The sequence below is a fragment of the Nicotiana tabacum genome, chromosome 1 (assembly GCF_000715075.1).
Source record: "Nicotiana tabacum cultivar K326 chromosome 1, ASM71507v2, whole genome shotgun sequence".
In the NCBI taxonomy this organism is placed as follows: Eukaryota; Viridiplantae; Streptophyta; class Magnoliopsida; order Solanales; family Solanaceae; genus Nicotiana; species Nicotiana tabacum.
Genome location: NC_134080.1, coordinates 179,022,907 through 179,094,995, shown reverse-complemented (window position 1 = coordinate 179,094,995; position 72,089 = coordinate 179,022,907). Strand labels below are relative to the sequence as shown.

The window sequence follows — 72,089 nt, the reverse complement described above, 5'->3', positions numbered from 1 at the left end:
GAAACCTTTTCAGACGAGCAACTACTCGTTATAAGCCTTGAGGAAGTGCCATGGTATGCAGACTTTGCAAATTACCTAAAAAGCGGTATAGTTCCCTATGACCTTTCCTCTGTGCAAAAGAAAAAGTTTTATCGTAACTGCCGCATGTATTACTGGGATGAACCTTATTTGTTTTGAATATGTGTAGACAATATGATCCGGAGGTGTGTCCCAGAGATAGAACAATCTTCTATTTTTCAAGAATGTCACACATCGGCGTATGAAGAGCATTTTGGAGGAGTCCGGATGACAGCAAAAGTGCTAGAAGCTGGGTTCTACTAGCGAATAGTGTTTAAGGATGCACATCAATGGGTGAATGACTGTAATGAATGTGAGCGAACCGGAAACATTTTCCGTCGCCATGAGATGCCCATGAACCCAATTCAAGATGTTGAAGTGTCTGATGTATGGGGGGATAGACTTCATAGGCCCCTTCATTAGCTCCTTTGTCTATAAGTACATAGTTGTTGCTGTGGATTACGTGTCCAAATGGGTGGAAACTGTAGCACTGCCCACCAATGATGCAAGAGTGGTGGTGGGGTTTTTGAAGAAGAATATATTCAACCATTTCAGGACCCCGAGAGCTATTATTAGTGACGGAGGCACTCACTTCTGCAATCGTTCCTACGAGAAATTGCTAGCAAAGTATGATGTTCACCACAAGGTGGCAACACCATATCATCCTCAGACCAGTGGACAGGTCGAAGTGCTGAATAGAGATATAAAATGTGTGCTGACCAAGACTGTGAATGCCACAAGAACTGATTGGGCAAAAAAGCTAGATGATGCACTCTGGGTCTACAGAACTGCTTTCAAAACACCAATTGATATGTCACCATACAAGTTGGTGTTCGGGAAGGCCTATCCCTTGCTAGTTGAACTAGAACATAGAGCTTGGTGGGCAATGAAACAGCTAAATATAGACATTGAGGCTGTAGGAACAAATAGAGTCACAAAATTGCATGAGCTAGACGAGTTCCGTTTTCTTGATTTCGGGAGCACGAGGTTGTACAAGGAGAGAATGAAGATTAAGGTTAAGGTTATTTCCGGGTAAACTCAAGTCACGATGGTCTGGACCATTTCGAGTGGTCGAAGTATTCCCTTCAGGTGCCATAGAGATTGCCTCAGAGAAAGACTCTCATACATTTAGAGTCGATGGGCAAAGATTGAAACCATATGTGGGCATGGATAAACAAAAGGAAGTGTCAGTGATCCATCTGTCTGAACCTCAGAGGTCGAGCGAGCCTTAAATGCGCTTATCTGCGTCGTGCCGCGACGTTAAATTAGGCATTGCATGGGAGGCAACCCATTGATCTGTTGTAACTATCATGCCATGACATTAACTCAGGCACTGGTTGGTTGGCAACCCAATGCATAGTGACTTTAGTATAGTTAGTAATTATTAGTTTTGATTTTTGTAAGTACTAACCAATGCAGAGGAGCTTGAGCAAGTGATAAGTCCATCGGACGCGGAAGGAACATGTAAAAAAGTGCAAAAATTTTGAGCGCAGGAGCGCGCCCGCGCTACAGGCCGCGCATATGGGCAAACATTTTGCCTCAGCATCTCGCCCAGTAGCGCACCGCCCACGCTATGACCGCACTAGTGACCGTGCTAGAAGCTCACCCGCGATAATGGCTGCGCTAGTGACCGCGCATATGGCCAAGTACACTGTTTCACTAGCACGGCCGCGCTCGTACCGCGCTACGACCACGCTAGTACTGTCTGCCTGCCACTTTATTTAACATAACATTTTTTTTATTTTTTTACTTTGTAAATTAAATTGTTTTAGTAGCTTATAGTTGTTTATTCCCCATCCCACCCTCACTATTTCCCTATTCTTTACTCCAATTCTCAACGCCTAAATATAAAAAAATAACCCTAGCCCTAATTCCCTTCTTCTTCAAATTCCCTTATTCTCTATTCCCAACCCAAATTTCCCAAGGTTCAAGCCACGCCCTCCCCTACTCTTCTTCACTTCTTACCATCTTCTCTCACTATAGGTAAGGTTTTATTTTTGCCATTGTTTTTGTATTTGTTTTTAGAGATTTTCGTTTAATTTCTTCATTATGTAGTAGTTTTCTGTTCTTCTCCTTTCCTAGTAGTAATTTGTAGTGTTTGTGTAGTGCTTGTGGGTGGTAGTGTTGGTGGAGTTGTCTATTCACTTAGTGGTTGAATTTGGGGGAAATTGTGGTGGTATTGGGTTACAACATGTTTGAATTGGCATTTCGGTATATAATGCCCGCAAGGTGTTTGTTTAAATGACATAGTGAGTGTAAATGGTCATTGTGACCAATTGTGTGAGTGAAGCCTGAGTAATCGCAGTTGAGTCGCAATATTCTTGTTTGTGCTAATGCTATTCCTCTTCCAGGTACTATGGCACCATCCAGGAAACACCGCACCACAGGTGCTTCTTCCAGCGGTCAAGCTGGATCATCCAGGGAACGTGGGTCATCTCCTGCTTGTCCTTTTGATAGTAGCAGGTTCGTCTCTGCCAAGGCTCAGGACCGCTTTACTGATAAGGCCCCTAAGAAACCGATACTGGACAGGGGCATAGATATAGAGTCGCTCCAGCTGGGCTACCCTAACTTGTATAATGAGCTGGTAAGGCGGGGGCTACAAATCTTATTTGAAGAACCGGATGAGGGGAATGTGATGGTTGTATGTGAATTCTATGCCAATGTAAAAGAACATATGAATGGCATAGTAACAGTGCGCAGAAAGGTGGTAGATGCCTCTGTTGAGCCTATATGGAGGATATACCAGTTGCCCGCTCCTGTGGATGCGTATGAGGACTATTATGAGATGTATGGCAGATCACACACGCAGTGGGAGAGGTTCTTTGCAACAATCTGTGTACCCGACAAGTAAATTGTCTGGATGAAGTATAGGCAGAAGTTTCACTTCGCGGCGCTCACCTTTGAAGGGAAATGCTGGTTGTATGTCATCAACAACTGCCTGATCCCGTCTTCTAACACCACATAGGTGAATGGTCCTTGAGCTTCTCTAATTTGGTGCTTTATGAATGGTCACAACTTTAACGTGGCCAAGTTGAGTCACAAGGAGATGTTAACCCATTGTCCGGTGAAGAGGGGGTTCTTCTTCCCTTCCTTAATTACTAGGCTTTGTCGGGCAGCTCGGGTGCCAGAGAATTTGAATATGAATGGGATAGTACCAAAAGACTCCAAGTTCCGAGCTGATAACGTAACTACTGGAAAAAAGCCTGTGGCAGCTGGTAGTGATGATAGTGCTGAATCTGATGACTCGAAGGAAAAGGAGGCTGAGCAGAAGGAAGTGAGGGTCGAGTCACCGGCCCATGACCAGATTGCAGAGGCTGCAGGACCATCTGGGCCTACTCGGGTCACCCGGTTCACAGCTTTAGAGCAGGAGGTGGCAGGATTAAGTACCTCGGGCACTAACTTAGGTACACAGGTTGATGCGGTGGCTACCCAGTAGGTGAAATCAGAGAAGAAAGTATTGGGCTGACTGAGAGCTCTGGGTCATGCATGCAATTTGAACTTGGACACAGTCTCCGATCAAGAGTGATCACTCAGGGAAGTTCCTTTACCTCACTGTTCTTTATTTTGTATGCCATGAGGACATGTCTTCCTTTTAAGTGTGGGGTGGGGGATACTTCAATGTATGTGTTTATATGTAACAACTTCACTGTTTGATGTTTTCTTTGTTTTTCTTGATTGTTTTTCTGGTTTTGAGTAACAGTCAAATTAGGTAAGTTTACTTGTCCTGACGACGAATCTCTTTTGACGGGGTTCTTGAGGGTCTAAGTCGACGTGGAAATTTGAAAAAAAATGTCATGACCCAAATCGGAGGGCCGCAACGAGCACCCGCTGCCTTACCCAACCTAGTACCAACGAAACATATCTTTCTTATCATACCGTCATGGGTAAATGGGCCAGAAGGGCCGTCATGATATAACTAGAATAAAACATAAGGGAATACTTGACATAGGACGACCCAAGATGTAATACCAACTTATATATGTGACATACGGTCCTATAAGACCCAAAATGAACACTCGTACAATGAACATAGGCCGACAAGGCCATACAATCTTTCATATACATGACATCTATCTACAAGCCTCTAAGAGTACATACACATCATAAAGGTCAAGATAGGCCCCCTCCATACCAATCAATATATGTCCAAATCATACTGACCAAATAGGCAACTCTGGAGCAAGTGGAGTGCACCAACAACTTCCGCTGAGCTGATAGCCTACTAGGAGGAATGTCAACCTGTCTATCGGGACCTGCAGGCATGAAACGCAGCGTCCCCAAGCAAAAGGGAAGTGAGTACGAATAAAGTACCGAGTATGTAAGACATGAAAGCATAAACAAGAATAGTAATGTAAAGAGAGATAGATGAGATACAACCTGTAATATCTGAGTGCCTTTGGGGGCTACTGACATGAAATACATAATACATATATATACATAAACTTTTCAAAACATATGCCTCTGTAGGCATCATCATCATCATATCGTACTCGGCCTCAAAATGGACTCGGTAAAAATGTACCCGGCCATCACAAGGCTCGGTAGAATCGTACCCGGCTACGTGGAGCTAGGTAAACCCAACTGATCAGGGTTGCACAATAGGTGTCGTACCCGACCGACTATAGCGTGACTTGGTAGAGTAAAATAGATACTATATATAATGCATGCTAGACTAATGGAATCACGTTCTAAACCTTTCGGAGTGACTTAAGGTCATTGCATCTTCGATTAACATTATGGACATCATACCATCTATATGAACTTCTATAGGATTCAAGGATCATTTATACTTGCTTAGAATAACTTTATAAGGAAAGAACAAAATAAGCAACCTTAGTTGCTAGGAGTAGATCCGTTATGAAATAGCATATTCATTTCACTTGAGATCATGCCAAAAGAAAGAAGGAAGTGCCTTAACATACCATAAACTTATTGAGTCCTTAATACCTTCCAAGAAACTCTTCAAACAAGTCAACTCAATCTATCATAGTATAAGGAGATTCAAAATCAGTGCTGAGCAAATGCTAAGTCTGTAACTTAAGCTAGTAGCTCATTTATATAAATTTGGGCAGCATCTTCCCCTATAGCGAGGGCCTCCTCCAATACCATATACCAAAAACAACAACTAGAGAAATCCATCAATATATAAATATCAATATCAAGACACCATATAACAACAACAAGTCACAACTACTTCACGACGAGTGGCAAGCTTCGATTGGAATCCGTATAACCCATATCACCCTTTATAGACTTCTATTTTTTTCAGTTAGCGCCCCACACTACCTGTGGCGCTACAAAATGGCTATTTTTTCAGTTAGTTCCCCACGCTACTTGTGGCGGTACAAAATGGCTATTTTCTAATTTTTCTCCTTTTTGGCTCTAATATCGCACCTTTCCCCCATATTGCCTTCAGATGATTCCTACACATAAAAATACCATGAATTAGCTTAAATCGATACATTTTACATACGAAATTCACGAAATACATTAAAAGTCGATATATATATATATATATATATATATATGCATATAAATATATATACTTTAAGCTAAATATCAACACCCAACACATAGACTCTTGCTCGCCCGCGAGCAATGGGACTATCAACTACATCCCAACAACGTACATCTCAACTAGAGAGGTGCAATTCAATTTTTAACCATACACTCTACCCTTGACTATGATCGATACCGACAATCATAACATACAAATTTCGCATTCTCCCTGCTTCAAACATACCCAAGTATAACCATTTCAATTTAATCAATTCAAACAACCTATCCGTAACCATCCTACCTCAAGAGCCGACTCATTGTCTCTAAGCACCCTCAACTCACACACTAACCCAATAAGAGAAGTTTACAACATTACCTATACTTCATGAGATCATGTGCCCTCACCAACACACAAAAAAGTGAAGATAGAATAGTCCACACATTCAAGTATGCCTTTGAATATAATTTAAGGACATCACGCAATTTGAACAAGAAAATCGCTCACTCTCACAAAGAATTCATATGTATTCCATGATCGTACCATAAGCTGCCCGTTGTGTACATCTTTACTAATCTAAGCTAGCCAAATCTAGGATCAATTGGAATTTTAAGATTGTAATGTAGATTAAGGGACGAGTATGATACATTTACGAATAGTGACTAACCATCATTAGCACTTTAATACAATACACTCATAAATCGAGAACAAATTCATCTCAACCAATTCACTCGCCACAAACCATATACAACATAGCCTTTTTTTTAATTATGCCCTTTTATACTTCCACTAGAAAAAATTAGCAAGATTAGGAGGTGTGTGAAAAGCACATCTATGATCAAGCAAGAAACGCCTATGTCATCTCCTAGACTAGCACCACTTAATGATTTCGCTTTGATTAATACACGAAAGAAGTTCTAGACTATTCAGGATAGCACAGAAGATCACAAATCCTCACACGCACATTGTACATGATCCAATCGAGATGGTTCTGTTCAACTTCAAGTCAAGCAATATTGCACTATTTGGCATACAAGTCAAACAACCGAGAAAAGGCTTCATAGAGTAGGCTATTCATTTCCCTCAGGCATCACAATTCAAATCAAATGTACGAGAAGACAAAGTGCATGTCATAACCTAATGTGCCAGCACCAAACATGTCAATAGGCAGCTCAGAGCAACTCAGTTTCTTCCTAACCTTCTCCTAAAGAAAAGTACCTGGTTCAAGCTACACCGTCGGAAAAGAACTGGTGCCCAAAGAAAAACCAAGGGATACTACCTAACTATCTTAAAACAAAGTCTTATTTGATATTTTTAATCGGAATTTAATCCCTCAAGAAAATTGTCCAAAAGATCCATCATCGGGAAAAGTTCGGGCTTTTTCTGATTTTTTTGTTTCTTTTCTCAGTTTTATTTATTTATTTATTTATTTATTTTTTAATTACAAAAGTCGCTACACTAGGAAAGAATACTACAATTAAGGTAGGATAGCACAGAAAATCATCTGATAGTCTCCTCACCCCACACGTAAAATTGTGCAATATCCTCAAGGCACATAATATATAATAAGAGGGTAATAAAGACTCCTCTGTAGTCCAAAGGCCGAAACATTAGCAGGTCACGGAATACTCAGTCTTCTCCCGATTATTATCCTTTGTGCGGGCACCCCACACTTAATTTCAACCACCTGCTAGATTTTTCACACGGCTATTGGCTTTGATTCCATACTCCTACTCCTGCAAAATACAAAAATAACACTACAACATTAACACAAAAAAATAAAGAGAAAAATAGAATTGGTTGCCTCCCAACAAGTGCTTGATTTAACGTCACAGTACGATGCCATTACTTTCACCACTTTTCCTTCCACTTTGATGATATGAATTGCGCACCCAATTTTGCATCAATTTTTCTTTCACGTTCCTGGGGCGGTAGTACAAGTACACTAGAACCAAGTAAATAATGTCCTATCTTACACTTCTTTGCCCTTAAGTGAGGTATGTCATTTTGTCTTCTTAGCATCGCAAATTTTAGAATATATGCACTTTGTTCCTCATCCATTGACTCTTTCATAGGCTCGAATGGATCAATTCTCGTGTCCCCAACCAAACACAATGTTGAAAAGTATTTAAAATCAGGTCCAATGCGCTCCAACTCTAGAATCGCTTCACTTTTGGCATCCTCGCTTTTGCACACTTCGTCAACCTTGGCTTTATTAATAATATTTTGGTTAAATAGTTGGAATTCCTCTTTTCGTTCCACAAGCCGGCCATTATCCACAAAAATTAGTTGTAGTGTATCATACACCTCAACCTTTTTATTTAATTGAGCCAATTGAGCTTGTTCCTCTAGCCAAGTGTCACGACCCTAAATCCGGACCCGGTCGTGATGGTGCCTCTCATGAAGACAAGGCTAGCCGACACATTCCCATTTCAGTTTTAAGCAGCTAAACAATAAGAATTAAGTCTAAAGCGTAATAAATAATCCAAAAGTAAGTAGTGAACATTACATTTTGCGGAAATAAAACCTAATACAGCCCGATACCGGGGTGTCACTAGTCATGAGCATCTACCAATTCTAGCACAAGTCTGAAAAGTCTACAAAGCAATTACAGAATAACTGAGAAAGAGAAAGAAATGAGATAAGGGGGGAGAAACATGGGACTGCGGACGCCAAGCAGCTACCTCTTGAACTCCGAAGACTGCCGGGAGCTCTCAACTCGCGCTAGCAGGATCAGCAATGCTTGAATCTGCACACGGGGTGCAGGGAGTAAAGTGAGTACTTCAATTCAGTAAGTAATAATTATAAATAAAGACTAAAAGCAAGAAATCATGTAAGGCACATTATAGGCTATAAGGAAGCAGTAAAGATGTGTAAAATTACTGAGTTCAGTTTAAAACTTCATAAAATGCCTTTTTAACAGTTAAGCAAGCAATTGACAGGTAAATAGGAAAGATAAGCACATAAAGGATCGCCCCTCGGGCAAAATCATAGAACAACACTAGCCCCTCGGGCTATCTCTCACATCACACTTGGTACGCGCGCTCACTCGGGGTGTGTAGACTCCTGGAGGGGTACCTTACGGCCCAAGCACAATATCAAGTCATGGTATCATCACTAGGCTCTCGGCCTCATATCAACAAGCCACCTCGTCGCCTCCAAATCTCAGGCCCTCGGCCTCATAATCATAATCAGTGTTTCTTCACAACATAAGCCCTCGGCCTTACTCAGTCAAAATCTCACAATCCACTCGGGCAACAACAAAACATGATATTCAGCCCTGAATATTATTTAAAATATCATTTAAGTGTTAAAACAGAGTAAACATGGCTTAGTTATGAAAACGGTAAAATATAGCATGACTGAGTTCAAGTATAAAGTTAAACAGTGAGGAAATATCAATAAAAATCCCCTAAGGGTTCAAATAGTTGGCACGATGCCCAAATATGGCATTCAGCCCAAAACATGATGATAACAAATAGTTTTCAGTCAAATACGCGGTAAAATCATCACTCGGGATGGACTAAGTCACAATCCCCAATAGTGCACGACCCCAAGCTCGTCATCTAGAGTGTATGTCACCTCAATATAGCACAACGATATGCAATCCGGGGATTCATACCCTCAGAATATCATTTACAATCATTACTCATCTCAATCCGGTCCAAACTCTAGCCCGCGATACCTTTGCCCATTGAATCGGCCTCCACTTACGTCGAATCTATCTCAAAATAGAATCACGGTGTCAAAATATGCTAAGGGAATGAAGCCCAAGCAAAAATAATCAATTTACAACACAAATCCGGAAATTGGCCAAAACCCAACCCTCGGGCCCACGTCTTGGATTCCGGTAAAAATCACATCAATGGATTCCTTATCACTCCTCGGTTCATTCATACCAAAATCATCAAAATCCAACCACAAATGACCCCTCAAATCCCAAATTCTAGGTCTCCAATTTCAATCCCTAGTTCTTCAATTTTAGGCTTAATTTCCATGAATAATTAGATAGATTTCACATTAGAATCGAGTTTTAAGTCCATGAATCTTACCTCCAAATGATTCCCCTTGAATCCCTCTTTAATCCTTTTCAAAAAGCTCCAAAAATGCTCAAAAATAAACCCCAAAATACCGGACAAGATGGCTATTTAAACATTCTGCTCAGGCCTCATTTCCTTCTTTGCGAACGCGGTCAACACCTCGCGTTCGCGAAGCACAAATCAACTTTGATAAAAAATTACTCTTCGCGCTCGCAACCTGCCCATCGCGAATGCAATGCTTCTTCCGCTTGACCCTTTGCTATCGTGTTACCTCACTCGCGAACGTGATGAATAAAATACCCCAAAGCTCAACTGCCCAATTCCTCTACGCGAACGCGATGACCAGTCACCCAGCCCTTCGCGAACGTGGAGACTTCCTCATGAACGCCAAAGCTTAATTCCCAGCCTTCACTAACTAACCCTTCACGAACTCGAGGACCCACTCGCGAACACGAAGGTCTAAATTCTCTGCAACACACAATAGTTTTTTGCATTTCCAAACAACATGAAATGTTCCGATTCACCCCCCCTGTAACTCACTAGAGGCCCCCAGGACCTCAACCAAACATACCAACATATCTTATAACCTCATTCAAACTTGTTCCAACCTTTGGAATGCTCAAAACAACATCAAAACACCAAATTCGCATCGGATTCAAGCCTAAGAATTTCAAAATCTTCTAAATTACGCTTTTGATAAAAAATCCAACCAAACCACATCCGAATGACCTGAAATTTTGTACAAACATCTCAAATAACACAACGGAACTACTTCAACTCTCGGAATTCTATTCCGACCCTTATATCAAAATCTCACCTATCAACCGAAAATCGCCAAAAATCCAATTTCGCCAATTCAAGCCTAAATCTACTCCGGACTTTCTAAACACATTCCGATCACACTCCTAAGTCCAAAATCACCTCTCGAAGCTATCCGAACCATCGGAACTCACATACGAGCCCTCTAACACATAAGTCAACATTCAGTTGACTTTTCCAACTTAAGTTTCCTTAAAAGAGGCTAAGTGTCTCAAACCTTACCAAATCCTTTCCGAACCCGAGCCAACCAACCCGATCACATATAGAACCAATAGAGAAAGCAATAAGAAGCAGAAATTAGGGAAATAGAGAGGCAACTCATGAGATGAATGGCCGGGTCATCACAACAAGATTGGCTCACGATATCTGCCTTTCAAAGTTATCTTCTTGTGGGACTCGCTCTCTCGTCTAGTTGAGATTCTTCTTGAAAATTGGTCATTAATTCTTCCATTCTTGCCTGCATTCCTTTTAATGCTGATGCAGTCTTTTGGTGAATTTCATCTTGTTGCTCGGCTACTTGCCTCACCATGTCCATAATACGAGCAACACATTCCACATCCTCCACTTCAAAGCTCCTATCAAACTCATAAATATTATTAGAAACATCATAATAATTGCTCTGAGAAGGATAATAAGGATTAGGACAACCATCCCAATGGCCACTTTGACCACCACACACATTACAAAAATTTCACTCATAAGATTGAGATTCACAATTTTACTACAAGTGTGGTCCTCCACAATATGGACAGGGATCACCAAAATAAGAATAACCAATATTCGACTAACTCATTCCAAGATGCCATATCAACAAAGATAATAAAATATTAAACTAAGATAAAATAAATAAATAAAACTTGAATTGACAAAAAGTAAAAATTTAATCTTGAAAAATAGCTAATTTCTAAGTCCCCAGTAACGGCGTCAAAAACTTATTGCTCCTAAATGAACACGCAAGTATACATGATCGACAAGTAATATAGGTTATATAAGTTCAGATATCGTACCCATAGGGACTTGTGATTAACTATCAGTTAAATTAAACCCAAATAATTAATCTATTCAAGTAAATCCTAAAGTATGAATAATTAACTCAAATTAATCTAGAGTAACAAACTAAAAGATTAAAGGAACAAGTTGGCGAAATTAGACACGAATTCAATGAGAGATGATATTCTAGAGCTATAGATTGGCTAACAATCTCGTTGAATCTTCCACTTAAATTGTCTAATTAATTTATCTGGTTTATTAATTGACATGGTTAATATTACTCGTAGCCTTCTCCCGAAGTACTACTCGCCTATTCAAGCTAACCTAATGCCTCTATTCCTATGGAATTAGGATTAACAAGAACGCATTAGTAATTCCCGCATAATAACTAAGCAAGGTGATTAGGTACATCCCTATCCTAACCGCAAATCCGCTCCACATGCTCGAGTTTATGGTCTTGCTCCGCTCAATCTTATATGCAATCTAGAATTCTCTCTCCCGAGTTCAATCCTAGATTCATAGATAATATTCAACTGGTGATCAAGCAATCAAATAATTAAGCGCAAGATTGAATAAATAAACCAATATGATAAAATAATAAGAACAATTCAAGCTTCAAACTACAACGTTCATGTAACAGTCAAAATTCTTGAACTAATAAACTATGAGATTAAAGGAAGTGAAGAGCAAGAAAACTTTGAATCCTTGCTCCCGAGTGTTTTCTACGTGTATTTCCCTCTCAAAGTGGTGTCTCTCCTCTCAAAATAGGTTTAGACTTGCTTTTATACGCGTTGGGAGGGAGGAGGGAGGTGGAGGGTCTTGGGTCGTCATAACCTTATCCCGGACGAAGTAGGAGAGATTTTCCGTCACCAGCGTCCAGGGTAGAGTGGGAGCTAGCCCTGGCGCTAGGATTTTTGCGGTTCTAGAAACTGGGCCACAGGTAGCGCCCCACGCTGCCTATGGCTCTACAAATGGCCATTTTTTAATTTTGCTCCTTTTTTGTTCTAATCTTGCATATTTTTCCCCATATTGCTTGCGGATAATTCCTACACATAAAAACACTAGGAATGATCAAAAATTAATACATTTTACATCCAAAATTTACGAAACACGAGTAAAATATGAGATGCTACCTACACACAGACACACACATATATATATATATATATAATGCTAAATCTACATCTTTCCACCATAATTCTCTCTGTTACCATTTTAGAATGGGCGGTTAAATTCTTAGAAAAGATGGTCATGACTAACTATAACAAATTAAAATATATCGATAATACAAAAACCAATACAGTATCCCCATATATAAGGTGAATCCTTTGAACGTTATTGTGGTCAAGATGTAATACATTGCATTTTATCTCTTTTGATGTGGCTCATTATTGACTAATCATTCGTGATGTTTGTGCATCATCTTGGAAAAACGGGGTTTTTTTGGAGGGTGGAGTGGCTCTCTATGTACTTTTTGGTGCCACTATGAATGCAACCATTTCATGACTTGAGTATGATTTAGGGGGATTTGCATCTATACCCGCTTTTTGGGTCACATTTTAATTTGTGCCCTCTTTGCAAAAAAAAATTCAAACGTACCCACTTTTCGCGTAACTTCAGCATACGGGGCTGAAGTAGCAAAGGCAATCACGCAAAACTTCCGCATTCTAGTAGATGAGCCTGAAGTAGCAAAGACAATACGCTTATGTTTTTTTTGTCCTGGATAAGCTTTTTCAAAAACTTCAGCAGAAGATGCTGAAGTTATTTTGTTCATTTGTAAAAACTTCAGCACTAAATAAACTGAAGTTTTTTTGTCCTTGATTCATTAGTTTTGTCATAAAGCTTTTTCAAAAACTTCAGCAGAAGATGCTGAAGTTATTTAGTTCATTTGTAAAAACTTCAAATCTGATGGTAAGCACCCTCCACTTCCAACCAAGAGGTTGTGAGTTCGAGTCATCCCAAGAGCAAGGTGGGGAGTTCTTGGAGGGAAGGATGTCGATGGTCTATTGGAAACAGCCTCTCTACCCCAGGGTAGGGGTAAGGTCTGCGTATACACTACCCTCCCCAGAACCCATTAGTGGGATTATACTGGGTGGTTGTTGTTGTTGTATTTGTAAAAACTTCAGCACTAAAAAGCTGAAGTTTTTTTGTCTTGGATAAGCTTTTTCAAAAACTTCAGCAGAAGTTTCTGAAGTTATTTAGTTCATTTGAAAAATCTTTAGCACTATATAAGCTGAAGTTTTTGAAAAAGTTTTCCAACATACTATATAAATAATCACCTTATTCTTTCATAGTATATTACTGCTATAAAATAATCTGATCGTCAACTGTATCTAAATCATAAATTTTGGAAACAATAAACTTGAAAATAACAGAATTACGTGGAAATATTCACAAATTATTGACTACTAACTTACGTAATTATTTATTATTTATTTTTTATTTTTAAATAATCTGATAAACATACTTATGGCAATCATCCCACGAACTGAAGTTTCATAGCAGCACCAACAGCAGCAGAAGAAAGAAGAAGAAGAAGAAGAAGAAGAAAAAGAAGAAGAAAACGAATGAGGAGAAGGATGAGGAGAAAGGGGGCTGAAGTTGTTTAAAAAGTGGGTACAAGTTAAAACTTAAAAAAAAATGGGTACAGGTTAAATGGGGGCGACCAAATAGGGTGCCCCGTGTAATTTTTACATGATTAAGACAATAATTAAAAAGGACTTTTTTCAGTTTTAGCCCGCGCCAGAAATTATGCGCATTCGGTAGCCGAAAAAGTGTTAAATTTATATAATTTTTATATATAATATATAGAATGTATATATACATAAAAAAATGGGGGCAACCCCATTCTCCTTGGTATATGGCTCCGAAGCCTTAGTCCCAGTCGAGGTTGGCGAACCTAGCGCTCAATTTTGGCATGCAACGAAGGAATCAAATCATGAGGCTATGAATACTAGCCTCGAGCTATTGAATGAAAAATGGGAAGTTGCGCTTGTCTGAATGGCTGCACAAAAACAGAGAATCGAAAGATATTACAACAGAAGGGCCAACCTTCGCCACTTCAAAATCGCGGACTTAATTCTAAGGCAAGTCACCCTCAATACTCGAGATTCAAACGAAGGGAAGCTAGACCCGAATTGGGAAAGACTATATCAAGTCATTGGTATCATTGGAAAAGAGTCCTACAAACTTGGCACGATGGAAGGCGAACAATTTCCAAACAATTGGAACATGTCACCACTCAAACGATATTATTACTGAGGTATGAATTTTTCCCTTTTCCAATTTTATTCGATACTAACTTATTGCAGGTGGTCAATAAAGGCATCGAGGAAACCTTTTAACACGAAGATCTTAGGTTTTAAAGCACGCGTTGCACTCTTTTTCCCTTAGTCCGATTTTTATCCCAAATGGGTTTTTCTGGTGAGGTTTTTAATGATGCAACAACCATGTGCTACCTAAAGAGAATTCAACAGTATCTGAGGCTTCTCTTCAATCAACCTTGAATACTGGGGGGCATCACTCTCGAAGGTTATATTTTTTAGAAAAATACTGTACACCAAAAAGATCTTGATAGGAAAACTTTGTAATGGGCCAAACGGTCGGATGAACTGTGTCTATATAGAATAGTCGAGCCCGATGGTGAAACATGTACACATGTATGAATTATTCAAAGAAGCTTTCTCTCTATATCAAACATTTTGTGTATCGAAGAAATTTGCTACTATACGATTTCTATACTTATGATTTTCTGTGAGAAATGGCTCAAGAGCCAAAACACAAATGCACCTCAAAAACTTGGGGACTGTCATCGTCAGTCAACACATTCGAGTTGTCTAAACTTGAATTCGCTAGACCTCGAAGAGGCATTCCTCGATGTAAAGGCCAAGGTCATCATGCTCGGGGACTAATATTTTTGAACAAGTTTGAAATGTTATCAGGAAACAAGTCCAAAAGACATACCCGAAGGCTATGGCCATATTAAAGGCTAAAACCGAAATAACGCGGCTAGGAGATGTCCGAATACCGCAATAAAAATAGGCCTTTGAGTTCAATGAAAACCGGTTAGATAAAGGCTATCCTCGGCAAATTAATCAAAGGGCTTCGATAAAATCAGCCCTCAAAAAATCTTAAGAGGTATCAAATTATTCGAATATGAACTTGTGCTAAGGCACTAAAATCAAAGGGTTTCGATTGACACCGAACCCTAAAAAACCCAATGGGTAAAAAATGCATACCAAGGCATAAATAAATTTTTACCAAGTCTTCTAAGCCGAAAAAGGGGAAATAATAGTCATCTCTTAGAGGCAATAATGGCCCGATCTAAAAGAGCCTAAGGGCCAATACACTCAGGGTTCGAGACCTTGTTCTTACCTAATCTAAACCCAAGGGTTCGATTATCCCATGCCTAAATAACTAAATAGCTTAATTATGGCTCGGGGACTCACCATTATCCGGCACGGGACTGTAAGGGTCTATGTCCAAAGTTCGAACTTATTCGAACTCGACCATGGAAATTTCGAAGAGAACATCTGAGATAAAATTGCAAACACACAGTTAAAAGGAATGGAGTCATTACAGGAATTTTATAAGGCACGAAATATCGAGAAAACATTCAGGCAAATTCTTCTTTTATATACTTGGAAAAAAGGTATATACAAGAGACCGATGAACGGTCTTACAAAAAAAGGCAATACAAAAAGAGAAACGAAAATCCTATCTATTCCCCGGGGCTGGTCTCTCCCTCGGGAGCAGCTTCCTCTTCGGGACCAATTTCATTATTGGATCCACTTTGGATGCCTTTGTCATCATCGTTATCGGAGGAGGAGACGAGAAACTCGGTATCGGCTTCGAGTTCTTTTGCTTGGGCTATCTCCTCGGTGAGGTCGAAGCCTCGAGCATGGATCTCTTCGAGGGTATCCCTCCGGGATCGACATTTGGCCAAATCACTGATCCATTTCTCCTGGATGGAGGCTTACCTTAGTTCCATTTGAGTAGCCTCAGCATCCCTTAGGTACACAACAATGGTTTTATCAGTCGTGGCATTCATCTTCTCGACCTCGGCCCTGGCTTCAGCAACCTCAGCTCGGGTTATGGCAAGTTTGACTTCGAGATCCTCGATCATCTTGACCTAGGCCAGATTTTTCACTTTGGCACCTCGGAGCTGGGTTTCAGCCAATGCCAGTTGGGCTAGAGCAGCTTCTTTCTCAGCAGCAAGTTGATCCATGTTTTCCTTCCACTGTTTGCAGTCGGCTTTAACTTGATCGACCTCCCCTCGAAGCTGCCCGATCATCTCCAATTTTTGCTGAAGCTGAGACACTGAAGTGCTAGCCTTAACAGTTGGGTCAAGTAGACCATACTCTTGCAAAATGATGATTACCTACTTTTCTAGTTCGGCCTCATTTTTGCAAACTTTGGCCAAGTCAGCCCAAAGGTCTTTGAGCTCCTCCTCCTTTTTACTGAAAGGGAGTTTCAGAGCCTTCCCTCCGCCCAAGGATTTCTTGAGTTCGGCCTCACATTGACTCAGCTTGGCCCTAAACTTGATAATGGCCTACACAGAAAAAGAGATATTAGTTAAGAAAAGGGGAGAAGAAAAAATTGCAACAACGTGAGCTAACACTTACCCGGGAGAAAAGACGACGAGCCTCTTCAAAGAGGGTAGATGCATCGTTAAGGTCGGCAGCATCATCGACCCTAGTAAAGAAATCCTAGAAAGGATCTTCCTCAATGGGGTCTCCGCTCAGGTCAAGCGTTCGCAGAGCTTGAGCTTCCTTTATTGCCTCCTCATAATAAGATGGTGGAGAAGGAGAGTGGCCTATTGTAAAGTCCCCGAGCAAGTCACTCGGGGCGCTCTGTTCAGCCCTGGGGGTCTCGGTACTTGTCCCCTTTGGTGTAATTGTTGAAGGCGGAGGAACAATCTCGACCCCAGGCGATCTGGGGCTTTAACCGAGTCTTTCTTTAGAGTTTCTCACCACGAGACAGGGTCTTCGGTTCGGAGGGTTTGGCAGCCTCAACTGGTTTCCTAGCTTAGGTCACCAACATCGATTCTTTGCCCTCGTTTTCTTCGTCATCCAGAAACTGGTGGGTCGAGTCTACGTCCACATGAATAGAATTCCTCCTGCGTCTTCGAGTAAGAGTCGTTTTTTCTTGGGGGTTTTCGGGCTTCGAAACCCTTTTCCTCTTATTATCTTTTCTCAATTTAGGAATCGGGGACTTGACTTCTTCCCCTAGAGAGGACGGACTTATTTCAGAGAAATCTCCAATGCCTACATAAATTAAAATTTGAGTTTGAGGAAGAAATGACTTCGGTAAAGAAGGGAGGCATCAAAAAACATACAAAGAAAAACTCACCATGGAATTTGGCTTCCCATTTTCCCCTCGACAAGTCATGCCATTTGCGCTCGTCATATGAGGAGGTCGTAGCTAACTTTCGGACCCAATCTTCGAGGTCGAGGATCTCATGGGGCATCCAAGCAACAATTGCAAAAAAAGTAAAGGCATCACACAATGCGAAGAAAAAGTATAATAGGATATTGGGAAAAGGACTTCACTTACGATCGGGGTTCCATTTCTCTTGGAACGACATTTTATTCCTTGGGGACGATGTCTGAGGTCCTCACTCGGACGAATCGGCTCATCCTGCCTCGATCCTTATCCTCATTATTGCTAGCGAAGAAGGCTTTGCACGATCGGCATTAGAGCTTGATCAACCCTCGAAATAGCTGAGGCCGATGCAATCGGGTGAGGTAACTAAGCGTGAACTCTAGTCCCTCGGTCTTGTTGGAGAAATAACGAAGCATAATCACTATGCGAGGGTGACTTGATATCTTTTATAGAAGCCAATCACGATCGGATCAAGAGGACCCAGTGTGAAGGGGTAAGTGTAAACACTTAGGAACCCCTCCATGTGGGTGGTGACACTCTCTTCGGGGGTCGAAATCTATACCATGACCTCATCCCCCAGCCATATTCCTTGTTCATAGCCTCGAGGTATTTCTCCGTTATCAAACAAATATACCTCAATGCATGCTCGCATCGACCGGGAACTGCAGGGGGATTTTTAACATTGAAGTCTTTCTTTATGACGCAGGCGATGGGAACGATCTCGTGAAGGGCCGGCGTTTTGTCACTGGCCGGACTGGAGGAAGAAGAGGAAGCCTTCTCTTTTTGAGGAACTGTTTTAGAGGTTTTCGCCATGGTTTTAGGTTTAAAGATGCGGAAGGTGGCGGATTTTGGTGTTTTCGGCACCAAAAGGGCGGAAGAAGCAGGTGGTGAGAGAAAGAGATGAAGAGAGGAAGAAATCAGAAAAGTTACAAGAAGGAAGTAAAAGTCCCTAATTAAAATAAGGGGCCATGTATTTTAGGTAAGCGACGACGGTTTGACGACATTAGTGGGACCATTACTGGCATGTATTTAATATGTTGGGGAAACAAACTGACGGGACATTTCGGTCACCTCGAGCGCTTACATCATGGGGATGATGTTGATGCACAATTATTTCCTATATTATTTTCAAAATGCATATACATCTTTAAAACCATGCATGAGCATCAATTGATATCTTTCTATAATTTCTGCATTTTTTAAGGATTTTATTAGTTTATCCTAGTATTTTATTATATAAATAATTACTAATTGCATCACAAATGGTTTTATAATAATTTTACTGCTTAATTTTTATCATTTAAATTTATAATAAGCTTTAATTATTTCATGAATAGCCGAATTTAAAATTTTGGGTTTATAATTGCAATAGCTTTGCAATAATACCCCTTGTGTGCATAATTACTTTATTTCACGAGAAAATAGCTTTTTATATTTTTATAATATTAAGTAATTATTTAAAATCATTTTTATGCACCAACATCATTTTTACCATTTATTAGCTATTTTTATAAATTATTTTATCAATTAATTAGGTATTTAAAAAATAGCCTCTTTAAATTTATTTTAATTTCGGACCTATCTAAAAACATTACCCCCAACCCAATTAAAATAGCCACAACCCAAATACCCTGACCCATTTCATAAAACCCATCTAATCCCCAAATCAAATCCTGGCCGTTGATCTCAGAGATCAACGGAAGGAAAGAGTTACCATTTTTAATTAATCTTCTACCACCAAACCCTACTCACTTTTCCCATTCTGTCACCACTGTTTTCTTGTTCTCCTCTCTTCTCTCTCTCTCAAGCTCTCCCCTAACCCTAGCCGCCTTCACCATAGAACACCCCGTTCCATGGGATTTCTCTATGATTTTAGGCCCCCACCGGCCTCTTTCCTCTTCTGTTTGTTCGATTTCTTCATGGTTTGAAGAAATCTCAAAAGACTCAACTCAGAGTCGACCTAAACTCTTCATTTTTGATGAACCTGCTTTGTGTTCATCGCTATATTTGTGAGTATTGTTGTCTTTATGGTTATGGCTTGAAACTACGGTTCTTAACTAGATTTTTCTCATCTCGCCCCATTTTTTCAAAACCCTAATCTCTTTGTACTTGAGTCTGTTTAGATACTTGTAGATCTGAGATAATCTTAAGTTTATCTAGTATTTTCTTTGAAAAACCTTCTATTTTTCCGTATTATTAATCGATTTCAATGTTTTCTAAAACTAGTGTTTTCTCTCAAGTTATCTGCAAAAAGGTTCTAAAGTTTCTAAGTGTTTGAATATGATTATCTTTACTAGTTCTACTGATTTTTCATACCTATGTTCTAATCCCTTGTTTGTTTAATTATTTCACTGTTCGCTTCGACCTGTTATCCTTTATCTTGTCAATTAACAGGGGATAACTGATTTTATCTGCCTAATTAGGGTTTGGAATCATATCTTTCTGTTGAAATTAGTATTTCTCTGTGAGTTTTACCTATTTTCCTTATTTATGACTCCTAATTGGTACTACTTGCCTTAACTAGTTTATTAGCCTGATTTCTAGGTTTTGATTTACTCTAACGGACTTATAAATGGTCTATGACTTATTTCCTGCCTTATTTGAATCCCAATCCGGGGCTAGTAATTGATTCCCCTTATTTTAAGCCGTTTTTCCCGGATTCTATTTGTACTAGTTAGTTGGGTTTAGCCTTAATTAATTGACTGATTTTAATTTGTATACCTTATTTATGAACTCTACTATTCTTTTCCTTACTTGTTTTACCTTGATAAGTGATATATAAACCTCATTCTGATTCCTTTCAAATAGACGAACACACTTAGAAAGATACAGAAACACACACAAAAACTCTTATTCACACACACTCTCCATTGTAATTCTTTCTATTACTTGTGTTTGTTGCACTGTCTAGCTGGATGAAAGCCAAGGCTAGACTATTGGATTCAACTTGCCTTCACTTTCCTGTTTTCTATCTCTTAACTTGTATGCCCTTATTTTTGTTATCATAATCTCTTCTGTGTGTTATGTGTCTCAATATACTTCTACTTTGATACTTGTCTCCTAGCCATCTCCTTCTCAACTACTATGCTTCAGTCCCTATTCTCTATGACTTATATGATTAGTTCACTCTGAACCTCAACATGTGCCTGTTTATTATATGCTTCTTGTTTATTTTAACCAGTATGCTTTAGTCATGTTACCTCTTTGTCCCATGTGGCTGTGTGGTTAGTATTCCAACATGCTTCTATTCTGCCCTATGTTTCTCTTAACTAGCATGATTTACGTCCCGGCCTGTTCTATATGATAGCATGTCCCTGTTTTGCCCATGATACTGGTTTACTCATTCTGAAACTAGCATGTATAATTCCCACTGCCACACCCTGTTCTATATGATAGTTTTATTAGTCATTTTGATTTCAGCACGTTTCTCTATGTAATACATGTCTATATGCTCACCTAGTAATAGTTAATGGACTAAGTCAATTCTAACCATGTGAAGCCTTGTTTGACTTCATAGTGACTTTGTTTTGTCTATGATTCCAGTGTTCCTGGTGATTGTAACTACTGGAATTCATGTCTTGACTCAATCTGTTAAATGTGATTCTGTTTGTAGTTTTTGATCTTGTGACCTGATTCTATTTACTTCTAAAAATCCAAACTGTTTTTTCCTAAAACTACCTCCTACTTTTATATACTATTTTCAACTCCTACTCTTAGATATCTAGGGTCATGCCCCTCTAGTGTGAGCACTGCCTAGGAGTCCACAAGACTCCCCCGAACTCTGACACACTGGAGCTGGCTTTTCCAAACATGTTTACAAAAACTATTTCTTTGAAAATTTTCTGGTGTGATCATTGCTCGGGGTCCCTAAGGCCCTTGGGAACTTTGACACACCAGAAGCCCATTTGGTGTAATATGGACTATTGGTGTACTCCAGATCTGATTAAAGGCATGGCTTCCAGGTTGATTTTGAGCCGGCCAAGGCTCCCTATAGTGTAGTAATTTTCATTATGTAATTCATTTGTATTGGCCTGTAATAACAATCTTTGTAAAACAGATATGGGGGTATTTGTAAAAAGCTAGAAAGGGATTTTTATATCTTTGTTGGGGTTCAGGTAGAAACCACGCCCACAGGTGATTGTGAGGATATTTATATGCATTAGAAACCATGTTATAGGGTTTATCTCATTATGTTGAATTTTCATATTTTGCATCTTAGAAATCCTCCTTATAGGATCTACATGTATTTTCAACTCAGCGTGCACTAGTGACCATGTCCATAGTGTTTTGTCCGTTTGATTAACCAATTTTCCAGGCGATGTGCTTAAGATTTCTGCCTACTAGTGATTAATAGAGATTATGCCTATAAGGTCTAAAAAATCAGTCTATGCATTTACATCATGCCTATAGGATATCAAAAATTAGTTTCTGCATTTAGATATCATGCCTATAAGCTTTTCAAAATTTGTTCCTGCATTTAGATATCATGCCTATAGAATTTCAAAAATTAATTTATGCATTTAGATGTCATGCCTATAAGGTTTCAAAACTCGTTTCAGCACTTAGAAAGCATGCCTATATGGTTTAAAGATAAAATATGCCTATTAAAAATTAGTAGTTGATTTACAGTTGAGATGCCATATCTATAGGGTTCTGCCCGACTATCACTTAGGCAAACCTGTAGGTTAATTAAAAATTTTGATCTAAAACTGTGATTGCTTGTTTGAAATATGCCCGGATTTAGAGTGTTAATAAAATCAATAGGCAAACTGATAGGTACTCATATGCCCGCTTCAATAAAACTATTGTATATTCTGTTTATGCTCACTAGATATCCTACCTATAGGATCCTAAAATCATTGGTTTGAACAGTGTGCATTTGTTTATCTATTTGTGGAGGTTAACATGAGCCCACTTAATTGTTTCCTTATGTGATAGTCCTATTTGACTTTTGTCTGCCGCTTAGTTTTCTCCTTTTAAATAACATAGTCGAGTCTAGAACCGCCTGAAATAAAAGATCTAAACACCTCCAGGGCCAGAGGTAAGGGACGGGTAGTGCACGCATAGGGTAAGTACTGGATGTTATTAGAATAGTTAGGTAATAATCAAAAAGGGGAGGGTAATTGGGTAGTAAAAGAAAATGAAGACATGTGTGCTAATGCTATGTATAGCACCCCAACTTGGGGACGATTACCAAGTATTGCACAGAAGTGATCCTCTAGGCTAAAAACGTAGGACCCCCTTTTACTCCTCGTTTTAAAAGTAATATCTATTTGTTTATCTGCTTATAAGAGTAATTCACTTAAAATGAGTTTGGCTAAGACCCACCGTTGTGGACCTCGAGGGGTGCCAAACATATTCCCCTCAAGGTAATTTTGAGCCTTTACCCAATCTCTGGTAATGTAAACTAGTTCATGAGTTATTTATTTTAGGTACCCTAACGCACCTTAATTCATTAGGTGGTAACTCTTCAAATCTCCTACCTGATTCCTAAAAGGAAAGGAGTTGTCCCGAGATGTCAAAACCCGGACTCTACGAGGAAAAAAGGATTGCGACAGCATGGCGACTCTGCTGGGGATATTTTTAGGCTCTTACCATAACAAACTTATTTTTGTGAATTAGTCTTAAGCATTCTTATTCTGTTAATACATGTGCACCCTTTCCCTTTCCCCTTATTTGGATATAATTGCCTATTTATCAAGCATTTACGATTTCTTTTATAACAGAAATTGACTTGTCTCCTTGTTTTCTTTCTTAAACGTCTTTCAATTAATAAGTACTGCATTTATCATTTTTAACGTGCAAATGCGTTATAACATGCTATTTATTGTTGCATAAATCATGCTTAACATCATATTCCACTCATGTATAGTTAATCCTATAGCAACACTTGATCAGTATTTGCGCCCTTCCTATATATCACCCTTTAAATTTGAAAAGGCGTATTTGCGGTAAAACTAGTCGATCAATGGTGCAGTTGACGGTTCCATGCCTTTCCCCCTCAAGTTGTCCACTTGAGGGTACTAGTCTAGACCTCTCTAGAAACCTTACTCTCATTAATTCTACATGCATCATGGTCAAAACTAGCTAGGTTAATATGTTGTCCACATAATAACCCTTTAAGACAAGCCTCGTCCAAAAGTCCATTGGGTTTTTCATAATTCCAACGGACGCAACCACGATTGTGTGCATTAATTTTGGAGAAATAAGTCTCAATATTCTAATTATTGCTGTATAAATAGTCAAATCTGGAAGGGGAAAGATCCTAACCAAATTTGTTTCGTAGAAAATGAGGCACGAAGTCCCCAGGTTCAGCATGGTCCGTAACATACAACTATTATGGCTAGATTGGTGGGATGATCTTCCGTCAAGTGATAAGAATCATGTGAAAAGGGTCTTGGGAAATTTGCCTTCTTTATTGGACCTCCAGCCGAACAACATGCTAATCGAAGCTGCCATAATATTTCGGGACAAAAAAAGGGTCGTGTTTCGCTTTGGAAACATAGAAATGACCCCTCTCTTGGAAGAAATAGAGGGATTCGCTGGGCTACCTTGGGATAGTCCTGGTTTATTGATGCCGGAAAATCACTCTACTAGGAGGTTTCTGAAAATGATGGGGTTAAAGAAGAATGATGGCTTGGAGTCTCTGAAGAATTCCTACATACCCTTCGACTTCCTCTATGAACGGTACAGTCACAACAGATCTTATCGTACTTTAGATGACGAATTCTCCATCACATCCTTGCGTTGGATTCACCGCAGGGTTTTTGTGTTCATCGTCTATTTCTTGGGTATGTTAGTGTTCCCGATCCAAGAGGACAAAATCCACACCAGACTGGCCATGGTAGCCAAAACTTTGATGGATGGGATCGAGGGGCAAACATATACCACTGTCCCTACGATCATAGCATACATATACCAGGCCTTAGAGCGCTGTCAGAAGGGATACAGATACTTCGAAGGTTGTAATCTGCTGTTACAAGTTTGGTTGTTGGAGCATCTCCAAAAAGGTCAATACCGTCTAGAGCTTCCGCGAAGGCCGAGGAATGATCACATAACTTTCCATCATCCTAAGAGAACAACTTATATCCTAGACAGATTTACTCAACCCGAGAATGTTATAGGATGGGCGCAGTTTTTCAACAATTTGACTGTGGATCAGGTTTAATAGATGTTCGAATAGTTCCCTACCGACGAGTTCATCATCAGATCTAGGTATGTTCCACACTTGGTACTGATCGGGTTGAGGGGCATATACCTTTATGCTCCCATCAGAGTTTTGAGACAGGCAGGCAGGAAGCAGGTCATGCCACGAGTTGCTAAAATGAGTCACTACCGGGCAAATTTTCAGGATGATGACGTCCCATAAAAATGTGAAGCTCAACACATGTCTCATTTGAAAATTATCGTGGAAAAAGATACCATCGAGCCAGATCGACATCATGATGGTCATGTGTACTTTTACCCATCATGGTTGGAGGATAACATAGAACAAATATTTCAGCCAAGGGTTGGTCCAGGAAATATAGTCATAGATGAAGTTGCCGAGGCACAAGTGAAGTACAACAAACTGCGCAAAAGAGTTCATGAGTCCGAGGCCGAACACATGGAGTGACACAAGACCGACATGGAACTAATTAATGAATGGAGGGAGATGGCTGTTAAATCAAGCGAAAGGTTGGAATATGTGGAGTACAATCTGATGGAACTGGAGGGAAAAATGAGGAAGAGAGCCACTGATTGCCAAAACGTTGAAGGAAGTGAAGGAGGACATCTAGCAAGGGCATACCTACCGTTGAACCTGCGCGATCTGGGGAATTTGATTGACGAAGCCAAAAACATCCAGCCTGGAGAAGGACATTTTGGGACCAAGTAGATTAGGTTTATTTGCTTTTTCAAATGTAATAAGGCCAAGTGCCATTAGTGACTTATCTTAGTTAGTGTCGTTTTAGATTCATCTATTTTTACATTAATGAAATGAGGCAATTACTGGCACTGAAATTCTCCAAATCTATTTGTCGCTAGGTCTACCTCAGGCACAACGAGGCTCCCAAATTAGGACGCGAATTTACATTCCCACAATATGTGTTTAAATACTGCAAACATTTTTTTATAATTATTACTGAATTGTTTACCTTTTGTTTTTCTTTATTTTTATTATTTTCATCCCCTAAGGTTGGTTCGCACATACTGACATCATCAGCATATCATACAAGATCTAGAGTCCCTCCACCTCCTCTTTATCCGAGTAATCCAAAAAGCAAAGGAAAAGCTAAGATGGATGACTTGGGTGGTATCCGAAAAGAAAATGCTGAGAATATTGAAACTTCAGACGGTCGGAGTACTCCATCCCAGAATGATTTGGTCCTACGATTAGAGCAGAAAATACTAGAGTTACAAGGAGAACTTGAGCAGGTCCACAACTTGGCAAACCTCTCCTTCACTGTGAACGTCCCAGACATTAACCAACAAAACGTTCAAAACCCAGCACCTTCTCAAAATACGCCAAACCAATGTCCACAAAATCCTCCCGCACCCCCATCAATATGCCACACCACCTCAAAATCACAGTCCTCTACCGGTACCAAGTACTACACAACACCATCATCAACCAACCCAGTACACACAAACCACTACTTATCCCACTCCTCAGAACACACCACACCCTATTCTCGATCCTCAAAACTCTACCAACGATCTCCACTACACCCAAATCTATGGCTCCTACCAAAACAACCCCATATACGTGGAAACACTACCTCACTCCACTCAACCAATCTCTTATACACCAGAATCCATTGAGAAGGACCTGCTCATCAAAAACATGGTTGAGGAGCTCAAGAAGTTGACAAGTTGAGTTCAGGGTGTTGAATGAGGTAAGGGATAGAACGTCTGAACTACAAGGATTTATGCATACAACCAGTTGTGGAACTGCCAGAGGGTTACAAACATCCCAAGTTCGAAATGTTTGACAGAATAGATGATCCCAAGGTTTATTTGAGAACTTATTGTAACAAGCTCGTAGGGGTCGAAAATGATGAAAGGATTTGAATGAAGCTCTTCATGAGAAGTCTTACCGGAGATGCCTTGTCCTGGTACATAAGCCAGAATCCTAAGAAATGGGCCAATTGGGTGAGCATGGCATCAGACTTTGTAGACTGGTTCAGGTTCAATACGGAGAATACACCAGATGTCTTCCATATCCAGAACCTAAAGAAGAAGCCAACTTAGATTTTCCACGAGTATGCTACTCGGTGGAGGTCAAAAGCAGCCAAGGTCAGACCAGCATTAGACGAGGAACAGATGAACAAGTTCTTTGTCTGGGCATAGGACCCATAATATTATGAAAGGCTAATGGTTATCGAGAATCATAAGTTCTCCGATATCATCAAACTTGGAGAAAGGATTGAAGAGGGCATTAAAAGCGGGATGGTGACAAATTTTCAGGCACTGCATGCCACAAACAAAGCATTGCAATCATGTGGCATATCAAAGAAGAAAGAAGTAGGGGCAGAAATGGTGGTCAAGGCCCAAAATTTCCACTCCCATACCAAATACCTCCACCTATTTACCAACTCTCACCTCCCAGATACTCTCAACCCGCCACCGCCTATCACACTTATAACAACCAGCCAGCCTACTATCATTCACCTCCAACCTGTCCAAATTACAAGAAACCCAGACCTAATTTTGATGCAAACCACCCAGACAATACACCACCATTGCTGAACCCATCGACCAACTGTACAAAAGATTGAAGGCTGCCAGTTATGTCACCCCTATTCCCGCTATGGCAATAGAGAATTCATCTCTATGGGTCAACCTAAATAGAACAAGAGCATATCATTCTGGTATGAAGGGGCACACCATTGACAAGTGTAGTACATTGAAAGATAAGATTCAGACATTAATTGATAACAAGGTCATACAGGCGAAGGAAGTGGCACCCAATGTCCGCAACAATCCTCTTCCATATCATAGGGGCAAAGGGATCAATGTGATAGAAACTGATGAGGAGTGGGACCCCGAGGGATCAATTGGACTTATCAAAGAGGGAGACGATCCTAAGAAGCCCACAGTCACGGTCAATCCTATTGTGATCCAGGTACAACCGCCAGTTGAGGTTAAGGTAACCGCAACGGTTCCATTTGAGGTAGAAGTAACACCACCTGCAGCCACACCTATTCCATTTGATGTAGAAGTGGCCACACCTTTCACAGTGTCAGTAGAAACCACGCCTCCTTTCAAGTCTAACGCCATACCTTGGGATTACGTTGTGGAAGCTAGGCAAAAGGGAAAAACAAAGATGGAAGAATCTAGTGTCGCACAGGGAATGGCCAGAACTGGAAGGATCTATACACCCAAAAATTTGGGAGGATCCAACAAGGAAGCTGCTACCAAATAACCTGTCATTCAAACTAGACTGGACGATCTTTGAAGGAAAGTACAGGTGAGGGAATATTCTGTCGTCGATTATTTAAGCAAGACCCCCGCCCAGTTATCCATCCTATCACTATTGCAAAATTCAGAGGCGCATAAGAATGTTTTGATGAAGGTGTTGAATGAAGCTTACGTGCCCAACAATATCACCAGTGGAGAAATGGCCAACATGGTAGGGAAAGTATTAGAGAGTCACAAGATCACCTTCCACGAGGATGAACTACCTCCAGAAGGGTTAAGTCATAACAGGGCTCTGCATATCATGGTACAGTTTGAAGACAAATTCATTGCTAGGGTCTTAATAGATGGGGGTTCAAGCCTCAACATTTGTCCATTGACTAATCTGAAAAGGTTGGGCAAAGATTTCCATGAGATACGAGCATGAAGTATGAACATGAAAGCATTTGATGGGTCTCAAAGGTCCATGATTGGGGAGATTAACCTTTGTTTGCAGATGGGACCAACTTGGTTTGATGTCAAGTTCCAAATACTAGACATATCAGCTACATACAATCTTGTATTGGGTTGACCTTGGATACATGCCGTTGGGGCTGTGGTTTCCATGCAACACCAGGCCGTGAAGTTCGTATAGAACCATCAGGAAGTAATCATTCATGGAGATGGAAGTAACCCCATTTACACCAGTTAAACTATCCATGTTATCAAGTATAGAAGAAGGCTGGGTGGAGAAACTTATCACTACATTGAACATGTCAACGCAATTGAGAAGGACAAGTGATGGAGTAACAAAATAGAAAGCATACTGGCATGGTCTGGGTATGAACCCGAAAAAGGGCTTGGGAAGGAACTCCAGGGCATTACCAAACGGATACAGTTGAAATGTCACGGCACAACTTTCAGGCTGGGATATCCATACTCCTAGAAAGAATATGATGATTGGTCGCCTAAATGGCATGGTCCTTATTACCCTGTCGAACAGCTGATGCCACACCTAAGTCAGACTTTTCACCAGGCCGATACAATATGGGGATCTACAGAGGAAGAAGCTTTGGCTGGGTTGAGAAACCTGTTCCTAGAAGACGAGAATATAGATTGCAATGTGATAATTGAGGAGGAGGAGGAAGAAGGCATCACCATTCAGACTGTAAAGAAGGGAGCTGTTCTAAAAAATTGGACTGCCACACCATCCCGAGCCTGCCGAGTTCCTAGGTAGCTTGGCAATTAGCCTGACTTGTTTTAATAGCCATGCTAGGCATTTAAGATATTTTCAGTAGTTTTATTTTAAAGACACATTTGTTTCAAAATAATTGCTCGAGTCATCAAGCCATACCTGTTTTGGATATTTTCAAATCTAATTACTGCATTGCTATGTATTATTCATTATTATCTTTCACAATTTTCTTCTACAATGTTATTATTACTTTTCCTGATTAACCGATGACTGTGACATGTAATGAGACAACGCAATACAAGGACAGTGACTCAGAAGAAGAGGATGAAATACCTGAGGAAGTTGTCAGAGAAGTTGAGAACTTTGAGAACAAATCTAAGTCCAACCTAGACGAAATCGAAGCAATCAATTTGGGAGACGCCGAAACCGTCAAGAAGACTCGCATAAGCATTCACCTATCACCGTCAGAGAAGGCGGAGTACATTTATTTTGTAAAGGAATATGAGGATATCTTTGCATGGCCATATGATGACATGGCCGGTTTGAGCACGTCCATAGTGTCTCATAAGTTTCCTATCAATCCAATGTGTCCGCCGGTGAAGTAGAAACTTAGAAAGTTCAAAATAGATATGAGCCTGAAAATCAAGGAGGAAACCACTAAGAAAATCAAAGCCAAAGTCCTTAAGGTAGTTGAGTACCCAACCTGGTTAGCCAACATTGTATCGGTTCCGAAAAAAGATAGGAAGGTCAGCGTGTGTGTTGACTATCGAGATTTAAACAGAGCAAGTCCCAAGGAAGATTTCCCACTACCAAATATACACATCCTGATCGACAATTGCGCCAAGCATGAACTCCAATCCTTTGTAGTTTGATTCACGGGTTATCACCAGATCTAGATGGACGAAGAAGATGTAGAGAAAACAACTTTCATTACACCGTAGGGAGTGTATTGCTACAAGATGACGCCATTCGGTCTAAACAATGATGGGGCTACTTATATGAGAGCCATGGCGACCATCTTCCATGATATGATACACAAGGAAATAGAGGTGTATGTTGATGGCATCATCATCAAATCCAAGAAGGCTGCAGATCACATAGCAGACTTTGGAAAGTTCTTTGATAGGCTAAGGAGGTACAATCTAAAATTGAACCCAGCAAAATGTGCATTTAGGGTTCCTGCAGGAAAGCTGTTGGGATTCATTGTCAGCCATCGAGGAATGGAGTTAGACCTGTCCAAAGTTAAGGCTATCCAAGAGTTACCACCACCAAAGAGCAAAAATTACATGATGAGCTTCCTCGGATGCCTCAACTACATCAGCCGCTTCATAGCACAATCCACGGTAATATGTGAACCCATCTTCAAAATATTGAGGAAAGATGTTGAAACCAGTTGAACCGAGGATTGTCAGAAGGCTTTCGACAAAATCAAGGAATGCTTGTCTACACCGTCAATTCTAGTCCCTCCAGAACCTGGGAGACCTTTGCTACTCTATCGATCCGTAATAGATGGAGCTTTCAGATGTGTTTTGGGACAACATGATAAAACATGAAGAAAGGAGCAAGTCATATACTACTTGAGTATGAAGTTCACACCTTATGAAGCACGATTCTCTTTGCTGGAATGCACTTGCTATGCTTTGACCTGGACATCTCAAAAATTGAGGCATTACTTCTGTGCCTATACCACCTACCTCATATCTAGGATGGACCCTATAAAGTATATCTTTCATAAGCCCATGCCAATCGGGAAATCAAGTGGCAGATATTGTTAAGTGAGTTTGATATCATCTATGTAACTCAGAAGGCGGTCAAAGGAAAAGCATTGGCAGGCCATCTTGCTGAAAATCATGTGGGATGAGAATACGAACCATTAAAATGTATTTTCCTGATGAAGAAGTATCATTCGTAGGAGAGGACATTGATGAAGCCTACGATGGTTGGAGAATGTTCTTCGATGGGGCTGCAAACTTCAAAGGAGTGGGCATTGGAACAGTTTTGGTATCAGAAACAGGCCAACATTACCTGGTATCCGCAAAGCTTAGGTTTTAGTGCACCAACAATATGGCAAAATATGAGGCTTGCATCATGAGGCTCAAGTTGGCCATCGATATGAATATACAAGAGTTGCTGGTAATTGGCGATTCAGATCTTCAGGTACATCAGGTTCGAGGAGAATGGACTACGAAGAACATCAAGATACTACCATACTTGTATCATGTGCAGGAATTGATGAAGAGATTCACAACGATAGAATTCAAACATGTGCCCAAAATTCAAAATGCGTTCGCAGACGCACTGGACACTTTGTCATCAATGATACAACATCCAGATAAGAATTTCATCAATCCCATCCCGGGGAGGATCCATAATCAACTAGCTTACTATGCTCATCTTGAGGAAGAAACGGATGGAAAACCTTGGTTCCACGACATCAAAGAATATTTGGCAAAAGGAGAATATCCAGAACAGGAAAACCATACTCAGAAATGCACACTGCGGAGGTTGTCCAATCACTTCTTCCAAAGAGGAGGAACCCTGTATAGAATAACTCCTGATCTGGGGTTGTTAAGGTGTTTTGACGCAAAGGAGGCTTCCAAATTACTTGAGGAGATACATGCCGGAACTTGCAGACCACATATCAATGGTTTTGTTCTAGCCAAAAAGATACTCAGAGCTGGATATTTTTGGATGACCATAGAAACGGATTGCATCCGGTATGTCAAGAAATGCCACCAATGTCAGGTACATGCAGACATGATAAAGGTACCGCCAAACGAGCTCAATGCAACAAGTGCACCTTAGCCTTTTGATGCCTAGGGAATGGATGTCATCGATCTGATCGAGCCCACTACTTCAAACGGGCACCGGTTCATTTTAGTGGCTATCGACTATTTCACAAAATGGGTAGAGGCTATATCTTACAAAGCTGTAACCAAGAAAGTCATCACAGATTTTGTCAAAGATCGTATTGTTTGCCGATTTGGGGTTTCGAAGTCCATTATCACTGATAATGCCACCAATCTCAACAATGATTTAATGAAAGCCATGTGTGAAACCTTCAAAATCAAGCAGAAAAACTCTACAACACACATGCCTCAAATGAATGGAGTTGTGGAAGCTACCAACAAGAACATTAAGAAGGTACTAAGGAAGATGGTAGAAAATCACAGACAATGGCATGAGAAGTTACCCTTTGCCCTCTTGGGGTACCACACTACGGTCTGCACATCAACTGGGGCAATGCCCTATTTATTGTTTTATGGTACCGAAGCTGTCATTCCAGCCGAAGTAGAAATTTCTTCTTTAAGGATCATACAGTAAGCCGAACTCAGCGATGAAGAATGGATAAGGAGACGATGTGAGGAACTAGCCCTAATAGATGGACAAAGAATGAATGCAGTATGTCACGGCCAGCTTTATCAGAAGAGAATGTCTAGAGCTTTCAATAAAAGGTTCAAACCAAGACAATTCGCATCGGGGCAGCTGGTGGTGAAGTCGATCTTCCCACATTAAGATGAAGCCAAAGGGAAATTTTCACCCAACTGGCAAGGTCCCTACATGGTTGACAAGGTGCTAACAAGAGGAGCACTCATACTTGCAGAAATGGACGGAGAAGTTTGGCCAAAACCTATCAATTTAGATGCAGTCAAGATATACTATGCTTAGATTGTTTGCATTCATCTGATGTAACTGAACAATGCTTGACCTGATTCCCATTTAAGAAGGGATACGTAGGCAGACTGGTGGGTTCGGTCATATCTCAATAAAATCTTCATTTCCCTTAGAACTAGAAATTGGGGCAGAATTTTGAGGAGAACCCTCAAAATTCCGGAGCAAGTCCAGCCGACGCCATCATATGCCAGAAAGTCAAAAATCGGTTAAGTAACTGGGTTAAAATTTTGAGAAGGATTCTCAAAATTCCGGAGCAGATCCAACAAACTTCGCTGCACGTAGAATGACCAAAAGATCAAACTGGGGAAAATTTTGAGGTGGACCCTCAAAACTCTATCGCAAGGAAGTTGCAATGTCTCTAAAAGTGTTACAGTCATTAGTTCATTTAATTTACTCGATATTATATATCATTATGTTCCTAAATAACTCCATTTCATAAATATGTGCATATTTCCAAAAAAATTATTTCTATGGCCGCCAGGTGTTACCTAGGGTAACTCAAATAGGGCCTCCAGAAAAGAGCAAAGCAAATCAAGCAGGCAAGGGCACGAACCAACCTCCCCTAAAAAACTCACGGCTTTTCTTTGGATGCAGACACAGTGAACATAACAAGAGTATTCACAAATATACACATCACTACCCTCAAAACAATCAGGCCACCGGACGCAAATATTTCTCCAGCAAAGAAACAATCTACTCCTATTTGTTACTTGTTCACTACATAAGGCAAAGAACTGACTTCCCTTGCATGAGACTAAGCGTTGTCTCCCTTTTTTGCATGAGGCTAAGCCCTGTCTCTATATCTACATAAGGCTAAGGACTGCCTTCCCTTGCATGAGACTAAGCGTTGTCTCCCTTTATTACATGAGGCTAAGCCATGCCTCCATATTTGCATAAGGCTAAGCACCGCCTTCCCATGAGACTAAGCACTGTCTCAAATATTTCATGAGGCTAAGCCCTGACTCCATATTTGCATAAGGCTAAGCACTGCATTCTCCCTGCATGAGACTAAGCCCTGTCTAAAATATTGCATGAGGCTAAGCCCTGCCTCCATATTTGAATAAGGCTAAAGCATTGCCTTCTCTTTGCATGAGACTAAGATCCATCTCAAATCTTGCATGAGGCTAAGCCCTGTCTCCCTATTTGCATAAGACTAAGGACTGCCTTCTCCCTGCATGAGACTAAGCCCTGTCTCAAATCTTGCATGAGGCTAAGCCCTGTCTCCCTATTTGCATAAGGCTGAGTATTGTCTTCTCTTTGCATGAGACTAAGCCCTGTCTCAAATCTTGCATGAGGCTAAGCCCTTCCTCCCTATCTGCATAAGGCTAAACACTGCCTTCTCATGTGACTAAGCATTATCTCCCCTGCATAAGTGTTGCTCTACTCTAAATTTTGCATTATATTCTTCTCTCGAGGCTAAGCTCTTCCCCCAAAGCTTTGTGCAAGGCTAAGCATTGCCTTGTTATTACCTTTGGTGTCATGTCTCTACATTTCATAGGCTGATATATAGCTGACTTGTCCAAAGGTGTAATAGTCTGAAGGCATCATCCTCATAGTCTGAAGACACCATGTCATGGCCTAAAGATCTCTCAATACTTGCATATCATTGTTCAAAGGCATCATGGTTCGGAGACACCATATTCATGGCCCGAGAACGTCATTTCATGGCCTACGGATCCCTTACCACGCAATTCATGGCCCAGGACATCATGGTCTAAGGACGTCATCCTCAACCATCCAAAGACAATTCTCATGGTCCAAAGGGATTTTGCATCATGTTTAAATTGACGCAAAATATGTGTGTAGTGCGTCTTTCATTTGCAGGTAACCCGATGAGCAACCGATATCCCAACATGAGCAATCCCTCTCCTTCATACTATTTCAAACCTAACCGATCATCGTAACCATTTCATCTATTCAAAACCTTGTGTTCGTTCTTGTGATAACTTCATCGGTATATTTCGCCGGTGAATCCAGAACTACACACGGCCTAATTCCTGTAAAACCAAGGATATGTACATAGCTAGAAAACTAAAGTGTGGCCTATGTCTCTCAAATCGCCTTACTCGGTCAAAATTGCACATCATATCTTTACCAGATAACTCTTTCATCCTTTCCGGGTAAAGAGGGGTAGTTGTTGATACCCAATTTTTCCCTATATTATTTTCAAAATGCATATACATCTTTAAAACCATGCACGAGCATCAATTGATGTCTTTCCATAATTTCTGCATTTTTTAAAGGATTTTATTAATTTATCACATTATTTTTTTATATAATAATTACTAATTGCATCACAAATGGTTTTATAATAATTTTACTGCTTAATTGTTATCATTTATATTTATACTAAGCATTAATTTTTTCATGAATAGCCACATTAACATTTTTAGGATTATAATTGCAATAGCTTTGCAATAATAGCCCGTGTGTGCATAATTACTTTATTTTAAGAGAAAATACCTTTTTATATTTTTATAATATTAAGTAATTATTTAAAATTATTTTTATGCACCAATGACATTTTTATCATTTATTAGATATTTTTATAAATTATTTTATTAATTAATTTAAAATTTAACAAATAGCCTCTTTAAATTTACTTTAATTTCGGACCTAGCCCAAAATATTACCCCCAGCCCAATTAAAATACCCACAGCCCAAATACTCTGACCCATTTCATAAAACCCGTCCAACCCCCAAATTAAATCCTGGCCATTGATTTCAGAGATCAACGGTTCAAGAAAGAGTTACCATTTTTAATTAATCTCCCACCTCCAAATCCTACTCACTTTCCCTATTCTGCCGCCTCTGTTTCCGTGTTCTCCTCTCTTCTCTCTCAAGCTCTCCACTAACCCTAGCCGCCGTTACCGGAAAACACCCCGTTCCATGCGATTTCTCTATGATTTTAGGCCCCCGCCGGCCTCTTGCCTCTTCTGTTTGTTCAATTTCTTCGTGGTTTGAAGAAATCTCAAAAGACTAAACTTAGAGTAGACCTAAACTCTTCATTTTGATGAACCTTCCTTGTGTTCATCGCTATGTTTGTGAGTATTGTTATCTTTATGATTATGGATTGAAACTTCGGTTCTTAACTGGATTTTTCTCATCTCGCTCCGTTTTTTCAAAACCCTAATCTCTTTCTACTTGAGTCTGTTCAGATCCTTGTAGATCTGAGATGATCTAAATTTATCCGGTATTTTCTCTGAAAAACCTTCTGTTTTTCCTTATTATTAATCGATTTCAATGTTTTTCTAAAACTAGGGTTTTCTCTTAAGTTCTCTGCAAAAAGGTTCTAAAGTTTCTAAATGTTTGAATCTAATTATCTTTACTAGTTTTACTGAATTTTCATGTCTATGTTCTAATCCATTATTTGTTTAATTATTTTACTGTTTGCTTCGATATTTGCCCGTTATTTTTTGTCCTGTCAAATAATAGAGGATAATTGATTTTATCCGCCTAATTAGGGTTTAGAATCATATCTTTCTGTTGAAATTAGTACTTCTCTGTAATTTTTACCTATTTTCCTTATTTATGACTCCTAATTGGTACTACTTGCCTTAATTAGTTTATTGGCCTGATTTCTAGGTTTTGATTTACTCTAACCGACTTATAAATGGCCTATGACTTATTTTCTGCCTTATTTGAATCCCAATCTGGGGCTGGTAATTGATTCCCCTTATTTTAAGGCGTCTTTCCTGGATTCTGTTTGTACTAACTAGTTGGGTTAAGCCCCAATTAACTGACTGATTTTTATTTGTATACCTTATTCATGAACTCTATTATTCTTTGCCTTATTTGTTTTACCTTGCTAAGTGCTATATAAACTCCATTCTGATTTCTTTCAAATAGACAAACACACTGAGAAAGATACAGAAACACACACAAACTCTTATTCTGACACAATCACCGTTGAAATTCTTTCTGTTACTTGTGTTTGCTGCACTGTCTAGCCGGCTGAAAGCCAATGCTAGACTATTGGATTTAACTTGCCTTCACCTTTCTGTTTGCTATCTCTTAACTCGTATGCCGCTATTTTTGTTATCATAATCTCTTCTATGTGCTATGTGTCTCAGTATACTTCTGCTTTGATACTTGTCTCCTAGCCATCTCCTTCTCAACTACTATGCTTCAGTTACTATTCTCTATGACTTATATGGTTAGGTCACTCTGAACCTCAACATGTGCATGTTTATTATATACTTCTTGTTTATTTTAACAAGTATGCTTTAGTCTTGTTACGTCTTTGTCCCATGTGGCTGTGTGGTTAGTGTTCCAACATGCTTCTGTTCTGCCCTATGTTTCTCTTAACCAGCATGACTTAAGTCCCAGCCAGTTCTATATGATAGCATGTCCCTGTTCTGCCCATTATACTGGTTTACTCATTTTGATACTAGCATATATAATTCCCACTGCCCCAATCTGTTATGTATGGTAGTTTGATTAATCATTTTGATTTCAGCACGTTTCTCTATTTAATACAAGTCTATATGCTCACCTAGTAATAGTTGATGGACTAAGTCAATTCTAACCATGTGAAGCTTTGTTTGACTTCACTGTGACTCTGTTTTGTCTATGATTCCAGTATTCCTGGTGATTGTAACTGCTGGAATTCATATCTGGACTCAATCTGTTTGTAGTTTTTGATCTTGTGACATGTTTCTATTCACTTCTAAAAATACAAACTGTTTTTTTTCTAAAACTACATCCTACTTTTATATACTATTTTCAACTCTTACTCTTAGCTATCTAGGGTCATTCCCCTCCAGTGTGAGCATTGCCTAGGAGTCCATGAGACTCCTCCGAACTCTGACACATTGGGGCTGGCTTTTCCAAACTTGTTTACAAAAACTATTTCTCAGAAAAATTTCTGGTCTGAGTATTACCCACGGTCTCTGAGGCCCTTGGAACTTTGACACACCAGAAGCCCATTTGGTGTAATATGAACTATTGGTGTACTCTAGATCTGATTGAAGGCTTGGCTTCTAAGTTGACTTTGGGCCTGCCAAGGCTCCCTATAGTATAGTAATTTTCATTATATAATTTATTTGTATTGCCCTATAATAACAATCTTTGTAAAACAGATATTGGGGTACTTAGTAAAAAACTAGGAATGGATATTTATATCTTTATTGGGGTTCGGGTAGAAACCATGCCCATAGGTAATTGTGATGATATTTATATGCATTAGAAACCATGTTATAGGGTTTATCTCATTATGCTAAATATTCATTTCATCTTAGAAATCCTGCTTATAGGATCTACATGTATTTTGAACTCAGCGTGCACTAGTGACGATGTCCATAGTGTTCTGTCCATTTGATTAAACAACTTTCCTGGAGATGTGCTTAAGAATTCTGCCCGCCTGTTATTAATAGAAATCATACGTATAAGTTCTAAAAAATCAGTTTCTGAATTTAGATATCATGCCTATAGGATTTCAAAAATAAATTTCTGCATTTAGATATCATGCCCATAAACTTTTCTATATCAGTTCTTGCATTTAGATATCATGCTAATAGGATTTCAAAAATCAGTTTCTGCATTTAGATACCATGCCTATAAGGTTTCAAGACCCGTTTCAGCACTTAGAAAGCATGCCTATAGGACTTAAAGATAAAATCTTCCTGTTAAAAATTAGTAGTTGATTTACAGCTGATATGCCATATCAACAGGGTTCTGCCCGACTATCACTCAGGAAAACATGTAGGTTAATTAAAATTCTGGGTCTAAAACTATGATTGCTTGTTTGAAATATGCCCGGATTTAGAGTGTTAACAAAATCAGTAGGCAAACTGATAGGTACTCATATGCCCGCTTCAATAAAACTGTTGTATATTCTGTTTATGCTCACTAGATATCGTGCCTATAGGATCCTAAAATCTTTTGTTTATACAGCGTGCATTTGTTTGTCTATTTGTGGAGGTTAACATAAGCCCACTTAATTGCTTCCATATGTGATAGTCCTATTTGACTTTTGTCTGTCGCTTAGTTTTCTCCTTTTAAACAACATAGGTGAGTCTAGAACCGCCTAAAATTGAGGTCCTAAACACCTCCAGGGCCAGAGGTAAGAGACGGGTAGTGGATGCATAGGGTACGTACAGGATGTTATTAGAATGCTTAAGTAATAATAAAAAAGGGGAGGGTAATTGGGTAGTAAAAAGAAATGATGACATGTGCGCTAATGCTATGTGTAGCACCACAACTTGGGGATGATTACCAAGTATTGCACAAAAGTGATCGTATAGGCTAAAAATCTAGGGGGCCCTTTTGCTCCTCGTTTGAAAGTAAAACATGTTTGTTTATCTGCTTATAAAACTAATTCGCTCAAATTGAGTTTGGCCGGGACCCATCGTTGTGGACCTCGAGGGGTGCCTAACACCTTCCCCTCAAGGTAATTTCGATCCCTTACCTACTCTCTGGTAATGTAAACTAGTTCATGACTTATTTGCTTTAGGTGCCCTAACGCACCTTAATCCGTTAGGTGAAGACTCTTCAAATCTCATACCCCATTCCCAAAAGGAAAGGAGTTGTCTCGAAATATCGAAACTCATACTCCGCGAGGAAAAAGGGGGCGCGACAGATGACGTCATCATCAGGGACTCCGAAAAATTGAGACTCAAATCGTTTCTTATCATCTTATTCTAAGAAACGCGGGGACTATCTGTATACGGTCAAAATCAGGTATGCCGATTTAATGGGCCCGAGGAACTACTTCAAGAATAAGTCCGAAATCAGTATTGGGTTCGAGCCCGATGGCAGAGTTCGATGATCAAAGTGTCTGATAGGTATCAAGGCCGAACGTGACCAGCCTCGAGATACTGCCATTGTGGTTTTGTAACAGAAAAAGCAAGATTACCGCAATGGCCCAAAGATCAAGGCGTAAATTTCGAACCAGATTTGTATGAATTTGTACTAGGTGGTTAGACAATTGTCCAATTAGATTCCTTACTAAAAACAGAAATGTACCTTATTTATGATTCTCCTATTATATAAAGAGGAGCCTATTCATTTGTGAGATCATCAATCATTGTCAAAAGAATATACTCTCTTACTTTCTTGCTCATTACTCATCAGAATTGTCTCTTAAGTTTATTGCTTTTACTTTACTTTTCATGTTGACCTACCTCGAGGCCATCGTAGCTCGAGGTCAAGATTTGCTCAAACACTGGTTTGATTCAACTCACATCTTTAATTTATACGTTAGATTTCTTAGTTATTAATTAGTATTGAATTAAATTACGTATCATTAAAATCACAAACAAATTTAATTGTTACTCGTATTTTCGAGGTAAACAACCTCAAAAAACGCACATAATTTAGTCCTATTTGCGCATGCATCCCATAAGTTTAGATTCTTGATGGATAATATGTTGAAAGTATCAATTCCAAGATGCCATGCGTAACAAAAATTCTCTAATGTTACGTCCTTTTCAATCTCCGACGTTAGATTAGACATCAAAGTTGCCTAATTCTTTTGGAGTTCTTCTTTGGACCAATTGTACAGTAGAAACTTATTGCCCCCCCCCCTCCCCCTCACACCACCTGGCCCACTTGATAATTGCCTAATTGGTGACCAATTGTTAAAACAATGTGGTGTGTTTGGGCATTTTTCCAAAGAAAATATTAAGGATTCCTTTTTACTTGGCTAGGGATTTATGAAAATTTTCTGCCTCTGCAGAATTTGGATATTTGTACTTTCCCTTTGAATAGTCTAATAAACAAAACAAACAGTGAGTTTCAAATTATAGATATGAAAAGAAACTCAATAAAAAAATAGATCGATAGGATTGAGCATTTGCATTCGGTTCGGTGGTTTGAGGTCATGACTAGCTTCATATGGTATATTATAACTTGCGTGTATCGTCGATTTTGGTTTTTGAGCGGTTCAAGATTGATTTAGAAGAATGACTCTCATTTTGGAAGCATTAAGTTGACAGAGTTGATCAAGTTTGACTTTTGTGTATTTGACCTCGGATCAGAGTTTTGATGAATCCATTAGGTCCGGATGGTGATTTGGATTTGGGTGTGTTCCCAAATTTGCATTTGGAGGCTTTAGAAGGTTTTGGTCATAATTGGCGAAATTTGGCAATTTGAAGGTTTGGAAGGTTCATAAGTTTGATCGGGAGTTAACTTTGATGATATCGGGTTCAAATTATTATTCGGGGAGTTGGAATAGGTTTGTTATGTTATTAAAACTTGTGTGCAAAATTTTTGAGGTCATTCTGAGTTGATTTGATGTAGTTCGATACGAGTTTTGGAAGTTGAAGTTCAAAAGTTCATTAAGTTTGATATGAGATATGATTCATGGTTTTGATATTGTTATGTGTGATTTGAGGCCTCGAGTAGGTCTGTGTTATGTTTTGGAACTTTGGCATGTTCGGATGGGGTCCCGAGGGGATCGAATGTATTTCGGATCGATCTTTGACCATTTTCCTTCACGTTGTGTTGCTGGTTTTCTATTGTTACTGATATCCTTCGCGATCACGAGGGAGTGACCGCGATTGTGAACTCGTAGTGTATTATGGGAACTGAGTATTTCTCTTCTACGCGTTCACGACTTGAGGGTCACGATCGCATAGCTTTGTGAGACCTGGGGCATTGCATTCGCAGTGTTGTGTCATGTTCACGTATTGGCGAGGGAGCTGGAGGCTTTGTTCATCGCGTTCTCGCAGGAGGCGACACATTCACTAAGGTCTAGTAGCGGCGTTCATCGCGTTCACGAGGGATGTGCCGCGAATGCGTAGTGTTATGTTGTGGCAGTGTATTTTGTTCATCGCGAATGTGAAGCTTCTTCCGCATTCGGAAAGGGTATCCCTAAAGCAGTATTATAAGTACTCTATTTCGGACCATGAGTTTATTTTATCATATTTTGAGTTGGAGAGATCGGATTTAGGCGATTTTAGAGAGGATTTTCACCACATGGATTGGGATAAGTATTTTTGACTCGATTTTTATTATAGATTCCATCTTTGATTTTGGTATTTGATTGATGATTCTAAAAGAGAAATTGGGGATTTTTGTCTAAACTTTTCTAAACTGAATTAGTGAGTTTGCACATCGATTCGGAGCCGAATTTGAGCGAAATTAGTATGGTTGGACTCATATTCGAATGTGTTGTTGTAATTTGTGAGTTTTGTTATAGCTAAGTATGGCGGTTCACGAGCTCTCCAGTACAAAAGATACCCTAAAATTCTGAAAAAGATCTATTTATACACAGCTGAAATTACTGGACTAAAATGCCACTATAGAGGTTTCGCTGATAGTGGATTAATGAGCGCCTCAGTGCTTGGACTTCCACGGCCGCGCAAATGCAAGCGCGGACCGCGGTTCTTCACTTTGGGATTGGGACTGGACTTGATTCCGCTGGGAGCGGAAAACCAATTGCCTCAGCGTTGTCTGCAACCGCGTCCGCGAAATATGTTCGCGGACCGCGCTCTTCACTTGAGCTCAATTTTCCAGTCCTCTGATTCTCAATTTCGCCCTCACCGCTATTTGGACCGTGACCATATCGAGTAATTCTGCTGTCGCGCTATTTCAGCGCAGTCAGCGACCTCTGATGCCTTCAAAACTCCTTCTCTGAACCTCACTTACACTGAGAGCGTAATTGTGGCCGCCCCAGCGGTTGTCCTTCCGTGGCCGCACTCTTTCATCGTTGTCAGCACTTTTTCTCTCAGTTTTGAAGTTGTGCAGATTTACTCCTTTTTTTTTTAGTCAATCCGCTAGGCAAACGCCTAGGGCTAGTTTTATTTATAACAAAATAAAAGACAAAATACAATGTCATGATATCCTACGAAATGAAAGGAATAAAGTTTGAATTTAACAAATAGCCTATTATCAAAATTGAGTGTTGCACACAACATTGATATCACATTAATGCTATTAATCTTTGTAAAATACAAGTCTGCATCCAAGATAACATTCCATTTTTGTTCGACAGCATTTGTTGTCTTCCAGGCTTTCATATGTAATAAATGTGCATGTGAAAGGCTTTTACAGCACACATGCTCTCCTCTAGTTACTTTTAGCAGTAAGTCTTGGCGTGCAATTCCATTTGGAAACTGCCGAGCATCCCTGTTCGAATGTATTCCCAAAAAATCACGCCCCAGCTGATTTTGATAAAGCTGCCAGCATCCGTTCGTGTATCAATATTCCTCAATAGTCTCTCCCACATGTTGATCGCATAACGTTTGACAGCAGAAAAAGCGTGCATGACATCTGTTGCCGTGCGTGAAACATGCAATGTCGATATTCCTCGATTGAGCTGACCAATAGAGACAGCTTTGTGCAGGAGAATCCAGAAGCACGTGAGCTCCACATATAGCTGAAGCATAAAGAATTATATCCCATAGTACCATCATCTGAAAGTATTGCATGCTTTTATGTATCCTAGATAACTTTCCATGTGTATTACACCTTTTAATGTGATTCCTTTGCTCAACAGCATGTGTTGTCTGCCATGCCTTCCACATTAACCCATGTGTGCACATGAAAAGATTTTTATGAATTAGTAAATGCCACAATGCACAGTTAGTTGTATTAAAAAATACTCGTTCATTTGCATTATCGAAAAAGTGAGCTTCCAGTTCTTGTCTGAAAGCATATGTATCTTGTCTTTCCAAATCGCATGCTTAATTGATTTCTTTCAATCCTTTTCTCAGATCCGTTGCATGCTGGTGCACACTCAAAACTATTTGGCTTCTGATAATATGCATAAACTTCTTAAAAAATACATGCTCAGCTTATTTCCCATGCTATTGCATTACTTCCCTTTGATGTGAGTCATTTCCATGTATAATATATTGTAAAAGTGCGAAAGCCCATCTTTAATGTCCTCCCAGTGGATTGAATGCAATGCATTAATACCACTATTTCATATTCTACTATAATATTAGGCTTTAGCTTCGATGAAATACCTGCAAAAAAGTGAACAAAGTTAGCCGAAAAATTGCTATCCAAACTCTCCTCCAGAATGATTCGAGTGTGATAACAAAATGAATCCTCTTTTCCTCCTAATTCCTTGCAACTTTCACTCTTATGTAAGGACAGTGCATCTTATCTTCGTTAATAATCCTCCTTCCTTTTGAGTCCAGATCCCAGAAACCATGGCATTTAGTATTTCCTTCATCGAGGGCGTAATTGGCAAGATGGTCTGCTAATGTATTCCCTTCTCTTAAAATGTGTGTGACCTTGATGGTACTTTGTTCCTTCAATATTAGAATCTCCTCTACATGTTCAGTAATATACCATGGAGGCTTCCATGATTCCTCTAGAATGTTCTTTAATAGCATAGAATCTGTCTGCAGCCATATCCGGCAATAATTAAGATTTTTGCACATCTTCAATGCCTCAACAATAGCTATCGCTTCTGATTCATTGTTGTTTCCTTCAGAAATCTCCCTTCCTTCTGCATATATCAAATCACATGCCTCATCCCTTATGCAGAAACCAATTGAACTCCTCTCTGGGTTCCCTCTACATGCTTCATCCGTATTCACTTTGATCCATCCTCTTGAAGGAAATTCCCATAACACTTTATCATATTTCAGTCGAGGTGTGTATTGCTCCATCATTATCAGTAAGTCCAGCCACTTGTAAGGCACATGTAGTCTTGGCCTTTTCAGTTGGACCAGCGATTGCAAAGTAGATGACACCTGGTAAATAACTCTGCTCACTGACACTGCTTCTCCATATTTCAAACTGTTTCTTCTCTTCCAAAGTTCCCATACAATGCATGCAGGTAAAGCTTGTAACACTGGCTTCAATCTAGGTACTACTGCTGCTGTCCAACACTTTGTAATTGATTGATGTAATGACAACCCATCTAATGCAATTCTTGCTCTCCTCAGGAAGTAACTCCAAACACTTCTAGCTGCATTTGATGTGAAGAACAAATGTACTAAAGACTCCTCCTTTGGATCAGCACAGCACCAACATTTAGATGGCATGGAGTATCCTATTTTACGCAAGAAATCATCAAGTGGCAGTTTTGCTTTCCACACCTTCCACAGGAAGAAAGATATCTTGAAAGGTAAATCTTTTACCCATATCTTCTTGTAAGCTAATTTTGGGTTGGCTCTTCTTCGCAGGTAATCCCATGCAGATTTTACTGTAAAATGTCCCCTTGTTTCAAGCATCAAGAAAGGAGTATCTAACTGTGAACTTTCAGTTGGTGGTCTAATATTCTGCACAATGTGGTTTGCCAAATCTTCAGGTAGGCTCTCAAAAATTTTATCCACATTCCACAGACCATTTTCAACCAGATCGTTGACATTATGAATATCCTCATCGATACCAAACTCTGCAGGCACCTGAAAATATAAGGCTCCCATCTCAGTTCAATTATCGAACCAGAATTGAGTTGATCCCATTCTCAGTTTCCAGTAGATTTGATGCTCAATCAAGTCCCTACATTCTAGCATTTTTCTCCACACGCGGGATCCACGTTTCCAAGGTACAATTACTGCATTTAGTTTCTTGCAGTACTTTTGACAAATATATGCACTCCACAAAGTGGGCTTAGTCCTGAAATTCTACCACAATTTGCAGAACAATGCCTTCGATACGTCATGCAGGGACCTGAAGCCTATGCCTCCCTCGTCAAAAGGCATACACAGGTTAGTCCAAGACGCCCAATGTCTAGTGCTGCCTCCGACATTGCTGCACCAGAAAAACTTGGCAAAAATGCTATGTAATTTGTTGATCACATAATTTGGAGGATTGACAGCTGACAACATATGAATTGGGATACTCTGCATGACATTTGCAATTAAAACAGCTCTGCCTCCCACAGACATGAGTTTTCCTTTCCATGACTGAAGTTTGTCCATAACCTTGGTGATTAATCCCTGGTAATAGTCTCCCCTTCTTCTTGCATAAAAAATAGGATAGCCAAGATAGGTCATAGGGAAACATTGTCTTCGTATACCTGTAATCCTTTCCACCTTGTTAATCACCTCATTATCCATTAAATGATGCAGGTATGTGGCTGATTTGGTTTTGTTCACCAGTTGACCAGATGATGATTCATAAGCTTGCAGAACCTCCATGACAAGTCTCAACGAAGTTTCATCAGATGAGCAGAAAATGATTGTATCATCAGCATATGATAGATGATTTATTTTTGGGGTCCATTTTGGCATTCCAAATCCACAAAAATACAGGTTAGTGTGTAGTGAATTCAATCCCCGAGAAAGTGCTTCTGCTGCTAGAATAAATAGAGTTGGTAACAAAGGGTCACCCTGTTTAACTCCACTCAATGATTTGAAGAAACCATTAGGCTGACCATTTATAAGCATAGAGTACTAATTGTTCCCAATCAAATCAAAGATCAAGCCAATAAAAGCTTCAGGAAATCCCATTTTACTTAGTATTTTGGTCAGGAATAGCCATGATAGCCTGTCGTAAGCTTTTTCCATATCAAGCTTAATCACTACGTTTGGACCTGCTTTTGTTCTCAACCTGATATTCGTAATGATTTCTTGAGTTAACAGTACGTTCTCAACTATGCTCCTGCCTTTCACAAAACCTGCATGTTCCTCTGATATTATGTTTGGTAATAATTCAACCAACCTCTCATGAATAACCCTAGAGAAAATCTTGTTAACAAAGTTACTAAGACTGATTGGTCTCATGTCTGCAAAGGTCATAACTTCTTTTTTCTTTGGTAATAAAACCAGGTTTGTGTGCGTAACACTTTTTGGCAGCCGCTGACCGCAAAAGAAAGCCTTGACCATTTGGACAACATCTTCTTCAATAATTTCCCAGCATGTTTGGTAAAAGGCTCCAGTGAAACCATCTGGTCCACCAGCTGAGTCCCCATTCAACCCCATAACTGCTCTCTTCAATTCTTCATTGGAAGGCAAGGCCATCAATCTTTCATGATGATCACTATCTACCATTGAAGGTACATGATTTAGAATATCGAAATCATTTGGGACTGCACTCTCAGTAAATTGATCCTTGTAGAACTTTAGTGCTTCTTCTGCTATTAAGTGATCTTCTTCAATCTAGTTATCAAGGCTATTTTGGATCCTTGATAATTTCAGTCTCTTCCTTCTCCCATTAACTTGAGCATGGAAGAATTTAGTGTTTCTATCTCCATCTTTGAACCATAACATGCCAACTTTTTGTCTCCAGAATTCTTCTTCTAATGCAAGATATTTAATCATTTCAGCTTGGACCTGTTGTAATCTTTGTCTATTCATCTGTGTAGCATTGACTTCAAATTATCTTTCATGAACCAGGACCACCTCCTCAAGGCTTGCAATCTTCTGGAATATATTCTCATATGTAGCTCTGCTCCAGGTAGATAGTGTTTTCTTAAGCTTCTTTAACTTGTAGTTAAAAATGCAGAAAGGGTTAGCACTAAAATCAGCATTCCAATTCTCCTTTACTAAATCTTTGAAGGTTTCATGCTTAGTCCAGAGGTTAAGAAATCTGAATGACTTCTTAATTGGAGGAGTTTCTATATCACATTTCAGCAGCATTGGGCAATGATCAGACCCAATTTTGGACAAGTGAGTTACCTCCAATCCAGGAAAGGTCTGTTGCAATTCATGATTGCCAAAACATCTGTCCAATCTTTTAAAAATACGGTCTTCCTCTGATCTTCCATTCCACCATGTAAATATGCTTCCTTTAAATCCCAAGTCTGTCAAGTTGCAGGTATTGATGCAGTGCCTAAAGTCATCTACTTCAATGAGAGAAACTGGTAAGCCTCCAAATTTCTCTTCCTCATCCCATATCACATTAAAGTCGCCTCCAACTAGCCATGGTACTGTCATATCTGATGTCATTGCATAAAAAGAATCCCATAGTTCAATTCTTTCAATGCGGTCATATTTGGCATAAACTAGTGTAAGGATGAGCTCAACATGTGTTTCAGTGTGCGTTAATATCAAAGTCAGTTGTTGAGTCTTGTTATACAGAATAGTAACCTCAAATATTTCATCAATAAAAGCCCAAATCTTGTTTGATACATTCACCACAGCCTGTGCCAAACCAATTCTTGCTCTATACCTCTCCATTTTGTGAGACTGTTGCATAGGCTCAAGGATTCCTATGAACTCAAAGTGATGTTTTCTGTGCATTGTAATCATACTTTCAAATGCTTGCATTGTATTTACTGACCTGGCATTCCATATAATTGCATCCATTAAATGTTTTGGGGTTTGGACAGTGTTCTCCTTGTTTGTACTCCACTGGCTGGGACAGCAGATGTCTATTTTGACTGTTTCTTTTTTCCTTTTGTTGCAGATTTTACTCTATCAATAAGCCTTGGCGATAGATCACCCTGCTTGGCAACATTAAGGAAATTTTATGTAGTGGTTTCCTCATCCATGTCTCTACCTTTAGGTTCTGCGTGGCCAACTTGGTCATGTGCTTCTATTGTTTCTTTTGATGTCACAACATCATATGCTTGATTGGTAAGTGCAGCATCATTTTCTTGATTGGTAAGTTCAGCATCGTTTTCTTCAAGTTCATTTGTCAACAGCTATGTATTGTTCGATGGAACAACACTTCCTGCTACATCCTTCCCTATGCTCAATGGTACAACACTTCTTGCATAGACTTGCACTGTCTTCTCTTGGTTCTTGTCTGACTTTTTCTTTTGGTTCTTGTCTTTATTTTCAGCTTCTTTCAAGACATTACTAAAATCATTATGTAAAGTCCCTCCTGGATCTATAATATTGATGTTCCCCTCTTTTGTCTTTTCTTCTGCTGCATTTGTGCATTCACTTATGTTTTGAATATTGATTGCATTGGCATTACAATTAAAACTTTGATTCTCATCTTCCACTTCATTTCCTCCAAATTCTTTTTCACTATGCATTGTATCTGGAATCTGCTCATCTTCTAAGACTTTCTCTATTTGGTTGATCCATAATCTCCCTCCTGCCCATTTATCTTTTTCATTGGTCCTGAATTTCTCAAAATCTGTATCTTCAATTAAGTCATTCTCTTTATTGTTTGCTAAATGTTGTCCAACTTTGGTGTCCTGTGAAGGAATGTCTTGACATGAGGTACTGGCCTGAACTACATTATTTTTGAATGCTTCTTGCACCCATTGGGCAGTTGAGTAATTGTCAAAATGCTGCTCATTCCCCAAATCTTGTTGTACACAATCTGCTGTTGATTCCCTGTTTGCTGCATGATATCTTATTGTTGTAGGATTGAAAGTAGGTGCTGCATGGTTCAGTTTCTTTGGTTCTGACATAGCTAATGGTCTCCTAGATGAACTAGGTGAATTTACCTTTTGTACCATTTGTCTAGTCGAAAAATCATATTGCATCTCTTCTGACTCATTCTCCGCAACTGTATGAATATTAATGGGGTCTGCATTATTTTTAGTCGCACGAATTATGGACTTGGAGGCATTTTTTCGGAAAACACTGTCAATGAGCTGATTTGTACAAAATTCTTCACTGTTTTCCACTTCTAAACATGCAAAACTGTTTGTTGTCTGAACTTGCTGTTTAATTCCTTTTTGATTGTTTACAACCACGATTTCTTGTCCAGTATTTGCTAAATCTGCTGCCTGTTTCTCTTTTGCTTGCACTCTCCTATCTTTGACCTCCTTCCATTGAGCAATTTGATTTCCAACAACTTTCCCACTTGTAAGAACCATTATTGGAGCATTGTTTGTTTTGTAGTCCTTGTTGGGCTGCACTACAACATCATTTGAAGCCTTCTTTTCATCATTTCTGCTGGCCATTAGTTCAGGATGAATTTTCCAGCATTCGAACACATCATGGCCCTGAAGCTTACATTCCTTACAATACTTGGATAGATAGTCATATTTGATAGTCACCCACTCAGTTCTAATATCTCCAGTAGGCTCGTTAACAATGTCTAATCGAACCTTCTTAGGCATGTCTGTTAGCAGGTCCACCAATACTTTCACGCAAGTACAACTAGGTTTAGTTTTCTTGACAGTAGCCAAATCCAAATGGAGGGGTTTCCCGACTGCAGAAGCTAGGGAGAACAAGCATTCTCTTACAAAATAAGTAGGCAGCAGATTAGGGAATGAGATCCACGCTATTACCTTAGGAGTCTCTTCGTCAATTTTAAATTTAGCATCGTAAATCAAGTTTCTTAATTGATATTCATTTCCAAGCTTATCCTTTACATAATACACACCTTTTGACGAGAAGTCTACATAATCTTTCCATAATGAAAAACGAATCAAAATGTGCCTATCACGTAGATATCCAATGTTGCATTCAGCTTTGATACCACACTATAAAGGAACAATGCGACGTATTTCATTGATATCTGGCCATCCGTATGAAAATTTGCAAACAACGGCCTGTTGCAAACCTTCCATTAAATTCATGCATTCAACTTCTGCTTCAGAAAATCGTACAGTTGGTTGTCCTTGAAATATATGGGCTTGTCTTGGAGGAATTGGCTCAACTACTGCTGCACGTTCTTGCATTGTTGAAGTGTTGTTCGTAGGTTTTACAGCATTTGCATAGTCCATAGGTTTTGTGCCATTAGAAGGCTGGGTGATGTTGGAGGGTGGTTGTGGAGGTGGCCCAACGTGAGAGGGTGGCTGGCCACTGGCCATGGCAGTACTGCGTGACAGTCTACCCTAAATCAACCCAGAACACTAAGGACGATTCTAATACTACAAGGAGTTCTTCAAAATCTGGATACCTCGCGTGAAAGTTGTAAAACACTGAAGAAACTTGATGCTACATTAATAGTAGCCAAAATCTAGATCGAATATTTGCCAGATAATTCACCAAGAGAGATGTGTTGCTACAGTAATAAAACTAGACTTAAGATCTGTAACTTCTTGATATAAAAATCAGTGAAAAAACAAAGGGAGGTTGTTTGTGATGAGAATGGTGTTCTTTTAAGACCAAAGTTCTTTTAACCAAATCCTGCAAACAAGCACAATAAGTCAGTTTTCGGGAATACTTTTACACATTTTTTATCCAAAACCTAAGCAAAAGAGAACATACGATAGGCTAGAATCCATAATTATCAACTCCCCCAAACTTAAGCTTTTGCTTGTCCTCAAGCAAATAAAGTATTCCCACCTCCACAAAGTAAAAGAAAGAAGAATTTCAGCTGGTCTAAAGTGACTTCAACAAGCATCAATTGAGACAAACAATTACCCTCAACAAAAATGTATTATCGACAACACATAACCTTTTTAGCACCATGGCTCTAGTGCAACACAAGAGCTTCAAGAGTTGACTTAACTCATCAAGGAAGCTCTCTCTACTACATAGGTTGTAGTTGAACCCAAACTCTTTCTCTTTTGCTCTCCATAAGCAAATCTCACTTTAGATTATAGCACTCAGAACAAAGATTGTGGAAAAATACACTCATCCCTCTCAAAGGAAGGTCACAAGTCCAGCTCTAAGTACCATAAGCTTGCCCCTCATATGAATCACCACTAATATAAGCCCACTCCACTCGAAATCATCTAAGGCTTTTACGGGAATGTAATGAATGCTTTTGGTTCAAGGTAGGATATATCGGTCTATGTAGCTTTCATTTTTCCTTGAGCACTTCATTTTCTCATTTCGGCTCACACTTTCTTGACTCTTTGAGTCATTTCTTCTTCCTTAGGGGACTAGAGAGACACACTGTCACTCTTTCTTGTTCATGAAAATAATCTTTCTCCTTTCTAATCATTCTAAGCCTTTCATCATTGCTTTTGTTGAACCTCTTCTTTTTCTACATTGTTCACTTTCTTTTTTTGGCTTTTTGGCTTTTCTTTCTTTTTCTTTTTGCCTTCCCTTTTCTTCATTTTGTACCTTTTATCATTTTTGCATTCCTCGTCTCTCCCCCCAAACTTACGCTTTTGCCAATTATGCTAAGGAAAGATCGGGTGCCAAGAGAGGATCATTTTAGAATAGATAAAGGCTTGTATCATGGTTATTGAAAGAACAAGGGACATGGCTCAACGGGGTTGACTAGGGATCTCATATTTGGTAGGCTATGGATGCTTTCAAGTTTTCAATTAGGATCAAGAAGAGCCTATAATCATTTCTCAAGTAGAGCTACACTTAAAATTTCGCCTAGACAAACATTCAGGGCAAGTTCTAGACTTATTGGCATGGGACTTGGACTTGCAAATCAAAACCTCACCACATAAGCTATTAGATTACTAAAGAGAACAGAGTCGAGGGACCACAACAACTTTAGCTAAGATTGAGCAACACAAATGGCTCCTAAAAACCACTCGATGATTGTTTAGCCAACACAAGAGTCTAAAGGTCAGAACTATTACCATCCTTTACACATCAATTAGTTTCCAACCATAAGGTCAAAGGTAAATGTGTTAGGCCAAAGTGAAGCTTTGCCTGAGACACTTTTATTCATTACTACTATTTATACAAAAACGAAAAGAAAATGGAATCAAACCCTTAAGAAGGTTGTCATGCCATCCATCATTGGGAAGAGCCACCCGGTTCACACAAACTCCACCTTCGGAAAGAACCATGGCATTAAGAAAACCATAGGCTTATTGATCATGAAAACTTGTAAAAGTAAGAAGCTAAAAATTGAAAAAGAAGATACTAAATGAAATAAGAAGCTATGTTATTAAGGAAAATTGCAAAAGACGTTATAAAGTAAAATACGGAAAGTAAACTGAATATGTACAATAGGGGATTGCGACGAATATACATAAGAGGAAATGAATATATACATGGAAAAGTAACTTTATATACATGTCGAAATTAAAAAATAACGAGAAGTGAAAAATAAATGGTAAAATTATATACATACCAAAAGTGAAAAATAACAATAAAGAAAAATAAGTATCATAATTACAATCCAGTTATAAAATCATCAAAATAGGACCTCCCCAAATAAAAACCAGTGTTGTCCTCATTGCTAATAGCAAAAATAAGATCAAGGAGGGGTTAGAGAGTAAATAAAACTACCTATGGATCCTCTGTCTGCATGGGGTCTGGAACATCAATGGGGTCCTGTGGCTGGGTCCCTAGGTCACCTCCCTCGGGGTCCTCCAGCTGAATCACCCCTCTCCTCATAGGCTTTCTATCAGCCTCCTGATCCGGTGTCTGTGCTGCCTGAGCTGCTGGAACTGGGTCCTCTAATAGTAGCTCCAATGGAATGTCCCCAGCTAATCTAATCTTGTCCACCTCCTTCCTTAGCAGCTTCACCAACTCCTTTGAAGCCCGAGTTTTCTTCATCTTTTTTGTTTGCTTGCTCATGCCTGTGATAGCTTTTCCATGTGCCTCCAAAGCATCCATAATCAGCTTCTGGTTGTATAGGAGCTTCTTCTAGTTGTCCAAAATCTCCTTCAGTGATTCCTCCACGGAAGCTGGCACCTGAGGCTGAGCTGGGACTGACTGAGCTGCCACTATGCTAGATATGACAGAGATCTTTGATGTAGCTGTCTGCATCTTGTTGTTGATACCGGACAGTGTCCGGTTAAACCTCAGTATAGTGAGAGGGTAACCTGATGAAGATGGAACCAAAGTAGGCATGGAAGTAGATGGTCCGGCAGGAGGCTGTGGTACGGCAGTAGGAGGCTCGGAACCAGTAGCCACCACCCCTGGCTCTTCAGACTGGCCAGTGGAAGTGGAGGCTTTGCCCTTGGACTTGGGGTTGCCGGACCCCTGAAGACTGTACCATGAGAAGGGCCTCTTGGGTTTCACCTTGATATCAAAATCCCTTCCCTCAACTTCCTGATCCTCCAAGTACTTAGTGAGGAAGTTAGGGAATAGGTAGGAGATCTCATTCTTATTGACCACTCTAGTGATCACCCTGGACATGATATTACCGACATTGATCGAGTACCCCGCCATGATGGCCCCCACTATAATTGCCCGGGAAACCGATATGTCACTGTTATGAGTAGTGGGGTCTAACCGGCTGCACATGAATGTCTCCCAACCCTTTGCCTCAAAGCTTAATGTGTTTCGATAGATTGGGATCCCCGGTGTCAACCAAGCTAGTGTAGTCCCCGAGAGAGCAATTATTGATGCCAGCCATGGGCAGGCCAACTCATCCATGGCCACCTTATCCAAATACAAAGACTCATCATTAAATCCGGCATAGTCGTTCAAAGTCTTCCCATCAAATTTTATCTTTTTCGTGCCTTGGTCACAAATGTGCCCTTTTTGGTGTGGGCGACATTGGCATAAAACTCTTTCACTAAATGCTCATTGGCCTCCGGCAGCTTGCTTGTGAAGAACTTCCACCCCACTCTTTAATTAAACCGCCTCTTTACATTAGGGTTGTGGGGTAGAAGATCCCTTTCTATGAATTGCTGCTCATATGTGAGTGACCTCTAAAGCCACCATTCCCGGAATTTATGGTAGGCTTTCTCACTGACGAATCTTTCTTGCCACACCACCGGGTTCTATGTTCTCTCCAACCCTCCAGTCTGGGTATCACCCCCTCTTCCGTCATTCATTGTCTCAGCATCTACATCAATTGGCTCTTCTCTAGGTGGAGAGGCTGATGTTGAAGACTCACTATTGTCCTCTGAGCCATCAGACAACTCAGGAGAAGCAGGAGAAGTAGGTGAAGCTGAGGGTGTAGGCATGTCTCTCAACTGAAACCTCCTTGGGAAGTCGGGGACCTGAGTAGGTGCAGAATCACCCTCCGAAGCCTCTCGGGAAGGGACATAATCACTTCCCTTGGAATGGGATGCGATTCTATATGCAGCTTTAAGTGCCATTCTCATTTTCCCAATTGATTGTTATACTGTTAGGAGTAACTTGATTTTTCCTCATCCCCTACCCCGGGAGGACTCTACTTTCCATTTTTGTTTCTTGCTTCCACCTTTGATTTGACCATTGTTTCTATACACAATCAGTGAAAGATCATTAGTATTGTTGCTAAAAGAATCAGTAAAGAAAGGTAGATTAAAAAAAATTTATAGTGTTCCAACAGGCACAGATCCGCTAACAGCGAAAATGGAGCGCGGTCACGGATTAGCTACCGCTGAGAGCAGAATTTCGAATTCGGCCGCAGAGGACTGGGATTTAGACTACCCTGTCTCTGAATTTGAACAACCAGTGAGAGCAAAATTTTAGGCACGACCGCAGAAGTTGAACCGTTGTCCACGAAAAAACAAACACGGTCGCAGACCCAATTTGACACTTCTCTGAACTTTAATTCCGCTGACCGCGAAAAATGAAGCGTGGTCGCGTAAACTGGTCCACTGACAACAGACTTTCCACCGGTGAGAGTGGAATTTAAACCAATTGTAGCACATAATTTCACAAGAACGCTGACTGCGGAATTACATCCGCGGCCGCGGAATTCAAAAATGAATTCGGCAATCCTTGGGTTTCAACTTTTCTTGTCAGTAGCAAGGGTATTATAGACACCACTAACCCCTACTAGGTATTAACTAATTAACCCTAACTATTTAAGCATAATTCAATTAACAATAATGAACCCTGGTTGAAATTAAAAGAAAAGAGGAAGAAGTTAAACTAAACGAAAAGAAAAGAAAAATTATAGAAGCAGTGTTATGATTTGCACATAACAGTGGATTGAATTAATGTTGGAAATTGACTTCTAATTAGAGTGATGCAAATGGGCTCAGATTTAGGACATATGAACTGTAGAAAAATTCTTTTGAGATTTCAAGGAGCGAAAAGGGTAAAAGGTCTGATGACCTTCTATTTATACTAGAAAGCCCGGGACCCACAGAGCTTACCTGGCCCGGCCGCGGAATTCCATCGTGGTTCGTGCTTTACCTGTTCTAAAGAGCTGTATGTTCAACATTTCCGCTGATAGCGAAAAATGGACGCGGCCGTGGAACACATCCGCTGACCGCGAAAAAGCCACCGCGGACGCGGATGAAACTTCAGAGAAGTCTCATTTTTGACTCTTCAACTCCGCATCCACTACCAAATTATTCCCCCGCGAAATGCTTCCGCTGACCGCGGAATTTTGAGCGCGTTCAGCGGTCCAGTTACAAACTTAGCCAAAATTTTCCAGTATTGTCCTGCACTGCATCAAACATTCCTACACATATCTCACAACCAGTTAGTTCAAAACAAATCCTACACTAAGAATAAAATGAAAAACACATGGGTTTCCTCCCAAGAAGCGCCTGATTTAACGTCGCGGCACGACGCATGTTAGCATCATCATTTGAAATTGATCAAGGCCACCACATGGCTGTCATCAAATTTTCCCATGTAGTGTTTGACTCGGTGCCCATTAACTCTGAAAACTTCACCACGTTTATTCTTCAAATCAAGAGCACCAAATAGAGTCATATGTACCACTTCAAAAGGGCCACTCCATTTTGAGTTGAGCTTTCCCGGAAATAGTTCAAACTGAGAGTTGAATAAGAGAACCAAGTCACCCTCCTTGAATTCCTTGCTCCATGCATATTTGCCATGTAAGTACTTCATTTTGTACTTATATAAGGACGAGCTGGAATAGGCATGAAACCGGAACTCATCTAGCTCATTGAGTTGCTCTACCCGGAGATTTGCTGCAATATCCCACTCAAGATTTAACCTCTTCAGCGCCCACATGGCCTTGTGTTCTAACTCAACCGAAAGATGGTACGCGTTCCCAAATACCAACCATTATGGAGACATACCAATTGGAGTCTTATAAGCAGTCCTGTAAGCCACAAAGCATCATCCAATTTTCTTGACCAGTCAGTTCTATTTGCATTGACAGTCATTGACAATATGCTCTTTATCTCCCTATTAGAGACCTCAACTTGTCCACTAGCCTGAGGATGATAAGGGGTTGATACCTTGTGATTGACACCATACTTTGCAAGCAAAGTTTCAAATTCTCTATTGCAGAAATGAGAGCCCACGTCACTGATGATTGCCCGAGGAGTGCCAAACCGTGTAAAAATATTCTTCTTGAGAAATGCCACCACACTATGGGCTTTATTGTTGGGCAAAGCCACGACCTCAACCCACTTGGAAACATAATCAATAGCCACCAGAATGTATGTGTTGCCACATGAACTCACAAAAGGCCCCATGAAGTCTATGCCCCACACATCAAAAATGTCAACCTCAAGAATAGTGGTGAGAGGCATTTCATCCTTTTTGGAAATTCCACCTGCTTTCTGACATTCATCACATCTCTTGAAAAACTCACCAGCATCTTTATACAGAGTAGGGCAATAAAAACCATAGCTGAGAACCTTTGAAGCAGTTCTCGCCCCACCATGATGACCACTGTAGGGCAAGGAATGGCAAGCATCAAGAATACTCATTTGCTCCTCTTCCGGGACACATCTCCGGATCACACCATCATTACAAATCTTGAAAGGATAAGGTTCGTCCTATTTATAATCCAAGCTGTCCCGTTTAAGCTTCTTCCTTTAGTTAGAAGAGAGCTCACTCGGAACAATGCCGGTCACAAGAAAATTGGCCATATCGGCGAACCAACGCATACTATTCACAGAAACTAAGAGGAGATTTTCATCTGGGAATGCATCATTAACTTCGAGACCATCTTTGGGTCTCCCCTCGTCTTCCAAGCGGGACAAGTGGTCCGCCACTTGGTTTTTATAACCTTTCCGATCAACAATCTCTAGGTCAAAATTCTTGAAGCAATAAAACCCATCTCATCAATCGAGCTTTAGAATCCTTTTTTGTCATCAAGTAATGGAGTGCCGTGTGATCAGTGTGAACAATCACTTTGGCACCCATGAGATAAGGCCTAAACCTCTCCATTGCAAACACAATTGCTAGCAACTCTTTATTTGTCACCATGTAATTAACCTGAGCATCATTCATAGTTTTGCTTGCATAGTAAACTGGATGAAACATCTTGTTCACCCTTTACCCCAAGATCGCTCAACCGCAACGTCACTAGCATCACACATGAGCTCAAAAGGCAAGCTCCAATCGGGTACGGTGATGATGGGAGTGGTAGTCAATCTATACTTGAGAAGCTCAAAAGCTTTCATGCAATCATCATTAAACACAAACTTTGAGTCCTTTTCTAACAATTTGCACAAAGGATTCACCACCTTGGAAAAGTCCTTGATGAATCTTCGGTAGAACCCCGCATGCCCAAGAAAGCTCCTCACTCCTTTGATGAAAGTAGGAGGAGGGAGTTTTGAAATCACTTCAATCTTTGCTTTGTCCACTTCTATACCGTTCTTTGAGATCTTATGGCCGAGGACAATGCCCTCCTCGACCATAAAGTGGCATTTTTCCTAATTAAGCACTAGATTTGTCTCCTCACATCGGGCCAACACTTTGTCAAGAATTACCTAAGCATTCTTCAAAAGAGTCACCCACAACACTGAAATCATCCATGAACACTTCCAAGAAGTCCTCCACCATGTCGGTAAATATAGCCATCATACACCGCTGAAAGGTAGTCGGTGCATTACACAAACCAAATGGCATCCGAGAAAATGCAAAGGTGCCATATGGACATGTGAAGGTGGTTTTCTCCTGGTCCTCTGGTGCAATCATAATCTGGTTGTAACCTGAGTACCCATCCAAAAAGCAATAGTAAGAACGCCCAGCAAGTCTATCCAACATTTGGTCAAGAAAGGGAAATGGAAAATGATCTTTGCGTGTCACTTTGTTCAGTTTTCGGTAGTCCATGCATACCCGCCATCCTGTGACAGTCCTAGTGGGGATCAACTCATTTTGCTCATTTGTGACCACAGTCATACCCCCCTTTTTCGGCACACATTGGACCGGTGAAGTCCATGAACTATCCGAGATGGGATACACGACCCCTGCATCTAGCCACTTGATAACTTCCTTCTTGACAACCTCTTGCATAGCCTCGTTCAATCTCTTTTGATGTTCCACGGAGGGTTTGGAATCTTCCTCAAGTATAATTTTGTGCATGCAAAAGGTGGAGCTTATCCCCGAATATCAACCAGAGTCCATCCAATTGCCCTTTTTCCTTCTTTGAAGCACCTCAAGGGTAGCATCTACCTGCACATTAGTAAGGCAAGAAGAAAGAATAACAGGTAAAGTTTAACAAGGGCCTAAGAATTCGTACCTGAGGTGTGGAGGTAAAGGCTTAAACTCAAATACGTGAGGTTCCTCGATTGAGGGCTTTGTTGGTGGAGTCTTTCTATTCTCAAGATCCAAGGAGAGTTTACGGTGCTCATAGGAGTAAGAACTCATTCTGTGCAGGGAATTGACACACTCTACCAAGCCTTCATCCTCGGTCACATCATGGTTCAACAATACCGCTTCCAAAGGATCCTCCACATTGATAATGGCACTCGTGTCATAAACTATCACCTCTGTTACCAGATCCACAAAAGAACAAACCTCAGTACTATTCGGCTACCTCATTGATTTGCACACATGGAAGATAACTTTTTCGTCACCCACCCGGAAGGTGAGTTCCCCTGCTTCCACATTAACCAATGCCTTTCCGGTTTCTAGGAAAGGCCTTCCCAATATTATCGGCACCTCATAGTCAACTTTGTAGTTGAGGATCACAAAATCAGCAGGCAAAATAAACTTTTCCACCCGGACAAGAACATCATCAATAATACCAAGTGGCCTCTTCATTGTTCTATTGGCCATTTGCAATCTCATTGAAGTAGCTCTCGGTTGACCAATACCCAAAGTTTTGAATACGGAATAAGGTATCAAATTTATACTAGCTCCCAAATCACACAATGCCTTTGCAAAATCCGCACTCCCAATGGTACATGGAATGGTAAATACGTCGGGAACTTCAAGCTTTGGAGCCATCGAGTACACAATAGCACTCACTTGATGAGTCATTTTGATGGTCTCACAATCCATAGATTTGTTTTTAGTTACCAAGTCTTTCATAAACTTGGCATATCCCGGCATTTGCTTAAGATCTTCCACCAAGGGCACATTGATCGACAAACTTTTTATCATCTCAATAAACCTCTTGAACTAGTTTTCATTCTTCTGCTTTGCAAGGCTTTGAGGGTAAGGTGAAGGAGGTCTAGGAAAAGGAGCCTTGGATTTAGGCATTACCGGTTTCGGCATGTCTATTACGTGTTCCCTAGATGAGTTCACGTCATTGTGAGTCTCCTCCTCATTGTCATGAATATCAATTCTCACCTCACCATTCACATTCTCTTTACTCACTTGCTCAACAACTATAGGATCATCTTCATATTGCACTTCAACATCATCACTCACAACAACCTTTTGCTTGGATGTACTTGCTTCACCTAGGGGTGTGCATTCGATTTATCGATTCAATTTTGACCCTTATTGATAATTACTTATCAATTATCGAATTGTACATATGCTTATCGTTATCGTTTCAATAAGGTTTCGATTTTTTCAATTTCAATTTATTGATTATTGGGGCTTATCGATTCGGTTATTGATTACACCAATAAGAAAATTTGTGGTAGTGGGGGCATGCGTTCGTGCGGCCCCTACCCAATTCTTCACCTAAAGGTTTTTGCTCAATGGGTTTTATATTAACTAGCTTTCTATCAACCAGTAGCTGCCCTGTTTTTGCAACAATTCAAACACTAGAAATACAAAACCTCATTGTAGGGTCAAGACGAACATATTCTATGCAACATTTCATCATAATCATGTTATGAACATCTATTTCTTCCCAAGCAGCAAGAAACTGAAATAAACCAAAGCTTAAATACTATTCAAGTGAATCAAACGATGAAGTAGACAAAGTAGCAAAGCCACTTCTATTTGAGATGTGGACTTTCAACCATATGTAGCTTAAGTACAACTACATAAAGAGGCAACAACAACTCTCGATGCTAGTTTAACAAAACAAAATGTGTACCTTATTTTTCAAGAGTAGCAAGACCAAGTTTCTAATGTTCTTGTTTAATGTAAAAGAAGTAATAGATTATATCTATGCTACAGATCCAAATTTTGGAACTTATCTACCATGAAGAGAAGAGATTACTTGTGCAAGACATTCTGTGATCAGTACAATATTTCCAAAGCATAGTTCCAGAGGTAGTTGAGTCAACTCGTAAAATGCCTCATTCTCTCCAAATCTTATACCAAACTGGTAAGTTCTACTACATTTCATCTAAGCAAAACAAAATACATCATTAATTTGAAATTCATTCCCTTGAGCTTTAAATATGATCATTCCTTAAATGTGGTATCCCTTGCTGAAAGTCCTAACCTTTAAACCGAGAAGAAATTAAGAAAAATAATAAGAACTTCGTAATGCATCACATTCTTTTACAAGTATATTATTTAAAATGGAAAACTTACATAGCAGCTAACAAACTCTAGCAAACATCGTCGGTGGAAGCTTCTTCGCCAAGATTAGTAAAATATAATAAGAATATATATTAACAAGTCAAGCAATTAATATATTATTTAACTATATTAAGCAATACAATAAAATTAATTAAAATATACATACCTTCCTCGAGTGTCTCGAGAAAATCTAAATCTTCCTCACCATTTACAAGAAGCGATTCACTCCGAAGCCAATCTTGAAGGCACACTAGAGTTTCAACCAATTTAAGAGTTAATGAACTCCTAAATTGGTCAAGAATACGCCCTCCGGTACTAAATGCACTTTCAGATGCCACACTTGAAATAGGAATAGAAAGCACATCTCGAGCCATATTAGCAAGAATAGGAAATCTAGGTGAGTTCACCTTCCATGAAGCCAAGAAATCAAAGTCCGGTCTTTCATTTTCAGGATCTTCTGCAAGATAATTTTCCAATTCTGTTTTAGAATCTACACCTCCACTTGCAGATTTATGTTTCCTTATTTCATCTAAAAGTTCGCCTAAACCAGGAGTTGAAGTTTCCATTGTGCTGAATGAAGAGCTTGGCAAAGAGGTAGAAACTTTACCACCAGTATCTTTTGAAACCAATTTAGAGACATACTCATTAAACAATGAACTCATATAAGTATGAACCTCTTTTTCAATAATTGTCCCTTCGTCTCCAAACATCTTCTTAAGTACAAAACTAACAGTAGTAAACTTGTAGCGAGGAACCAAAACACAAGCAATGAAAATCATTTTGTTCATTTTTGTTGGTTCACCCCAATACTTCTCAATTTTTTTCCACATACATGATGCCATCTCACTCAAAAGTACATCTTCAGTTGTTATTAAGCGATTTAAGCAAATAGCAACTTGACCAATTTCAAGAAAATGGGAATTCGATGTTACATAAAGTGATCCGGACACCTTCAAAGTGAGATTATAAAATATTTCAAGAAATTGTGCAATTCTCTTTACATCATCCCAATCAGTTCTTGTAAGCAAACCTATAGGCTTTCCAACTGAAATAGCATCAAACATAAGATAACGTGACAAGCCGGTATCATGATCAGAATATTCTTTAATTGCACTCTCATATTCAATAGCCCTGCTCAACATCAAGTGGGTGAAATTCCACCTTGTAGGAACATCTAAGCATAAAGACTTCTTGACAATGTTTTCACTTTTACAACATTCCTGAAACTTCCTCAACCTAGCAGGAGACTGTCTAATGTATCTGACTGCACATCTAACACGAGCAATAGAAATACCTGACTCTTTTAAACCATATTTCACAATAAGATTTACAATATGATACATGCATCTCATGCGAAGGTGTTGACCATTCATGGAATTGATTCCCCAATCATCTAATTTGTCAGACAACTTCTCCACGGTCACATCATTTGAACTAGCATTGTCAACTGTGACGGTGAAAATCTTTTACAAACCCTACTCACGCAAATAATCAATAATTCACCTTGTCATATCTTCACCTTTATGACTAGTAATTGGAGAAAAGTTAATAATTCTTTTATGCATAATCCATTCACTATCAATCCAATGGGCTGTGATGCACATATAGTTAATTTTTTAAATAGAAGTCCATGTATCGGTGGTAAGACTTACTCTTTGACTTGTGCCTTTAAGAAACTTCATTAATTTATTTTTTTCCACATTAAAAAGAGCAAAACAATCCCGTGTAACAGTAGTACAGGAAGGAATATGAAAACAAGGTTGTGCCACTTTTATAAAGTTTCTAAAGACTTCCTTCTCAACAAAACTAAATGGAAGTTCATAAACAATCACCATGCGACACAAAGCCATCCTACACTCTTCTTGATCAAATCTCCATGGAATAAGATCTCCTTTATTACCTCCCGACACTGTTTGATATGGTAATAGTTTTTGATCATTTTTAACTTTATAAGGATTCCTTGGACATTTACTGATATGACTATGCATTTGTGTTGTACTTTTGCCTTTTGTCTCAAAATATTCTTGTCCACAAAATCTACATGCATATTTATTATTTCCTTTAGCATCAACTTTTTCTTCAAAAAAATCTCATGCCTGAGATCGTTTTTTCCTTTGTTTTATAACTGTCGAGTGAGTAGTTGCAGCAGTAGACTCAAAATCTCTACTTTCATCAACCACTTGATCAATTTTATCATTTTCAGCCATATGAAGTGAATTAAGAATGTAACTTACAGTCTTAAACGAGTTGAATGAAGCAAAGCAAGACGAAGTCAGCACTCCTCGCAATTGAATCTCATCTTAGAGCTGTCAAGTGAGCGCAACTGCAAGCAAAAGTTTCAGGCTTTCAGTTTTGGTTTGTATCCACTTAGAATAACATTAAGAATTAAAAAGGAATTATGCATCACTAAAACTGCGACACGCTGAAGTATTTTCATGATTTTGTAAGATGCTTATATTTTATACTTGTTTTGATGAATATAGCAAGTGTAAGATTAAAAACTCAAATATTTATGATAACAAGTAAATTGAACAATAGCAGTTAAGCCTTATTATAATTCTCAAATTTGATCGAAACTAGTAGAAGTCGAGGTTGAGACAATTTATATACTCCACTGTCAAGGTCAATGTTTCTGTCTCATAAATCTTACAATTAAGCTTATTCAATCATTGGTATCATTTCAAATCTCACCTTCTCAAACTAGTGTCAACCTTAAAAAAACCACTTTAAATATCTCTGAATTAATATTTTTTCTTTTTGAGAAGTAAATAAATATTTCTAAAATAATTGTAGTTGGAGACATTGGAGATTTCTTACAAGTACAAGAACAATACTGGCAAAGTAGAGTACTATATTCAATTGATGAATCATAAAACTAGTAATGACTAATAAGAAGGTAATATAATCAATTAGGAGTAGCGTGAACTGACTAGAATAAATCATTCTTAACCAAAAACAAAAATTAATTTCTACATGGTACCTGCCAAGAGCTTTCCGGAAACGGCGATAATCAACAGCGGCAGTGGCGAGTGGCGATAGAACAGAGCTAAGTTTGTACTTTGTAAGCAGAAAGTGAAGACTGAAGAGTCACCTAGTATTGGGTCTACGCACAGTGAAGACTGAAGAGAAGCGGTGCTGAAGAAGGGAGGAAATAATAGGGTTAGCTGGTTAGGGACTTAAGTGAAGGGAAAGGGTAGTATTATAGAATAAGGATATATTTGTCTTTTTAGTATATGTTATCGGTTTATCGATACTGATAACCGAAGAGAACAAAATCGAAATTGAAATCGATAACTCGATAAGGAAAATTTCGAAATCGAAATCTATAAATTAATAAACCGATAACAAATAATCGATTCGATATCGATAAATCGATTTGAATGCACACCCCTAGCTTCACGACCTCTACCGCTCCTTGTGATCACCACCATAGCATGGCCGGTATTATTCCCACCCTTCGGGTTTACTACTGTGTCACTAGGTAGTAACCCCTTAGGGAGAGTATTTAACGCTTGCGAAATCTGACCAAGTTAGACCTCTAGATTGTGGATCGAGGTAGTATGGGACGCTAATTGAGCATCAGAATCGGTATTCTTTTTTATCATTTGCTCAAACATCAACTAAATCCTTCCCATATTATTGTTTAATGAGCAAGGACCTTGGGATAGAAATAGAGGTGGATTGTTTGTTGTTGAAACTTTGGAGGTCTTTGAAAACCCGGCCCCCGATTACCTTGATTACCATTATTCCACCCTCTTTGGTTGTTGTTGCCACCCCAACTGTTGTTGTTGCCCCAGTTCTGATTGTTGTTCCCCCAATTGTTGGAATTGTTGTTGTTATTGTTCTAATTTCCTTGGCCTTGGTTGCCCCAATTCTGATTATTCCATTGCGATCTCCATTGTTGGTTTGGAGCATTACCTCATTGTCCTTGACAGTTGTTGGCATACAAAACCTCTTCACTTTGCTCACAATATCCATCATCATGGTTGTAACCACTACTACCTTGATCAAACTGATCTTGATTGCTTTGCATTTGTTGACCAGACTGTCTCCTTTTGTTTACCAGTAGATTAACACCTTCCATTGCGTTTACTTGCTTTGGTCCTTGAATCTACTGAAGTTGTGCTTTGACTAACTGGTTCATGGTTGTTGTCAACTCATCTATGGCTTGTCCGTGGTCCTGAAGTTCCTTGTGAGGATTTATGACATGAGGATCCCCCTGAGGAACATTCGCCCGACTCTGCCAGGCTGATGAAGTGTTAGCCATCTCATCAAGAATCTCGCAAGACACAGTATAAGAGAGCTTCATAAAATTACCCCCTGCTAACTAGTTTACCACACATTGATTGGTCGTGTTTATACCCTGGTAAAATGTCTGTTGGATCATTGCTTCAGTCATATCATTGTTGGGGCATTCCTTGACCATAGTTCTATATCTATCCCAGATTTCATGAAAGGGTTCATTTGGTTCCTGTTTAAATGCTAAGATCTCATCCCTTAATGCAGCCATATGTCCCGATGAGAAAAACTTGGCTATAAATTTGTCGGCCAACTCATCCCATGTATTGATGGAATGGTTAGGGAGTCTTTCGATCCAGTCCAAAGCTTTCCCTATATGTGAAAAAGGGAATAATCTCAGTCTCAATGCATCCTCCGACACGCTTATTTGTTTGCTTCCCCAGCAGGTATCCACAAAGCCCCTTAGATGTTTATATGTATTCTGATGGGGAGCACCTGTGAAGTACCCTTTTTGCTCCAATAAGGTCAGCATGACAATTGTAATCTGGAAATTGCCTACCCGGATATGAGGTGGGACAATTGCACTTGCGTACCCTTCATTTGGAAGCTCCCGAGGAGTTACTTGTGGCGGCGCTGGGGGAGGGTCTAGAATATTATCATTGGCCTGGCGGGCTCTTCTTTGACTTTGAGGTACTAGAGGCACCTCATCTTCACCATTATCATCTACCTCCTCCCCTAGGATAACATTTCCGTTAGGATCATTATTTGCCATTTCGTACCTGAATCGATTAACTCACATAAATTAGTGAAACAGAAGGAAAGAAAAACAAAACACACAACTAGTCATATAGATAGCCACAACCATTTAACTCCCCGACAATGGCGCCAAAAAGTGATTAGCTCCTACCCTACACCACAATATAATGGCGAGGAGTGGTCAATGCAGCTTTTACCCGAAAGGTCAGGATCAAATCCACAAAGAGTTAATATTGGTTTGGAGTTGGATTTCTATCCAATCTAGCTATGTGCGTTGTTCTTAATTGCACTTCTAAACATGTTTGGGTTTGTTAATATTCTACTTTAATGCTAATGAATGCTGAAAATAAGCTAAGAACAATGTTTTTGTAAGGGTTTTATCAAGTGATAAAAGTCACTAGGGAAGTGACTTACACCTAGGCGAGTATCTAATGGGATCTAAGATTTAGGACAAGCTTGTTATATTTGGGGTTGTGATATAACCATTACACAAAATTACTCACTCTATACATCTCAGTAGTTTGAGTGACTTTGCCCTAATTGGCTTTCTCAAGCCCAATTGGGTGTTCAAACAATACAAGTAAAATTGGCTCAAGTCGAGTATTACTATCTCTAGATTTTACCCTTTAATTGGGGCTATCAATCTCTGAGTGCACCCCAATTCCTTGTTAGCCAGAATTTTCTAGACTTAGTCCTTCTTTCTCAAGAAGAGTCTAAGTCATAAAAGCATGAATCAGTATTTGCAACCACCAATTCTACAATTAAAGCATGAAACAAGCTAAATATCACTAACCTATAAACAATTAAGCCCTAAAATAGAAGACCCATGAAATACCCATACTAGGGTTCGGTCACAACCTTAGCTAATGGGTTTAGCTACTCATAATAAAGGTAGAAATCAAAGATGGCGATAAAATATAAGCCATAAATATTGATTACAAAGATAAAATCTAAGTATAATAGCTAAAGATACTCTAAACTTACTTAAAATAGCTAAGTACGGTGGTTCACGAGCTCTCCGGTACAAAAGATACCCTAAAAATATGAAAAGATCTATTTATACACAGCTAAAATTACTAGACAAAAGTGCCCCTACAGAGGTTCCGCTGACAGCGGATTAATGAGCGCATCAGCGCTTGGACTTCCGCGGCCGCGCAAAATCAAGCTCGGACCGCGGTTCTTCTCTTTTGGACTGGGACTGGACTTGATTCCGCTTGGAATGGAAAAGCAATCGCCTCAGCGTTGTTTGCAACCGCGGCCGCGAAATATGTTCGCGGACCATGCTCTTCACTTGAGCTCAATTTTCCATTCCTCTGAATCTCAATTTCGCCCTCAGCGTTATTTGGACCGCAGCTGCATCGCGTAATTCCGCTGTTGTGCTATTTCAACGCGGTCAGTAGCCTCTGATGCCTTCAAAACTCCTTCTCTGAACCTTATTTCCGCTGGGAGCGTAATTGTGGTCGCCCCAGCAGTTGTCCTTCCGCGGCCACACTCTTTCATCGCTGCCAACACTTTTTCTCTCAGCTTTCAACTTGTGCAGATTTACTCCTTTATGAGCTGGTTATGACTTTATTACTTCATTTTAACCAAATCCTGTGAACAAGCACAATAAGTCAGTTTTCGGGAATACTTTTACACATTTTTTATCCAAAACCTAAGCAAAAGTGTGTCACGACCCCGAATACCCCGGTTGTGATGGCGCCTATCACAATACTAGGCAAGCCAACCCAACAAGTAACCACAGTGAATTCTTTTTATAAAACTATTTTTCTAAAACTGATTAAGTCTCGAATTTTCATAAGAAACGTACTAAATCATTGAAATGTGCGAAAAACAATGCAAAAATAAACCAACACAGTCCAACAATCCGGTGTCACAAGTCAAGATCCTCTAAATACAACCCAATCTGACTGACTAATACATAATAAGTATAAAAATGCAAAAAACTAAGATAGGAAGGAGGAAAGCAGGGTTGCGAACGCCGTGCAGCTACCTTGTAGTCACCGGTAAGCTCTGAGAATGCTGGGGACCCTCAATCTATCACTCGAGCACCTGGATCTGCACACAAGGTGCGGGGAGTAACGTGAGTATGCTAACTCAATAAGTAACTAAAGTAAATAAGGTCTAAGTGTAGTGACGAGCAGTTAAAAATCATATATAAGAGTATTCAACAGAATATCAAGTCAAACTCAACAGTATAAAAGCTAGTTACTTCGCAAAACTTCATTTTCAATTGAAAGTTTAAAAGCCAGTTACTTCGTAAAACTTCAGTTTCTATTGAAATACTTTGAAATCATTTACTTAGAAGTTTCCAACAGAGGCTCATTATGAAAGAAAAATGAAATAAGCAAAAATGTCATAAATGGGCCCCTCGGGCAAGGTATCACTTATAAATATATCCTCTCGGTCAAGCCTCTCAGTCACTCGTGACTCAGCTCTCGTCACACAATACTCACACTCAACACTCCAGCTCAATAATATCTCATAATAGTAATAATCATAATAACCGTTGCGGCGTGCAACCCGATCCATAGTTTATAGTCGACTACGCTCACTGGGGGTGTATAGACTCCGGAGGGGCTCCTACAGCCCAAGCGTCATATCACTGCGGCGCGCAGTCCGATCTAATATATTTATATCGCTGCATATATATTTATATATCACTACGACATGTAGCCTGATCCATATAAATATCGTTGCAGCGTGCAGCCTGATCCATAATATATACATATAATATTGTTGCGGCGTGCAGCCCGATCTGTAATATTTATAATCCTCACCATTAGGTAGTCAACCTCTCTCAGTCATTAAATATATAATCCTCACCATTATGGCCTCAACCTCTCTCAATAATTAACCTCACAGCCACTCGGGCATATCAGTGGAAATAAGGGAACCCAACCCAAGCAGTTTTTCACATTTTAAGAAGTAGAGTGATAAAACCAGATTTAAATAATAAACAGGTAAAACATGAATGAAGATTTGCTTTCAAACAAATAGAGTGAGGAAAATAGTAAAAAATACCCCTAAGGGTCAAAACAGGTTGGCACAAGGCCCCAAACATGGCATACAGCCCAAAATATAGTATCAACCTCTAAAACACGAGATATCATAAGATTTCACATCAAATACGCGGCTTAATAGTTGCTATGGGATGGACCAAGTCACAATCCCTACTGGTGCACGCCCACACGCTCGTCACCTAGCATGTGCGTCTCCTCAATCATCAAAACAATACGAAATACCGGGGTTTTATACCCTCAGGTCCAGATATACAATGGTAACTTACTTCAAACTGAATGAAATACTACTCCATGACGCCTTTGTCTCTCGCTTCGGCCTCAACTAGTGCAGAATCTACCCAAAATAAGAATCATAACATTAGAATGTGCTAAGGGAACGAAGCCCATGAAAAATAATCAAATTACACCAAAAATCCCGAAATTGGTCCAACCTGACCCTCGGGCCCACATCTAGAAATTCGATAAAAATCACATCAACGGAATCCTTATCCTCCCACGAGTTCATACATACCAAGAATACCAAAATCCGACCAAAAATGACCCTTCAAATCCCTAGATTAAGGTCTCAAGTTTCCAAGCCCTAACTCCCCAAATTTTTGGTTTCAAATCCCCCAAATTTCATGTTTAATTAGGTAAAAATTACAATAGGATCGAGTATTAAGTCCATAATTCTTACCTCCAAGAAGTTCTCTTTGATTCCCTCTTCAATCTCTCTCAAGAAGCTCCAAAACCGAGTCAAAATGGTGAACTTAGGCCAAAAATCACAAAAATGGCCTTTTTAAACATTCTGCCTAGCTATTAAAATTACTTAATCGCGATCACGAAGCACAAACTCCGCTGGCCCATAATTTACCCTACGGAATCGCGAATATACCCACGCGTTCGCTATTCATCACCTGCACAACTCACCCGATCGCGACTCCAGATACGCAAATGCAAAGAACGGCCTGGATTGCCCCTTACAAATGCCCTACGCGATCGCGATCCTCCTCACGCGATCACGAAGAAGGAAATACCTGCAATAGAACTAAAGCAAAATCTGCAACTTTTCCAAACATGAACTTGATCCGTTAGCCACCTAAAACTCACCCGAGGCCCTCGGGACCTCAACCAAACATGCCAACATATACCATAACATCATTCAAACTTGTTCCAACCTTCGAAATGCTCAAAACAACATCAAAACACCAAATTTACATCGGATTCAAGCCTAAGAATTCCAAAAACTTCCAAATTCCGCTTTCGATCAAAAAGTCTATCAAACCTCGTCCAAATGACCTGAAAATTTGCACACACATCGCAAATGACACAACGGACCTACTCCAACTTCCAAAATTCTATTCCGACCTCTATATCAAAATCTCACCTATCAACCGGAAAATGCCAAAATTCTATTTTCGCCAATTAAAGCCTAAATCTACTCCGGACCTTCAAAACACATTCCAATAACGCTCCTAAGTCCCAAATCACCTCTCGAAGCTATCCGAGCCTACTCAAAAGAAACTAAGTGTGTCAAACCTTACCAAAACCTCTCCGAACCCAAACCAACCAACCCGATAACATATAATACAGCTGAACAAGACAATAAGAAGCAGAAATGGGGGAAACGAAGCGGCAACTCATGAAATGACCGGCCGGGTCATTACATCCTCCGCCTCTTAAACAAACGTTCGTCCTCGAACGAGTCAAGAAACATACCTAAAGCCTCAAATAGGTGAGGATATATTCTCTGCATCTCTCGCTCGGTTTCCCAGGTAGCCTCCTCCACAAGCCAACCTCTCCACTACACTTTCACTGAAGCTATATCCTTTGACCTCAACTTTCGAACCTGACGCTCCAAGATGGCCACTGGATCCACATCATAAGTCAAATCATCATCTAACTAGACCGTGCTGAAATCCAAAACATGAGAAGGATCGTCAATATACTTCCGGAGCATAAAAACATGAAAATACCAGATGCACACTCGATAAGCTTGGCGGCAAAGCAAGCTCATAAGCCACCTCCCCAATCCCCCGAAGCACCTCAAAAGGCCCAATGAACCGAGGACTCAATTTACCCTTCTTCCTAAATCTCATAACACCTTTTATGGGTGAAACCTTCAATAGAACCTTCTCACCAACCATGTAGGACACATCCCGAACCTTCTTGTTAGCATAATTCTTTTGTCTCAACTGCGTTGTATGAAGCCTCTCCTGAATCACCTTCACCTTGTCTAAAGCATCCTGCACCAAGTCTGTACCCAATAGCCTAGCCTCACCCAGCTTAAACCAACCGACCGGAGATCTACACCGTATCTTATACAAAGCCTCATATGGAGCCATCTGAATACTCGACAAATAGCTGTTGTTATAAGCAAACTTTCCGAGCGGTAGAAACTGATCCCATGACCCTCCAAAGTCAATGACACAAGCATGAAACATGTCCTCCAATATCTGAAAAGTGCGCTCGGACTGCCCGTCTGTCTAAGGATGAAAAGTTGCATTCAACTCAACCTGAGTACCCAACTCTCGCTGCACAGACCTCTAAAATTGTGAAGTAAACTGAGTACCTCTATCCGAAATGATGGAAACTGGGACACCATGCAAACGAACAATCTCCCGCATGTATATCGCTGTCAACCGCTCCAAAGAATAGGTAGTACAAATAGGAATGAGGTGCGTGGACTTGGTCAGCCGATTTATAATCATCCAAATAGCATCGAACTTATTCAAAGTCCGTGGGAGCCCAAATACAAAGTCCATGGTGATCCGCTCCCATTTCCACTTTGGAATGTCCATATGCTGAAGCAAGCCACCCGGTCTCTGATGCTCATATTTCATCTGCTGACAATTGAGAGACCAAGCTACAAATTCCACAATGTCCTTCTTCATTATCCTCCAC

General features: G+C 39.8%; 1 protein-coding gene across 1 annotated transcript; it reads right to left on the bottom strand.

Annotated features, from left to right (window-relative positions):
• Window positions 1-47,259: 47,259 nt before the first annotated feature.
• LOC107763116 (uncharacterized) lies at window positions 47,260-48,189 on the bottom strand. The gene has a single exon (XM_016581554.2). It carries the CDS (start codon window positions 48,187-48,189, stop codon window positions 47,260-47,262), a length of 930 nt encoding a protein of 309 aa, XP_016437040.2.
• Between the last annotated feature and the right edge of the window lie 23,900 nt (window positions 48,190-72,089).

Coding starts and splice junctions, on each gene's coding strand:
- LOC107763116 (XM_016581554.2), bottom strand. CDS start 48,189: ATGGATGCAATTATATGGAATGCCAGGTCAGTAAATACAATGCAAGCA.